Source organism: Humulus lupulus, chromosome 3, assembly GCF_963169125.1.
Source record: "Humulus lupulus chromosome 3, drHumLupu1.1, whole genome shotgun sequence".
Lineage (NCBI taxonomy): Eukaryota > Viridiplantae > Streptophyta > Magnoliopsida > Rosales > Cannabaceae > Humulus > Humulus lupulus.
The window spans coordinates 154,452,349-154,524,437 of NC_084795.1; positions in this window are offsets into that span (position 1 = coordinate 154,452,349).

Genomic DNA, 72,089 nt, shown 5'->3' on the forward strand with positions numbered 1-72,089 from the left:
AAGCTTAACTTTATACACAAGAAACATTATCCTTGCTTTTCTCTTTCTTTTATCTATTGGTTGTAGATTCTCACGTCCCCTTTGCTCTTCTCAGATATTCATGCATGATCCCTGGGGAGGTGAGAGACCAATAAACGACAACCTTCTCACTTTGTTGTTCAATGATCAAGAACAACCTTCTTTGCCTTTTCCTGAGCCTTCAGTTTTACACCCAAACCCTACGACCAATCCTCCATACAACCCATCACAGAACCAAACAAACATGGGTCGTGTCAAATACACTTCTCGTAGAAAAAAGAAAACCTTAGATTCACCTTCCAACCAGTCTACAACCAATGCAGAGGATCCTTCAAATAATCCTCAACCTTTAAACTTTTCATCACCAGACATCCAGCCCAAATCTCATCCTCGTGAAGGCCCTTGAGCATAGGTAGTACATTGCCCCTCCTAGCGTCATATCGACTAGGATGGTGAAAAAATATCCCAAGAAGTACAAGATTCCTGGGATTACTCTGTACAAACCTACACTCAACCAGAGGGAAAACGTGCCTGAAGGCGCCTACAGCGCCTGGTCGATGTATCATATAGAAGCAGGGGCAATCTTGCCCTTGCAAGACTTTTTCCAAGGGGTGGCCAATTATTTCAAGGTCCCCTCTTTCCAAATAACACCTAATGGATATAGAGTACTTTTAGCACTCTATATCCTATACAACCACACAAAATGGCCTGTACCTACTCAACATGAGATCAACTATCTGTTCGATCTCAAATCCAACCCCAATCAGAACAACAAGGGGTTCTTCCATTTCTACCACCAGGAATTCACTCGTGCACTCCTGAGTGACATTACCTACAAGTCCAATGTAGGCAGATACTTCCAGGAGTACTTCCCTCGAGGAGGTAAACTTTTAATCTCTTATCGACATTTATATGGTCATTTCTCGTCCTAGTTGATTTGTGTTGTGTCTAGGTCCATGGCACCGACCAGTCCCCACTCCAGAAATGGAGATAAGAACCATTGCTCTGGCCAGCATGACAAATATTGAAAAAAGTGTCAAGGAGCTAGTCATGGAGAGAAATTTAAGGCTGGTCGGCCTTTTAAAACCTTACTAGGAAGTGACGGAATCCACTGCAGGGAGTGCCACTAGAGAGGGCATTGGAGGACAAGATAACCCCGAGCAGCAGCAGGATGTGTCACAACCCCAGAGGCATCGACCAATGGGAGTGACCATTCGAGAACCTTCCCTCAATACTCGAGCAGCTAATACTCCTACCCAACATGGGAGAGGAAAACAAAAACTACCAAAATATACTAGTCCCATACTTGAATCTTCCGACGAGAACAATATAGATTTCTCATTCTTAAGTAAATTGCCCATCCCTTGTCACTTATTTGATAGGGATGGCAACATTAAATTTACGACCACTAGTTTTAGCTTGGACTTCTTCGAGGCAGATAGTGAGTGTAGCAATAACTCTTTAGATAATGTAGCGACCGGTAATAATAATTCGCAAATACTACTTAGAATTTCTTTTTAGTTTGTTTCTTTATTCTGCCAAACTATTTCTTGACATATTTTCTCATTTGTTTTTGTTTGGTAGTCATGCCATCTGAGAACGCCTTTGATGTCTATGATTATGCAGACGCTCCAGTGAGCAAGAAGAAGTCGAGCAAAAGGAATCCTGGAGCAGGCAGTGGGCAACCTTCAAGAAAAAGAGCTCGACTAGAGGACCCTCCATCTCCCATTCCTTCTAGAACAACTACGCCTCCTCCTCCTCCTCCTCCTCGCACTAATCCTTCCACCGACCAGGCATAATGATCTTTGGCTGCAGAATTGTTGAGCAATGCTTATAACTCAGCAAATGACAAAATACAGAGATTGTTCAAGCACCGTCGCAGCTAGGAGGCCTTTGCCAGTTTCCCTTCATTGAAACCCAGCCAGGTCCTTGCTCACGGGCTTAATGAAGTCCTCAGTGTAAGTTTCTTCTGCATTGTGTTATAATCAAACAACATTTCCTTTCTTTATCTCTAAAAGATTCATTCTTTTACTGTTCGCGGGGTATCTTGACCATGAGCAACGGCTGGCGTCGCGCTAAGGAGGTTGATGCAAAACATGTCGAGGAGATCAAGGCATGGGAGGCCAAGGATAAGGTGACTGCCAAGGATATCAGGACATGGGAAGCCAAGGTTAAGGTGGGTGAATAAAAGTCACCATTTTAACCGAGGAGCTGAAGAGGAGCCAAAATTATCTGCCTAAGGCTGTTGCTTCCAAGGAGAAGTTTAAGGAAGCTTCCGAGACTAACTACAAGGAAGCAGCCAAGCTTCAAGAGGATCTAGAGGCGAGCATGAAAGAGGCCATTGGTCTAGAGGATAAAAACTCCTAAAACTTGGAGAGGTTCCGAGGAGCCACCTTCAACTGCTTCTACATGTTTTGGACGAACAATCCGATGGCAAAATTCAACTATCTTCCCGAGCAGGTAAAACAAGCTGAACTTGCCAAGTGTGCTGCTCGCCTAGAGGAGGAGAGAAATGCTCAAAATGCCTCGGATTCTCCTAAAATTTCCTTGGCGACAGGCATTGATAGTGCTGAAGAAGAATCCGGACCTTCAGTCGACCAACAGCCTTAGTAGGACCCTCCTTCAGCTGCTCAGTAAAAAAATTTATTAATGTAATTAAAACACACGAACAATAGTTCGCGATGTTAAGACAATTTGCTGCCTAAGGCAGCTTTTCATTCCTTTTAATATCTTTAATTACATTTGAGCAGTACTTTCTTGTGGTGTAAAGACATTTCATTGTGATATTATAATATATTCTCATTACTATTGTATGCCCTGATTTTCCCACGGGCTGATTAGCAGGACAAGCCTCGGACTAATCAGGTTTAGTCCGAGGTGCCCACAGGACGAAGATCCTATTTCCAGGACGGATCTTCTCAGCTCGAGAGGGGGCATCAGAAGGTCACGCCAGGAGAACAGCTCGTAATACGAGTTGTTCGTGTCACGAGGAGCCCAGGAAGCTCTGAGCCTTTATGAAGTCAACGCACGCAAGATAAACGTGCATATATCCGACATCACGTGCCTGATATCCCCCTGACTTCTCGGACATGCAGCAGGAACATGCGTGTCAGACACCCACGGATAGGTGGGGCCGTGCGGCCCATTATCTCCTTCCATGCTGATTAGACCACACTTATGTGTCAGGTTTAGGAATTAATCATGAATGCCACAGAGCTGATATGACAAATGGTAAGGTCACGGGATGACCTCCCTACCAACTTCCAGGTGCCTTCTCCTATAAATATGGAGACCCTGGGAGTTGATAGGGGTTGGGAAAAATAGTCTTTGAAGAACTATATACTTTGTAAACCAAATACCCAGAGAGGATGAATAATATTGACTAGTGGAGTAGAAGGATTTTAACCTTCGAACCACTTAAAAACGTGTCTTGAGTCACCTAGTTCATTATATAAGATTTCATATCTGTGACGGTTTTACCTTGAGTGCTAATCTCTTTCTCTTCTCCTCTTAATTACTTGTTGCCGAAGAACCGCGTCAACAACTATTATAACATCTGCTTGTATGACCGAACTTAGCATAACACTTTATTAAGATTTTCACAAAATAAACTAATTTTTTTGCAAAATACTCTAAGTGTCATAGTATGCTTTCCCTTATTTTGCTCATGTGTTTACATATGTCTATGTTGATATGCTTTGCTCACTTAGTATCGTATATGCCCCCCAAGTGATCGAGGAGTCTAAGGTTCTTAGTCACTTGCCATGACCAATACATGTTCGAACATTACTGCTCGCGTACTTATAAATAATCAATGATAATATAGCAAAACAACACACGTAATAAGCAAATATCTGCAATAAATACAATAATTGGCAAGCATAACTAGCCACGCACAGTTCCTTTTATTTCTCATAAAAAATTGGACAAGATTCGTGTCTCTACGAGTGATAAAAAATTGATCTTACACTTATAAGCGACCAGCCATCTAACTGGCTAGCCCTTGTTCACAAACTTGTAAAAAATAAAATTAATACAAGCCAACCCTTTAAAAATAATTGTTCATTGATAATATTTTCCCATGTGTTCTCTATTCCAATAGCGAGGACCGAGATCTCCATTTAAGCGAGCAAGTTTGTATGTGCCTGGTTGAAGAATTTCTTCAATTTGATATGGACCTTCCTAGTTTGGTCCGAGTACTCTAGCAGCCTGGTCGCGAGTGTTGAGAAAAACCCTTCTAATTTCCAAATTTCTCATGTCAAACTTTCTTTCGCGTACTTTAGAGTTAAAATATCGAGAGGCCTTTTGTTAGTATGTTGGAACTTGAAGTAGAGCCTACTCGCCCATTTCGTTGACCAAGTCCAAAGACTCCATTAATAAATTGTTATTCGTGTTCTGGTCATATGTTAGCCTTCTATGTGATGGTGGATCTAACTCAACGGGTAACATGGCTTCATACCCATAGGCTAAGGAAAATGGCGTATGGCCTGTTGCTGTTCGGTGAGATGTTCTATACGACCAAAGTACTTCTTGCAATTGTTCTGGCCATGCTCCCTTTGCTTCTTTGAGCCTTTTCTTCAGTGTGTCCTTCAGAGTTTTGTTAATGGCTTCAACCTATCCGTTGGCATGTGGGTGAGAAACTGACAAAAAACTCTTCGTGATACCATGTTGTTTATAGAAATCGATGAAAAGGTCGCTATCAAATTGTGTGCCATTATATGAGACAATATTTTATACAACCCATATCAGCATACAATGTTTTTGACGACAAAATCTAATACTATCTTGGTCGTGATTTTTGCGAATGGCTCAACTTCGACCCACTTAGTAAAGTAGTTGACAGCAACTACTACATACTCGACATTTCCTTTTCTTGTAGGCAATGATCCGATTAGGTCAATTCCCCAAACTACGAATGGCCATGGGCTTTGCCTTTGTTTAAGCTTATTTTGGGATGCTCGTGGTATCTTGGAAAATCGTTGGCACTTATCACATTCTTAACGAATTCCATAGAATCTTAAATCATGGTAGGCCAGAAATACCCTTGCCAGAGAATCTTCTTTGACAAACTTTTCCCCCCAGAGTGATCTCCACAAAAACCTTCATGTACTTCTTGCATCAATTCCTTACCCTTTTTCTTAGAGACACACTGTAATAAAGGCATTGAGTATCCTTGTCTATACAAGAGTCCGTCGATCAAAATAAATCGAGCCGATTGTCTCTGAAGCGTCCTTGCCTTATTCCTATCTACTGGTAATAATCCTTATTCGAGATATTGTATGATGGGAGTCATCCATGTGTCGTACACTTGTATTATTAGCGAGGATTCTTCCAATTGAATGCTTGGTGCCAACAAACGCTTGACCGGTACTATGCTGAAAGCGTCAGCATCTTCGGCACTTGCTAACTTGGCTAAGGCATCGACGTTTGAATTTTGATCGCGAGGTACTTGTTGGAGAGTATACTTCTCAAGCTATGCTAGTAAATCCTTTCCCTTATTCAAATAAGTAACCATCTTGAGACCCCTAGCCTAATAGTCTCCAATAATCTCATTAACTACTAGCTAGGAGTCACTATATATTTCTAGTGAATTTATGTTCATATCCTTGGCTAGTCTTAATCCTGCGAGTAGAGCCTCGTACTCGGCTTCATTGTTGGAGGCTGTAAAGTTAAATCTGATCGCATAGTGGAATTGATGTCCCTTGGGTGTGATTAAGATTATCCCTGGGCCTGCATTGTGCTCGTTGGAGGATCCATCAACAAATAGCTTCTAGGCAGGGGTTTGATTTTGATTATCGATCTCTATCATCGATTTGCTGGCAGGGAGTCCGGTAAATTTTGCAACGAAATACGCTAGGGCTTGTCCCTTTATTGCTGCTCGTGGTGCATAGGAAATTTCAAACTGCCCCAACTCAACTGCCCATTTTCGTAGTCGACCAGGGGCTTCTGGTTTTTGCAAGACTTTTCGTAGTGGTTGGTTAGTAAGCACTATTATGGGGTGACCCTGAAAGTAGAGTTGCAGTTTTCTAGACGCAAGTATCAAGAAATAAGCCAATTTCTCTATAGGTGGATATCGTAGTTCTGCTCCCACTAGCCTTTGCTTACGTAGTACACTACTTTTTGAATGTTGTCTTCCTCTCTCACTAAAACAGCGCTAGCAACATACTCTGTTATTGCTAAGTAGATGTACAAAGTCTCTCCTTCGATCGGCTTGGAAAAAATAGGCAGTTGCGACATGTTGGCTTTGAGCGCCTGAAAAGCCTGTTTGCATTCCTCTGTCCATTCAAACTTTTTGTTTCCTCTGCGTAGATTAAAAAATGGGACACACTTGTCTGTAGACTTAGATATGAATCTACTTATGGCAGCAATTTTTCCTGTCAAGCTTTGTACATCTTTAACTTTGGCAGGTGACTGCAACTCGATCAGTGCTTGAATTTTTTCGGGATTAGCTTCGATTCCTCATGAGTTTACTATGAATCCCAAAAAATTTCTTGATCCAACACCAAAGGAACACTTTAGAGGATTCAGCTTCATCTAATATTTGTTCAAGATGTTGAAGCATTCCAGTAGGTCCTTGATGTGTTCACCGGCCTTTCTTAACTTAACCAGCATATCGTTGATGTAGACTTCCATGTTATTGCTGATCAGCTCTTTAAACATATGTTTGACTAGTCACTGGTAAGTTGCACCAGCGTTTTTCAAACCGAACAACATTACTTTGTAGCAGTAAAGTGTAACGTCCTGTATTTTCGTGTACCTTAAAATGACTCGGGTCGGGATTTTTGTCACCGAGTTAAGAAATTATTTTAAATAATATTATATTTGTTTGGAAATTATTTCATGAGTTATTGCTAGCCAAATTATGAATTTTGTGATTTAAAAGTCAAGATAAGACTTTCAGTCCTGGACCGACACAAAAACCCTGATCGGGTAAAAATCTTGGAAACTAAAATGAAAGCTAGGGCAAACATATTTTGGGGATAAAATACAATCATAAAAATTAAATTTTGGTAAAAAATAATAAACCTAAGGAAAATAGAAATTTTAGGGCATTTTGTGTTAAATGCCTAATTTTACCGAAATGGGGAATTTTATTCCATGAATGGACCTTAGGTTAAATTTTATAGTGTGATTAATTATATTAAATGTGTGAGACATTTAATTTAATTATTTAATATTAATTTTTGTGATTTAAAACTTAATAAGAGTGAAAAAGGTATCAAAAGTCAATTTGGACTTTTCTTCTCATGAATTAATTATTCACCTTTATAAAAATTGTTGACGCGGTTCTTCGGCAACAGGTAATTAAGAGAAGAAGAGAAAGAGATTAGTACTTAAAAGTAGAACCGCCGCAGATATGAAATCTTTGTGAGAAGAACTAGGTGACCCTAAACACGTTTTTTAAGTGGTTCGAAGGTTAAAATCCTTCTACTCCACTAGTCAATATTATTCATCTTTTCTGGGTAATTGGTTTACAAAATATATAGTTCTTACAAGACTATTTTTTCCAACCCCTATCAATTCCCAGGGTCTCCATATTTATAGGAGAAGGCACCTGGAAATTGGTAGGGAGGTCATCCCGTGACCTTACCATTTGTCATATCAAGTCTGTGATATTCATGATTACTTCCTAAACCTGACACACAAGTGTGGTCTAATCAGTATGGAAGGAGATAATGGGCCGCACGGCCCAACCCATCCGTGGGTGTCTGAATACGCACGTTCCTGCGGCGTGTCCGAGAAGTTAGGGGGATATCGGACACGTGATGGCAGGATTATGCACGTTTATCTTGCGTGTTGACTTCCCATAGGGTCAGAGCTTCCTGAGAAGCTCGCTACTGGAGCAATCCATAACCCGAGCTGATCCTTCAGTGGTCGTCGGATGTTGTTCCCAGCTCCTGGAATAGCATGATGAGCAGGAAACTCCATCCCCTCGAGCTAGAAAGGGCCCGTCCTGAAGATAAAGCCTCTGGCCTGTGGGAGCCTCGGGCTAAATCATGTTTAGTCCGAGGATCGTCCTGCTAAACAGCCCGTGGGAAATCCAGGGCGTACATCTGCCCCCCAAGCTCCTGCTCGTGGTCCATGACGTCAGACATGGGAGACCACAGTTGGAGCTTTTAGACTTCTCCCACAACCCTTCGCATTCCATGCTTTTCGCATGCGTCTGATACGTGGAACGCCGTGGGTGGCGACGGTACATTCTACGAGAACCGCATTAAATGGCCTAGCCTACTGTCCAGCCGTCGTTTCACATTTCGAGTGGAGGGTCTCCCAGGAGCCTTTTACACGTGATCCCCCCTTGTATAAAAAGGGGGTGGTCATCCCACGCACGGACCACCTTACCATTCAGAACCTCTCAAATTTCCTTCTTTTCTCTCTGACCTTCCGAAGAGCAAAACCCTCATTTCCATTGCTCTCATCTTCTCCGTTCACGAAGCTTAAGCGTGCGAGTTCCTTCAAGGCCTTGGAGACTACTGTGCCAACGAAGCCCCTACCCGCGCAGCAACCTCGCTCACCATCCAACCCTATACTGTAAGTCTTCTGTCCCTATTTATTTTTGAAAGCATGCCACTGTAGCCTAGGTAAAAATTTTTACTGTAGCCACATGCAGAGGTTTTCTGGGTCGCGCGGATATGGAGGGTGATGGCCCTTCTTTGATTAGGGCACATTTTCCATGGGACATCGCCTTAGAACATGGGTTCCATGATTCTTTCTTAGGAACAATTTCTGGTAGGATCCGTAGGAACTTTGGGTGCAAAAACCGGGTAGCTTAGGGAATACGCCTTAAAAGCGGTTTTGCCACGCCTTGCTTGTTGAAACTTTCCCCCCAAGGCAAAAAAAAAATTTCTTACTCTGAGCCATCTGACACACGAATTCCGAGTAATCTGGGATCTGTTGAGGGCATAGGCGCGTGTTCCTTGGAACGCGTGGCACCACTCTCCACGGGCTGGGCTTACCCCAGCTCGTGTACTTAATGCTTGCCTCACTCTCCTGCTTGGGTCGCCTTTTCTAAAGTGTTTTCTTTTGTTCGATAGGCGACCAGATGGCTCCAAAGAGAAATCTGCCACTGAAGAATGTGGGAAGTTCGGCCTCCCAGAAGGATAAAGGAAAGGCGGTGGTGACCAGCTCGCCAATTCCTCACTTTGGACCGGCGGTGGAGAAGCAGGCCGAGGTGGCTCCTGACGCGTTTTTCGAGGCGGAGAGAATCGTCTCGAAGATAACCAGCCAGGCAAAGATCACCAAAATCTTCCTTAACCACAACATTCCTCTGGGGAAGACCTCCGTGATCGCCCGACCTGCTGTGGATGGGGAGAGGAACTGCACGCCGCTCGACGAGTCGTTCGCGGCCTGGAGCGGGGAACACTTCAAGGCAGGGGCCTTCCTCCCCCTGGATCAGTATTTTGCTGATTTTCTGAACTACGTGGGGTTGGCCCCATTTCAGCTCCCCCCCAATTCCTACCGTCTGCTGGCGGGACTGAGGTATTTGTTCCAAAAGCATGAGTGGGAGGTCCCCACTCCTGCTGATATCTTGTATTTCTTCTGCCTCAAAGCCAGCCCGGACCAGTGGGGGCGAGGCGACGGGTTCTATTACTTAACCCGCTTCCCTAACACAGCAGCAGTGATCGAGCTGCCGAGCCATCCAAACGACTTCAAAGACCAGTTTTTTATGTCTACTGGGTTCCGAAACTGCGATCATCATTATTTCAACCGCCCTCGTAAGTAATCCTCCATTTAGCTCGCCTTTTAACGGTTATCTTATTTTAGCTCGTCCCTTATTCCAATTCTGATTTCAACCAACCTTGCAGCCATCTACTCGAGGACCGAAAAGTCTGTGACCCTCGGGGGTCAATACGACACACTGGCGAACCTGCCTCCCAGTGAGAAAGACTACCGCGTGCTCGTGACGGACGAGACGATGGTATTCTGCAAGCTGATTTTCCCAAATCAGACTTCGAATTTGAAAAGGCCCCGGGGGCCTCCCCCAGCCCGCGACAACAGGCCGATCGTCGCGGAGGAGGTCGCAGATGACGAAGGCGAGGAAGAAGGTGAGGAAGTTCCTCTGGTGAGGAACAGGAAGCGGAGCTTGGAGGTCGCCCAGGGGATGATCGAGGAGAGGGCCCAATCCGGAGCAGCCGCGGGTCCTTCCGGTCAAGGTAACTTTTACTTATTTAAGAACGTAGATAGGGCCACTGCAGACCCCCGGCTGGTTAGGTTCAACCCTAGGCAGCTCGTCCATCGTCACCCAAGGAATCCGGACCTGGACACGCTTCTGCTCCACTGCGTTGACCAGCTCGTGCTGGACAACCAAGAGAGTCGGCCCAAGGGTACCGTAGTAGTAGATAATACCCTAGCCTTTAGGTCGGCCATTTTTGAGGAGTACGGGACCAATTTACGCATGTGGCCTGCGCTCCAGAGGGGCGTCTACGCTCCGGGGATTAGGCAGTACGTAGAAGAGTCCAGCCCCGATTCAGAACCGGACCTAGAACCTTCGCCAGTTCGTGAGATAATCATCCTAGGCTCTTCCAGCTCGGGGGGTAGGGCTCCCTTAGTATTTGCTTTCTTATTGCCTTTATTTCTGTATGATTGCTGATAACCGTGTTTTTTGCTCTTTGGCAGAAGAGATGTCTCAGCCCGGGAATAGTCTGCGGGGCGTTGTGTTTGGTGGGAATCCCCCAGCGGGGCCGAGGTTAAAGAGGCTTCGCGAGTCCAAGAGATCGACCGGGGTCTCCACCAAATCCCCAGCTACGGAGAAGGGGAGAGACCCGTCATCCCAGGTCGCGGGGGCGAACCTCCCTGTCGCCAGGACAGGACTCATGCATCCGCCACCCCAACGATCTCCACTGGCCGCCCAGGACGGGGTAATAGAGGTCGGGAATCTGGCCGTGGCAGCCCCGGACGTGCGTATCCCGGTCGACCCCCGGGCTCTGGAGAAGATGCCCGAAGCATTCCGGGGTACGGTGTACGAGTCGGCCAGCTACGCCGTCAGCCACTATTACAATATCAGGGAGAAGGAGCTCCGGGCCATCGAAACAACGAGCCCGGTCCGAGTTATAGAGTCCGCTATGGACATGACTTTAACGGTAAAGTGCCCCCTTCTTCTAAGGCTTTGACACTCACACGCCGCTTTTCTCCTTCCAGCTTGCTAATTTATCACTCTTTTCTTGCAGGGCATGGCTGCCGCCTATAGAGGCATCGTTAGGACCAAGGCCCAGCTCGAGGGTTTGGAAGCAGATCGCCAGACTGCCCTCCAGGAGTCTCAGGAGGCGAGAGACGCCTTGGCGGCCTCAAAAGCCGAGCTAGAGAAGGTCCGCTCGGAGAACCAAGAGCTTAAACGCTCCCTGGCCGCATCCGAGCTAGAGAAGCTTCGCTCCGAGAACCTAGAGCTTAAAAAATCCCTGGCCGCATCGCGGGCAGACCTTGAGGTGGCGAAGGCCGAAGTCCAGACCTCCCAGACCGCCCTGAAAGACGAGCGGGTCGTGTCGGAGCAGTCCTTACAGGACCTATTCTATCACTGCTGGTCCCACAATCCGGACGCGGACTTCTCCTTCATGCCGCCGGACCTCTGGGCATTCCTGTTGCCGCGGCTTCAAGCCCGCCTGAATAAGGAGGCTCCTCCATCGGAGACTGGAGAGGCCTCTGCCGCGGCGGAGCAGGGTGAGACCGCGACCTCCAAAGGGCCAGCTGATGGGGCTTAGGATGCTTCTTGTTTTCGTATTTTGAACTCTTTTTTTTTTTTCATTGTAATTCTCTTTTTTATGTGAGGCGTTTCCGCCTCGAGACAATTTGCTCAACCAGTTTTACATATATATTTTCATGTATTTGGTCATAATTTATCTCTTTATTTTTATGAACGTAGTTCGAGTTAACTTTATCCGTATCCCGGGCTCTTTAAATAAGATCCGCGTTCAACAATTTTCTAGTTCACTCCTAAGTTTTCTGACCTGGTTAAGACCAGGAGCTTATTTTGAAAAAACTCAGATCGCGTCAACTTTTATCCGTATCCCGGGCTCTTTAAAGAAGAACCTCGGTCAACAAATTTTAGCTAACTTCTAAGTTTTATGACCTGGTTAAGACCAGGAACTTATTTTGAAAAACTTAGTTCGTGTCAACTTTTATCCGTATCCCGGGCTCTTTAAAGAAGAACCTCGGTCAACAAATTTTAGCTAACTTCTAAGTTTTATGACCTGGTTAAGACCAGGAGCTTATTTTGAAAAAACTTAGTTCGTGTCAACTTTTATCCGTATCCCGGGCTCTTTAAAGAAGAACCTCGGTCAACAAATTTTAGCTAACTTCTAAGTTTTATGACCTGGTTAAGACCAGGAACTTATTTTGAAAAAACTTAGTTCGTGTCAACTTTTATCCGTATCCCGGGCCCTTTAAAGAAGAACCTCGGTCAACAAATTTTAGCTAACTTCTAAGTTTTATGACCTCATTAAGACCAGGATAGGACTTAGTTTGTGATAACTCTTATCCATAGATAAAAATTAACACCTAAGTCGTTAAGGAGACCTGGATATATCCGGGTACCATATGCCCCCCAAGTAACTGGGAAAGGGTCTTTCGTTGTTACTTTAAAATTACCCTTGCAAATAACGAGAAACATTTGATTTTTATTTATACATGGGAGGTGACCTTCTAGGTCTTACACATGTTTATTGATAATATTTCTTTAGGTGGATTGCATTCCAAGTCCGCGGGACCGCCCCTCCACCAAGTCGAGCTAATTTATACGTCCCTTCTTTGATGACTTCGATGACCTGGTATGGTCCTTCCCAGCTTGGTCCCAGAACCCCATCTTTGGGATCTTTCCCGGCCAGGAAAACTCTCCTCAAGACCAAATCGCCGACGCTAAAGGCACGTCTTTTGACCTTAGCGTTGAAGTAGCGAGTGATTTTCTGTTGATAATGGGCGAGCTGGAGTTGTGAATCCTCTCGCCTCTCATCCATCAAGTCTAAGGAGTGGCATAGGAGCTCGTGGTTCTTGTTCTGTTCGTAGGACCGGACCCTGTGCGATAGGACCTTTACCTCCACGGGGAGGACCGCTTCACTTCCAATGGTTAGGGAGAAAGGAGTGTGACCCGTGGGAGTCCGATGTGAGGTCCTATAGGCCCACAGAACTTGGGGGAGCTGTTCTGGCCAGATCCCCTTTGCCTCATCTAGCCTCTTCTTGAGGCTTGCCTTCAGAGTTTTATTGACAGCTTCGACCTGGCCGTTCGCCTGGGGATAGGCCACGGATGAGAAACTTTTCACAATTCCGTTCTTTTCGCAAAATTCGGTGAACAGGTCGCTGTCAAATTGAGTGCCATTGTCGGAAACGATCTTTTTGGGTAGGCCGAATCGACAAACGATGCTTTTAACCACGAAGTCTAGCACCTTTTTCGATGTTATTGTCGCCAACGGCTCTGCTTCGGCCCACTTTGTGAAGTAGTCAATGGCTACCACGGCGTAACGGACCCCGCCCTTTCCGGTGGGCAGGGCGCCTATTAGATCTATGCCCCAAATGGCGAAGGGCCAGGGAGGCGATATCATTTTTAGCTCGGTCGGGGGTGCTCGTGCAACCGCGGCGAACCGCTGACATTTGTCGCACTTTTTTACGTATGAGATCGAGTCTTTGGACAGAGTCGGCCAGTAAAAACCCTGCCGAAGGATCTTCAAGGCCAGGCTTTGCCCCCCAGTGTGATCTCCGCAGAATCTGTCATGAACTTCCTGCAGGATGGCCTTCGCCTCACTTGGAAGAACACACCGGAGGAGAGGTAATGAATGCCCACGTCGGTACAACACCCCCTCGACTAGCGTATATCTCGGAGCTTGATAAAGGACTCGCCGTACGTCGTTGCGCCCTTCGGGTAACTTGCCCTCGACGAGGTACTCAACAATGGGAGTCATCCAGGTCGGCCTGATGTCAATCATCTCGATATCCGCTCGATCTCCGTCTATGCTTGGTTTGTCCAAGAACTCAATTGGCACCAACCCCAGAGTTTCTGCCTCCCCCGAGGTGGCGAGCTTGGCGAGAGCATCTGCATTGGCGTTCTGCTCCCGAGGTATCTGCTCGATCGACCCTTGCCCAAACGTAGACAATTCAGATTTTACCTTAGCCAAATAAGAGGCCATCTTGGGACCCCGCGCCTGATACTCGCCTAAGACCTGATTCACCACGAGCTGGGAGTCGCTGAAGCACTGGACAGAGCTTTCCTTTAGCTCGCTAGCTATCCTAAGTCCGGCTAACAAGGCCTCGTACTCTGCCTCGTTGTTGGACGCCTTGAACCCGAACCTCAGCGCCGAATGGAATCTATGTCCTTCTGGGGATATCAGAATGATTCCGGCCCCGGAGCCGTTCTCGTTAGATGAGCCATCAATGAAGATCCTCCACGATGAGCCTGAGGATGTGAGCTGCTGTGAATCTTCCGATGGGATCTCACGGAATCCCGCGCATTCTGCCACGAAGTCGGCCAAGGCTTGACTTTTTATGGTAGTTCGGGGAGTATAGAAAATCTCGAACTGACTGAGTTCGACCGCCCACTTTAGCAAGCGTCCCGAGGCTTCAGGCTTTTGCAAAACCTGCCTTAGAGGCTGATCGGTCATGACGTGTACAGAGTGGGACTGGAAGTATGGCCTGAGTTTTCGCGAGGCCGTGATTAGGCAGAACGCCAGCTTTTCCATCAACGGGTACCTTGACTCAGCTCCGAGGAGTCTCTTGCTGATGTAATAAACCGGTTTCTGAACCCGGTCCTCTTCTCGCACTAGAACGGCACTAGCTGCGTCCTCAGTCACGGCCATGTAGAGGAAAAGGGGTTCTCCTACCCTGGGCTTTGATAGCACAGGTGGCTCAGCCAGGTGCGTTTTTAGGTCGAGGAATGCGCCCTCGCACTCTACTGTCCATTCGAACTTCTTGTTTCCGCGGAGCAGGTTGTAGAAAGGCAGGCACTTGTCGGTCGATTTGGAAATGAACCGGTTCAGTGCCGCCACCCTTCCTGTGAGTCCTTGGACATCTTTCCGCGACCTAGGGGATGGAAGCTCGAGCAGTGACCTGATCTTGTCGGGATTTGCCTCGATTCCTCGGGTATTGACTATGAAACCCAAGAACTTCCCCGATGCGACACCGAAAGTGCATTTCTGAGGATTGAGCCTCATGCCATATTCTCGCAGTATGTTAAAACATTCTTCCAGGTCGGCAACGTGGTTGGTGGCAGTCTTTGACTTGACAAGCATATCATCGACGTACACTTCCATGTTCTTCCCGATCTGATCCGCGAACATTCTATTTACCAGCCTTTGGTAGGTAGCTCCGGCGTTCTTTAGACCGAACGGCATGACCTTATAGCAATAGACATTAGTCGGGGTCATGAAGCTGGTGTGATCCTGGTCTGCTGGATTCATCGCGATCTGATTGTAGCCCGAGTACGTGTCCATGAAGGACATGAGCTCGTGCCCCGCCGTGGCATCCACCAGTTGATCGATCCTCGGCAACGGAAAGCAATCCTTGGGGCAGGCTTTATTCAGGTCGGAAAAATCAATACAGGTCCGCCACTTGCCATTGGGCTTTGGAACTAACACGGGATTGGCAACCCAAATGGGAAATCTGGCTTCGCGGATAAAGCCACATTTTTTGAGCCGGGCCACTTCTTCTTCAAGGGCCTCGGCTCGGGTTGTCCCTAAACGCCTCTGCTTTTGAGACTTTGCAGGGACGCTTTTGTCTAGGTGGAGCGTGTGCATGATTACGCTCGGACTGATCCCTATCATGTCCTCGTGCGACCATGCGAATACGTCTAGGTTCTTTTTCAGAAACGCGGTCAGATCCGCCTTTCTTCTATCGCAGAGGTTCTTTCCGAGCTTCACCGTCCGTGAAGGGTTTTGTTCATCGATGCCTACCTCCTCGAGATCTTCAATAGCTTGGAGCTCGGACCTGTCCTCGCCTACTCGGGGGTCAATGTCCTCGCTTAAGGCGAGCTTTTCGTCTTCGGAAACCCGAGGTTTTTCAATCTCAGGGGCCGCCTTGGGTCCCTGCGATTCCTCTTCATCCTGAATGGCCATCGCCACCTGCCCGGGTTTAGATTTTCCCTTCATGGAAATGCTGTAGCATTCCCTGGCAGCGAGCTGATCGCCCTTGATAGTGCAGACCCCTGTCGAAGTAGGGAACTTCATGGCGAGGTGCCAGACGGATGTGATGGCTTCGAAAGCAACGAGCGTTGGTCGGCCCAAAATTGCATTGTAGGCAGCGGAGCAGTCAATGACTACGAATTCGAGCAGTTTGGACACTGTTCGGGCCTCGTCGCCTAGGGTGATCACCAGCTCGATCGTTCCTATCGCTGCTGACCCTTCGCCTGAAAAACCATATAGCATCATCGAGGTTGCCTTTAGCTCGGAGACGGTCAGACCCATTTTTTCTAAGGTTGAACGGAATAGGAGATTCACCGAGCTCCCATTGTCCACTAACACCCTCCTTACTCTCCGGTTGGCAAGCTGGACTGCTACGACCAAGGGATCGTTATGAGGGAATTGGACATGGCCCGCGTCCTCCTCCGTGAAAGTGACTGGTTGTTTCTCTAATCTTTGTTGTTTTGATTGACGCTGTTCCGGGACGAACTCCCCTCCATTGTGGGCCTTCAACTCATTTATGTACCTCTTCTGGGCACCTCTTCTCGTGCCAGCCATGTGTGGCCCTCCAGAGATGGTGGAAATCTCTCCCTCGACCACGGGGGGAGGGACGTCCTGATCTACTCGAGGTCCAGGTTGACTGGCTGGGATCTCCGGAGCGGGTCGACCTGTGGGGACCCTGTTCCGCGAGTATTGCGCCAACGGACCTGCTCGGATGAGAGTCTCGATTTCATCTTTGAGGTGCCTGCAGTCGTCGGTATTGTGCCCGACGTCGTTATGAAAACGGCAGAATTTGGAAGCGTCTCTCTTTCCCTTAGGGTGCTTTATTGGCTCCGGTCTTTTCCAGGGGACTCGCGTAGCGTTGGCCAGGAAAATATTCTCTCTGGTTTGGGTGAGCTCGGTATACGCTGTGAACACGGGCTTGAATTTATCCACGGACTTATTCTTCTTTTGACCGTGCTGGACGTTTTCACCATTTCCTTTTCTTTTGCCGCCACCGGGCTGGTTTCTCTGCGTGACGTCGGGAGTCGCTACTACGATCTCTGTTCCCGCCCCAGCGGGCTTCTCGAGGACCTGGCTGGTCCCCGCGGCTGAAGCTTCAGCTTCCTCCAAGTTTATCCATTCTTGGGCTCTGTTAAGGAATTCACTAACTGAGCTGACCCCCCTCCTTTGAATATCCTTCCACAGATCTCCGCCTACTAGGATCCCGGTCCTCATAGCCATGAGTTTGGAGCTGTCGTCGGCATCTCTGGCTCGAGCAGCGACATTTGCAAATCTGCTCAAGTAGGCTTTTAGCGTTTCTCCAGGTTGCTGTCTCACGTTAGCTAGGGAGTCGGCCTGGACCCTGGCGGCCTGAGAGGCGCGGAATGCCCTCTTGAAGTCAGCCGAAAAGGTCTTCCAGGAGCTGATTGACTGCCTTTTACTTTGTTTGAACCACTGCCTGGCAGGTCCAGTTAGGGTGGAAGGAAAGATCAAGCAACGAAGCTCTGGCCCGATGTTATGAGCCATCATTAGGGTGTTGAACATCCCTAAGTGGTCAGATGGGTCTCCATCCCCGTTGAACTTTGACAAGTGAGGCATACGATAGCCAGAAGGGTATGCCGTTGCTGCTATGTTGGGGGCGAAGAGCTCCATCTCATCCCCTGAATCATATTCGTCTTTTTCTTTCTCTGACAGGATCTTCTTCATCAGCTCCTCCATTTGAGTTAAGCGCTCTAAGGTTTTGTCCTGAGATCCTGGGTTATTCCGGGGCTGTTCAACAGCTCCGGACCCGTTGTACATATTAGGCGGGTTATTGCCCCTCCTATCTGGAGATAGGTCATTTGGGGCATTCCCGCCATTACGTACTTCGGATCGGACCCCAACTGAGCGGGCCTGGCTAGCATCCCTAACTCGATCCTCTCTGTGAGAGTTGAGGCGATCTCGAAGGTCGCCTCCCTGGGTATTATGGTGACTTTGTGCTGAACTTAGTCGCTTTCGCAGGTCTCCTCCCGAAAGATCACTCCGTGCACTACCGGTCCAGTGACTCCTGCTGGACAGGCTCGATGTGCGTCTTTGGCGGTTCCGACCTGATCCTTCCCCCGGCACCCTGCTGCGCCGGGAAGGCCCGGCCGATGGCGGGTCTCTCCTACTATTTATGTAGGCCGGGATGTCTCGGATGGTTTGAGGAGACGGATATCTGATGGGAGAAGGAGGATGTCTGACCGGAGAGGCGATCCTAGTGCCGTCTGGACGGACTAAATTTGGTGGGGGCCTCTCGGCCCTGCCAGCTTGATGGTTTCGCGCTGGGCGATCTGGACGAGGAACTGGACGCTCTTCGGGGACGGGCTGACGTCTCCGGATCTCCTCGGCCCTCCTTTGGGAATTTCCCCTATCTCTTCTAGGTGTCCTCGAGGAAGGCTGAGAGCTAGGGGTTGATGTCCTAACCGAACGGCTGTACTGCTGCGGTTCGGTCTGAGGCATTTCCCTGAAGTTCGCCTCTTGATGGCGTGATGAAGGGGTGGAGTTGGCTGCAGGGAGTCTACCCGAACGGCTATGCCTGGATCCATTACTCCGGCGAGACTTAGGAGCCTCGCCTTGCCTCTTTCCAACGTTACCGTTGGTTGTGAGAGGGGGTAGTCGACTCAGAATATCCTGGATTTGTTGTCCAGCTGCTGCTAGCTGGCTCCTCAATTGAGCATTCTCCATCTCCACCGCAGTATAATAACCTGGATTCGGATTAGGCGGCCGGGGCGTCGAACTACCAGTGTCGTCTTGGCCGGCCGGCTGCTTTCCTGGCCTTTGCTGGACTTCAGGAACTTGCTCCTCGAGGAGGGCAGCATGGCGGGCCTCCTGCCCATCATGTTGTTCTGTCTCGTTGCCATGTTTGGATCGAGTGGTCACCATAGTTGTATGTTTGTGGTAGTACTAATTGGATTCTCTCTCAATGAAAGCACCAAACTGTTGACGCTGTTCTTCGGCAACAGGTAATTAAGAGAAGAAGAGAAAGAGATTAGTACTTAAAAGTAGAACCGCCGCAGATATGAAATCTTTGTGAGAAGAACTAGGTGACCCTAAACACGTTTTTTAAGTGGTTCGAAGGTTAAAATCCTTCTACTCCACTAGTCAATATTATTCATCTTTTCTGGGTAATTGGTTTACAAAATATATAGTTCTTACAAGACTATTTTTTCCAACCCCTATCAATTCCCAGGGTCTCCATATTTATAGGAGAAGGCACCTGGAAATTGGTAGGGAGGTCATCCCGTGACCTTACCATTTGTCATATCAAGTCTGTGATATTCATGATTACTTCCTAAACCTGACACACAAGTGTGGTCTAATCAGTATGGAAGGAGATAATGGGCCGCACGGCCCAACCCATCCGTGGGTGTCTGAATACGCACGTTCCTGCGGCGTGTCCGAGAAGTCAGGGGGATATCGGACACTTGATGGCAGGATTATGCACGTTTATCTTGCGTGTTGACTTCCCATAGGGTCAGAGCTTCCTGAGAAGCTCGCTACCGGAGCAATCCATAACCCGAGCTGATCCTTCAGTGGTCGTCGGATGTTGTTCCCAGCTCCTGGAACAGCATGATGAGCAGGAAACTCCATCCCCTCGAGCTAGAAAGGGCCCGTCCTGAAGATAAAGCCTCTGGCCTGTGGGAGCCTCGGGCTAAATCATGTTTAGTCCGAGGATCGTCCTGCTAAACAGCCCGTGGGAAATCCAGGGCGTACAAAAATAATAAAAATATATAAAACATAGATAGAATGAAAAGGTTGGCCGGCCATGTGGTTTTGTATAGTTGTGTGAACCAAATTTTATTAAGTTTAAATCTCATTTAATTAAGAAGTCAAGTGGGCAAGTGGGTAGAAAAACACTCAAGTGTTTTGTGATATTTTGAAGAGTTTTGTGAGCAATTCTAACCCTAAGAACTGACCACTCTCCCTCTCTCATTCACTATCATCCTTTTTGAAAACTCTCTCAAATTTTTCTCTCAATATTCAACCTCAAGAAAACCAAGGAAACTTGGAAGCTAAGTCTTGGTCTAGGAAGGGCTTTCCCTAAGGTAAAGTTTTATTAATCTAGACTTTTGTCAAGTTTTAATCATAGAGTTTCAAATATCTAATTAACTATGTTATTGGGGGAAGTTGGTTAGGGTTTTTGAAAGGTTTTGAAGGAGCCAAAGCTAGTAGGAAGATCCACACCCTAAGCAAGAACACCAAAGAGGTAAGAAGTTTACTTTTTATGATTTTGTTGTAGGGTTTTTAGTTTTAAGCATTATTTTGTATAGTAAATTCTTAAAGTTTCTTATTGGTGATGTAATAAGGTTATGGTAGTTGTTTTATAATTTTAATGATGCATGTGTGTTGATTTTTTGAAAATAGGGACCAAAACCCCCAAGGGTTTTGTAGGAAACACTAAAACAAACATGTTTTGAGCTGTGACTTCCAAGGGCTCAAGCAGCCGCTCTATATTGATTTTATAAAATTAAATTATACAGTGATGTTTTTGAGATTTAGTACATAAAATTAAGCTTTTGAAACACTAAAAAATGTTTAGAAATGAGTAAGCTATGCTCATTCAAAGTTTAGGTAAAAAAACTGTTTTTTCGTATTCTTATTTTCGAAACCAAGTTTGGACAGCCACTGTATAGAGAAAATGAACCCAGTTTCTTCTAATCTTTTGTGCACATATTTTTGGTATAACTTATTATTCCAGTGTAAAATTTGGTAAGAAAATATTGAACGGTTTGAAAGTTATTAACTGTCAAAGTTTGAAAAAAATAAGGACTTGAAAATAAGGTCATTTTTACCTCATTGTTGGAAAATGATTTCACCAATAAAAAATGCTCATTTTGACCTAAGATTTTACAAAGACCTAAATGGAATACCAAAAATTGAATTGAGAAATTTTGGTAACAATTGGGTAAGTAAATTTCAAGTTATGAACTAACGAAGTATGTAGTTAAATATGTGAAAAATATGCTTTTCACACTTAGTGTAAAAATGAGATTTTGGAACTTAAGGTAAAATGTAAAATTTTGCTTATTTCAAGATATAAAATGGTAAGTCTTGAAAATATATTTTCACTAAAATTACCACTTTGAGTTTAGTGTGAATTATTTTTATTAAAGAATATTTATTCTTTTTAAAAATAAAAGATTTAATTTATTAATAGTTAATAAATTAAAAGAGGGTTTAAAACCCTATATTTTGAGAAAATAATTAATTGAAATATTTTTCTAGTAAGTAAAATTGATTAATTGATTTTGAAAAATTAACTAGTCAAGATGGGAAATTTTAACGATTTTCCTAATTAAGACAAATTAGACAATTTTCTTAAAACAATTTTTAGAGATTAAAACTTTAAGAAAAATAAAAGAGGAAAATTAAAAGTGTATTTTCTTTAAAAATAATTAAGGAATTTATTAGTATTTTCTGGATATAATACCGGCTAAAATCTTACATATTTTAACCGACTTGTCGAAAGTGTGGGTTAATAGCAATACCTTGAAAGAATAAGATTTTTAGCGGATTGTGGGAAAATACCATTGGGATACCCGAGCCTAGGTATCAAGACATTTGGATAGGTCTCCCCGAGACTTAGAGTGTAGTCTCAAATATTTTTGTATGAATTTTCTTAATGGGTTTATAACCAAATAAGGATCATAAATCCTTACAAATTATTTTGAAAATGACCAAACTGCCCAAAATAATAATAATGAATTATGTGCCATAATTAATTCGAGTATACTATATGGATAACTACAGTATTGGCTAAGCGTAACTGGACTGAACGTTGGAGGGTGGAAACCTGCTGAGCGCTAAGGACTCCAAGTAAGTCAACTTCTATTGTATGGCTGCAACATGAAGCAATTATTGTCTTGTATGTTAGTATAGGGATACATGCACATATATAGACTGTCATAGAACATATATAGACTGTCGTAGAAGGTTGCTTAGAGATGTTAGTCTAGTGAGTGTTGATTTAGAAAATATGAACGGTAGATATCCTTCATATCATAGACGGTTGATCCCCGTCACACTGCTTGATTTTATTATGTCCGGCTCATTACCGCGACGAGTGGCCAAGAGGTGAGGATTAGCTGGTTAAACCTAGGGGTGCCAAAACAAATGGGACTTAGGGGCCCTCATGCTTACTTAATCAGTGAACGGTTAGAACCCGAGCAAGTGCTCTGATAAGTTATTCCTGGATAGCAGCCGTGAATATTGGTCATTCAGTGAGAGTGCCTAGAGATACTAGGGGTTGCCAGATTGAGTGAGGCTGAACACCCTAGGGGCAACTGCTCACCATCACCACTGATTAGCATAGAAGTCTCTGTAAAACTGTGTAAAGCCGATTTCACTCTTGGATAAGTAATGATTCCCTAGGTAACGCAATAGTTACCCTTGATGGAGATATTTATTGGCTAGTTATTAGAATTGAGATTCGGTTCTCTCTTACAGATTAGTAATTATGTTGGAGGGCGCGTTACGCCTGTATTGTTGGAAATTGTCGAGCGTTGGTCTCAAATTATATTGTGATATGATATATCTGCTTGCTCTGGGATTTTCTGAGTGCAGGGATATATTTGTTGATAATATATAGTTGTGAAATAATACATCTGCTTGCTCTGGGATTTTCTGAGTGCAGGGATATAATTGTTGATAAGAATTAGTTGTGATATAATATATCTGATTTTTCTGGGATTTTCTCAGTGTAGGATTTTATCAGTTTATAGGAAATAATTTATCATTGGTTATCAGGCATGACCATAAGTTTGCCAGGAAGCTTTGCGTTCTTGAAATTGATTGTGTAGGGTCCGGATGGATCCGGAACCCTAATCCTCTACATGCTTTTGAATGAAGGTTGAACTTACTAAGCATTTTTGCTTACCTAGTTGCTTCATGTTGTAGGTAAGAGCAAGGGCAAGGCAGAACAGTGAGCGCTGGAGTCTACCTTGCAAATGTACATGTGGAGTGACCTTTTGGGAAGCCGTTTTATTTTTGGAAATCTTGTGTAATTTTCCTAAACTAGGTTCACTCTACTCTTTATAAAATATGTTTGTAACTAAATGTTAAGTATGGCCATACGACTTTTTAAAAAGTTTTTTTTTATACGGGTTGTTGAGACATTTTGTTAAATGAAAACATTTATATTTCCGCATTATCGAGTCTTGAAAATCTGGGTCGTTACATAAAGTCTCATATCTGTTCAAATTCTAATGTGATCTTCATGAGGTGGATGCATACTAATTTGATTATAACCAGAGTACGCGTCCATGAATGATAAAACTTCATGTCTTGATGTGGCATGGACTAGCTGGTCGATTCATGGAAGTGGGAAACAATCCTTCGAGCAGGCTTTATTAAGGTCTGTGAAATCCAGGCTTGTCCTCCATTTACCATTTGGCTTGGGAACTAGTACAAGATTAGAGATCCGAGATGGATAAAACTCTACCCTGATGAATCAATTTTCCTTCAGCTTCTCGACTTCCTCTTTTAGGGCTCTAGATCTTTCTTTGTCGAGCAGCCTTCTTTTTTGTTGTACAGGTTGATGATTTTTGTCTATATTCATTACATGGATGATCATTGGTGGGTCTATGCCAACCATATCGTTATGCGACCAGGCAAAGTCCTCCTGGTGTCTCTTCAAAAACTCCACTAGTTTGTTTTTTGTTGTTGTCTCTAAGTTTTTACTGACTTTCACAACCATGGTCGAATATTTCTCTTCTAGTTGGACCTCCTCGAGGTCCTCCATAGGCGCAATGTTTTCTTCAAAATCCCTAAAGCGAGGATCTAAGTCCCTCTCCTCACTTTGGGCAACGCCTTCTTTGGTGACTTGTTCACCTAATCGGGCTTGCGTCTTATTTACTACTAGCAACCTTTTTTCGACTCTGCTTCCTAATCTGCCTCTTCTTGCCTTCATGATCGAGGAATTGTAGCATTCTGTGGCTTCTTGCTGATTTCTCAACATGCATCCAACTCCTGCATCGGTTGGAAACTTCATGGCCAAATGCCAAGCCGAATTTATGGCTCGCAGATCGACGAGTATGGGTCTTCCGATCATAGCAATATATGCATACAGACAATCAACTACTATAAAAGTAGCGAGTAATGTTCTGTTCGCTAGTGTTGTTCCTGCTGTGACTAGAAGTCTGATCGACCTTGTTGGTGCTAGCCCTTCGCCAGAAAAACCATAGATGGTTTGGCAGCATGGCTCTAAATCTTGCACTGACAATTTCATTCTTTCCAGTGAAGACTTATAGAAAATGTTGATCGAGCTTCATGTACCTACCAACACTCATTTTACCATCATGTTGGCGATTTGAACATCCACGACCAGTGTAACGCCCTGTGTAGCCAAGGCCGTTACACTATGTATTTATAAAAGTGCGGGACTTGCTAATCAAGTGATTTAGTTTAAAACATGTCACTGACATCTTTAATGGACTAGGGTTAAAAGGTTTTGGTCAAAATATATATCTTTCATATAAGTAAGTGTTTTACACATGGGATCCTAAAAGAACAGAATTTAAAAGTCAGTATACAAAATTTCCAGTGTACGAACAACCACTAGCCACTCTAAGGGCAAAACAGGCATTTATGGTCCTCCTCAACCGTGGCGGTTGAGCAGCTGATCAAGTACATTCTACCCTCAGAGCTCTCCGATTCAAGGCTGATCAAGTTTGTCCTTGCCTTTACCTGCACCACGTAGCACCCTTGAGCCCAAAGCCCAGCAAGAAAACATAACATTATAGTACAAACAATAACAACAATTGAATAACGCTTAAAGCATGTTCATATACTTAGCATACCATATTGATCACATAGTCCACAGACATAACTAGAGAATCAACAAACCAAAACTCATCTATTTATCATAACAAATTCACCAAATCAAATGATAATTAGGGTTGACGCTCTTAGGCTGTCCTTAGCTACTAGTGGCTAAGCCACTGACTCCGGTCCACTTAAACCGAGCTCAGTGAATAATAAGCTGTCCTCAGCTACTAGTGGCTCAGCCATGCCCTGTGCTCCAATGTAAACTCCGACACTCATAAGCCATTTTTCTACTATTCACATGGCATAATGCCACCCTTTATAAAGCATACAAGACAGGGAACCCTTAGTCCCATTATAAATTCACAACCGGGTGCAATTTTCTGACCTTTAGTTTCCAAGTGTACTAGTTACGCTAGATGCCTCTTGAGCACGATCTGTTTCCCGAGCCCCTAGCTTATACCTAGTCACAACCAAGATAAGGGATACCATTAATAATTGTAAAAGGGCTTCTAGATAAGGTTCTAGTCTCCGGAACATCGATTTCCACCAAACACGGTAGTAGGTTTGATCCCGAGCACCCTAGGTTAAATTCCCATGCTTAAAATCCCAAAAACCCTAATTCCCTTTAGGGTCGTGGCTCAAGCTTCCTATGCCGCGGCATGGCCCCAAACAGAGGCTCACCCACACCCAGAACCAGACATGGGCCGCGGCCCCAAAATAGCCCATTCCACGGCCCGCCCTCCCTCTCCAGCACTCATCAGCTTCAGAGGGTCGCGGCTCCCCAAGAACTATGTCGCGACCCGACCCCTTCAAACCCAGAAAAGCCTCCATTTTTAACTCTCATACCTCGCTCAAAACCACCAAAATCCATCCCAATAATATACCACAATTATCACAAACATCCCTGCATGATTTGAGAAGCATAAGCCAGCAGAAACCTAATCTAAAAACTCATCAAAACACCTTTTCAATTTTTGAAACTCACACACTCAAGAACACTAAACCTAGTCATAAAAATTCAGAATTCAAACACTAAATCTTGAATTGGAGCTTACCTTCTCTGATGAACCAACTCTCTAAGAGATTTCTGAGCTAACTTCAATGTTACAAGCTTCAATTCAATCCTTCAATGTCAAAACCCATAAACACCTCAAAACTCAGCCATAAACACAGAATTTAACCACCATGCACAAAGCTTATGACTTACCTTAATTCTTGATTGAATCCTTAGCTAATCCTTGAGCAAATATCATAAATCTCAGCTCCAATTCTCTGAATTCCAGCCAAATTCTTCTAAATTTTTTGTGGTTTTCCTTGAGAGAGAATGCGGGAGTGAAGGAAGGGTCGGTCTAACTTTTGTTCTACTGTCTTCTAAAGTTTACTTAGTCTATCCTTAGGTAATTAAGTCAATCCAAAGGCTCAGGGTACCGAAAACGTCCCTGAGGGCAAACTGGTAAAATTCCCCATTATTCCCACCTAAGCTTCCTAATCTCGAATATATCTCCAATTATTTATTTCTATAACGCGACAACCCAAATAACCATCCAATACCCGAAATACCCCTTGTCTTGCTCCAAGTCAAGCATTAACTCCCGTTGTGACTTTCCCGCTAACTAGTTCCCTAGGATCGCCTCAAGTCGCATGCTGCAAATTTAGCCACATAATAATGTGGTTCTCACAATTTTAGCATATAATCACATTTACATTCATATAACCATTCAAGCATGCTTATCATAAAATCATGCATTAAACTTAATAAATTCACACACAAACCAATTATGCCCTCCTAGCAAACTAATCAAGGCCCTTAAGCCATATTAGTGAATTTGAGTCGTTACAACTATCCTCTCCTACTGAGAATTTCATCCTCGAAATTTACCTGAATAGCTCGGGATACTGATCCTGCATCACTGTATCTAGCTCCCAGGTCGCTTCCTCGACCTTGCTCTTTCTCCACAATATTTTAACTAACGGAATCGTCTTATTTCGTAGAACTTTGTTCTTTCGATCCAAAATCTGAATCGGTCGTTCCTCATAGGACAAATCTATCTGTAACTCTAAGTCCTCATACTTCAGCACATGCATCATATCTGAGACATACTTCCGCAACATAGAGACATGGAATACATCATGAACTCCTGATAACGACAGTGGCAAGGCCAACCTGTAAGCCACCTGTCTAATCCTTTCTGGAATCTCGAAAGGCCCAACAAACCGAGGGCTCAGCTTGCCCTTTACTCAAAATCTCATCACCCCTTGCAGAGGTGAAACTCGCAGAAACACGTGGTCCCCAACCTAGAACTCCACGTCTCTACGCTAGGGATCAACATAGCTTTTTTGTCAACTCTGCGAACCAAGCATTCTCGCTCAAATCTTCTCAATAGCTTCATTTGTCTTCTGAACCATATCTGGCCCCAAATATTTTCTCTCACCCATCTCATCCCAATGAATGGGCGACCTACACTTCCTTCCATATAGCATCTCATAAGGAGCCACTCCAATCGTGGACTGATAACTGTTGTTATATGAAAATTCAATCAACGGGAGATACTTACTCCAAGATCCCTCAAAGTCAACCACACATGCCCTAAGCATATCCTCCAACACCTGAATTGTCCTTTGAGACTGTCCATCACTCTAAGGATGAAAATATGTGCTAAACTTCAACTAAGTCCCCATGGCTCTCTGCAGAGCTCCCCAAAACTTGGAGGTAAAGATAGGGTCTCGATCAGATCAATAAACTTAGGAATCCCATGGAGATGAACTACTTTAGTGGCAGAAAATGAGCTAACTTGGTGTATCTGTCCACTATCACCGACACCGAGTCAAAAAGTCCCACTGTAACGCCCTAGATAGCCAAGACCGCTCACTGTGTACTTATAAAGGTGCAGGACTTGCTAATCAAGTCATTTAGTTAAAAACGTGTCACTAAAACCATTAATGTGCTAGGGTTAAAAGGTCTTCCTGTTCCTGTCTCCTCCACAACCGTGGCGGTTGAGCAGCTAATCATGTACATTCTTCCCTCAAAGTTCTCCGATTTAGGGCTGATCAAGTTTGCCCTTGCCTTTATCTGCTCCACGTAGCACCCGTGAGCCAAGGCCCAGCAAGAAAACATATCATTATAGTACAAACAATAACAACAATTGAATAACTCTTAAAGCATGTTCATATACTTAGCATACCATATTGATCACATAGTCCACAGACATAACTACAGAATCAACAAACCAACACTCATCTATTTATCATAAAAAATTCATCAAATCAAATGATAATTAGGGTCGACGCTCTTAGGCTGTGTTGACCCTGATTTTGGGCAACTGACACGGAGTCAAAATACGGTTGACGTGGATGAATGCGTTGAAATGAACGTAATAGCGAAAATAATAAGAACACGGTATTTTATTGTGGTTCGGCCCCAGGATCTGGTAATAAACTACGTCCACTTAGATTGCTATTGATGTGGGATTCAAAGGAGTGATCAAAGAACTAGGGTTCAATGAGTTTGACTAACCTCTGAAGAACAATACAATATGATTGATATGATCACTCTAAACTCTAGCGATTTAGAAGTCAGAAAAAAAGAAAAAGATCTGATCCGCTTCCCTGAGCCCTCTTCTTCTATTTATAAGCTTAGGGAAGATTTACATTGATTTGTTACAGATATTATTTCCTAAATAATCGGATACTCAGGAAATCATGGGAGAGAATTTCGGATTCCATCATAACTGCCTAAGATTTCCTCTACGTGTTTCGTGACTACGACCAGACTGGTCATATGAAGAGACCGATCGCATAATGCCGAATACCTTCCTGGTCGATAGTCGAACACAGGTTTTGCCAGGTGTCAGCCACGTGCAATTAATTCCTGCCATGTCATTCACTTCTGATTTTTGGGATAACATTTTCCCCCCAAGTTTGTTTAGTGCGACCAGTAATAAAGAAACTTAAGGGAACGACCGTTCATCTTCCCACGTCTGTCAGAATCCCCGTGCATTTTCGAAAACTGTGTCATAATTATGTCTAATCAAGCCTTTTCGGTTTCCAAAAAGGCAATCTGACGGCTTGTTCACTTCCCCACGTTTCAAAAGTGGGAAGTGATGATTACCGACTTTTGGCTGTCCCTTCGATCTCTATAAGTAGGCCTTTCTTCTCCTTCAAGAAATTTTTACCCGTCAACTTTGCTAAAATCTTCAAGAACTCGCGCCTGTGTTCAGAGCTTCGAAAACCAGTCCGACGTCGTGCCGCAGGTCTTCCGCCTCAAGTTTTCATTTTCTTCCGAATCTCCTCCTTCTCTCAGGTAAGGATTCCATCCTTTAAGCTCTATACTACGCCATGCATGCTATTTTTGTGATCTGATATGTCTGCGTTCTTGAATAGGGTTTTTATGGTTTTTGGTATAAATCGCCTAATATTCTGTAGAAGTGCATCTTTATACCTTGTATGGGTTAGATCAGTACTTTGATAGATAGAGTTTTTTATTTGGGATGTTAGGTTGTCGAAAGGTTCAACCTTTAAGCTAGACGAAAAAACTGAAATTTTTTCCCGCCCTTTAGGAGTTGAAAAAAGTTCTTTTCAGAAAACGTTCTTCTTCCCCCTTTTTTTTTTATTTATCCACGTTGAAGTTAGCGTAGGATTAGGATGCTGCTGACTATTTAGGCACGAGCAACGTTATCCCAGCTTCCCCACACTACTTTGCGGATTGTGTCTTATCTCCTCCATTGTTTGTTTGCAGTTCATATGCAAGACCCTTGGGGGGGAGAAAGACCTATCGAAGACGAACTCTTAGCCCAGCTGCTCGAAGGCGAAGAGAATCCATCCACGTTGATTCCAGAAATTGCATTCTCACGTTCTAACCCAAATCCTCCACCAGTTCCTACCCAGAAAATGGCCAGAAAAAGACGCAACCTTTCTCCAAGTCAGCCTCCTGCTGATGCCCCCTCGACCAGTGGTCGAGGAGAATTCCCTCCTGAGACCGAAGTTCAGGCACGTGCCCGTCCTCGTCATGTCGACCAGCCGGCTGTCGAGTGGCACGTGGTATCTCCGAGCACGGTGACCATTCGCATGGTCTCCAATTATTTAAATAAGTACAATCTGACGGGGGTGACCCTAGTCAGACCTTCCATCGACCAATAAGCCAACCTGCCAGGGGGGGCTTATAGCGCCTGGTCGAGATACCATATCGAGGCGGGTGCCACCTTGCCTCTGCATTCATTTTTCCAAGGGGTGGCTAATTACTTCGGGGTGGCCCCTTTTCAGATTACCCCGAACGGATATGGGATGCTGTCCGCGCTCTATATCCTTTTCAAACTCAAGAAATTGCCAGCCCCCTCTCCTCATGAGGTCAATTATCTATTTGACCTTAAGTCCAACCCCAACCAAGACGGTACGGGGTTCTTCCATTTCTGCCATCAGGAGACCGGACGCACGTTTCTGTCCGAGACCACCCATATCTCCAATGTGGGGAAGTATCATCTCGAATACTTTCTCACACCTGACATTGCTGCGGACAACCTGGCATTCACACGAGAAGGTAAGGGGAATAACAAGCCTTAAACCAGTAGTTCTTGCCCTTTAAATTTTTTCTTGTCATAATACTCTACTATTCCACTGTACTCCAGGTCCATGGTTGCGCCCGACCCCTACTCCAGGAATGGAGTCGAGGGCAGTACTCTTAGCTAGTATGTCCAATGCTGCTAAGAGTGTGAAAAGCTTGATCACTGAGGCTAACCTTAGGTTGGCTGGCCTTAAGGGCTCCCCTCCTGCGACTAGCGAACCTGCGGCGGGTGGTGTCCATGCTGGCATGGGATGCAAGCAGGGTCCCGAGAAGCAACCTCAGTCACCTCCTCCTAGGAGGAGGCCAACTGGGGTTACAATCAGGGAACCTGCTGCTCCCTACCGAGTAGCAGAACCGTCGGTCCTCAAGGGAAAGGGGAAACAAAAGGCTGCTGAGCCTACTGAACAGTCTGACGACTCGTCGGATGTATACTGTACACCATTCTCATTTTTAAATAACTTGCCCATTCCCATCCACCTATTTGATGGGGACGGCAACTTTAGGAATGCTCCTTCTTTAAATTCAGATTTCTTCCAGGAACTAGGTAGTTCAGTAGATAATGTTCCGACCAGTAGGTGTAGCTCGGGTACCTTACTTTTGCATCTCTTATACTCTAACCTTTGTTTCTCTACGACCCTTTAATCTCATCGTTTGAAATGTCATTCTTTGTGCAGGCATGGACCCCGGAGACTTCTTTGCACACTACCAAGCTGCTACCGAAGCTTGTGTCCCGAAGAAGGACAACAAAAGAACTCGTGGGGAAAGTAGCAAGACCCCTTCGAAGAAGGCCTGAACGGAAGATGCTCCCACCGACGCCCCCTCCAAAGAGAACTTAACACATCCGCCTGCCCCCGAGCAGCAAACTCCCACGCTTGCCGATCCTCGGTCTTCCTCAAAGGCCGTAGACAAAGAGACCACGGACCACTTGTCCGAAGGCTCCCTACCCAGCCACATAGTTGTCATGGCCAGGGAGAGATTATATCGGCTCTCCAAGCATAAGCGCTCCCAGGTCGCCATCACTGACACTGCCACGATGGATATTAACGAAATCATTAACAGAGGGCTGAATGAGATAGCCAGTGTAAGTCGTCTTTCACTGCTTTGTCATTTATGCTAAACTTCCTTTCTTAACTCATTTTTTCTTCAGGGGTTTTTGTCCTTGACTGCTAGCTGGCGCCGAGCTGGGGCGATGGTCTCTCGAGAGAGGAACTTTTAGTCCAGGCTTGCCCAGGCTACGCAAGCGCTTGAGGATGAGAAGACCAAGCTGCTTGAGGAGAACAAGGAGCTAGCTAAGCTGAACGAGCATCTATGCGAGGACCAATCCACTCTTACCCGAGAGCTTCAGGAGAGTGAAGCGGCCCAGAACAAAGCCATCGACGAGCGGCACAAACGGAAGGAGAACTGCAAACTCAACACCCAAGAGTGCAAGCAGCTCACACTCGATCTGACCGCCAGCAGGGATGAGGTAAAGAAGCTTGAGGAATGGGTGCGCGAGCTCGAGGAGGACAGAGTTAAAACTCTGAAGAAGTATAAGGAAGCCACCTTCCTCTGCTTCTATGACTTCTGGAAGCACAATCGGGAGGCAGACATTAGCTATCTCTCCGAGCAGTTGCAAGAGACGCTAATGACGCAGTGTGTTGCTCGGCTGGAGGCAGAAGAGAAAGCCAAGGCCCAAACTCCTGCTGCTGCTGTTGTGGCTAAACCTCCGGCTGATCAAAACGCTCCTAATCCAGAAGACCCTCCTGCCCCCAGCAAAATTAATATTTTTTTTCGCTTTATGGCCCATGGGTCTTTTTGTAAAGACAATCTTTTTTATTTTATTGCTGCGAGTGCAGCTCTTTTGCTTATGCTTGAACAATTACATCCGAGCAGTACTGCTCACGGTGTAAAGGTTTTTATTCCTTTTAATTTCATACTTACATCCGAGCACTAATGCTCGCGGTGTAAACGTTTGTCTCTGATATTATAATCTTTTATTATAATACATGTTCGCAATACCGAACTTAGTATAGTACTTTGGTTTGCTTGTTTCAAAATATTATTGAAAAATTCTCTAAGTACCGAAGCATGCTTTCACTTATTTTGTTCATGTGTTTACGTACCTCATGTTGGTACGCTTTGCTATCGATGTACCTTATATGCCCCCCAAGTGATCGAGGAGCTTTAGGTCCTTGGTCACTTGCCTTAACCATGACCTGTGCGAACATTACTGCTCGTTGCAAAATTTAACACGTAATTTAGCAAAACAACACACGTAATGAACAAATACTTGTAAAAATAAATTTACAAAAGTTGGCAAGAATGACTGGCTGCGCACAGTCCCTTAAAATCTCGTATTAAAAATGGACTAAACATGTCTTTACGAGTGATCTTAAAAAAGATCTTACATTTATAAGCGATTAGCCATACAACGTGGCTAACCCTTTTTGCAAAACTTGTAAAAAGTAGAATTTAATACAAGCCAGTCCTTTAAAAAGGACTGTTCACTGATAATACTTGCGCAGGTGTTCTCCATTCCAATAACATGGAATGAGATCTCTGTTTAGGCGTGCAAGTTTGTAGGTGCCAGGGTGAAGGACTTCTTCAATCTGGTAAGGTCCTTCCCAATTAGGTCCGAGTACTCCAGCAGTGGGGTCGCGAGTATTCAAGAAAACTCGTCGTAGCACCAAGTCACCGACGTTGAATTTTCTTTCTTTTACTTTTGAGTTAAAGTACCGGGCGACCTTTTGCTGGTATGCAGCAACTCGGAGTTGGGCTTTCTCCCGTATCTCGTCAATTGAGTCTAGGGACTCCATCATCAGTTGGTCGTTCTGGTCCTGGTCGTATGTTAAGCGTCGGTGTGAGGGGGGATCTAACTCGACAGGTAACATAGCCTCATACCCGTAGGCTAAGGAAAATGGGGTATGACCTGTCGCTGTTCGGTGAGACGTTCTATACGACCAGAGGACTTCAGGCAGCTGTTTTGGCCATGCTGCTTTGGCATCTTCAAGCCTCTTCTTCAGGGTGTCCTTAAGGGTTTTATTCACGTCCTCTACTTTCCCGTTTGCTTGTGGATGCGCAACTGAAGAAAAGCTTTTGATAATCCCGTGCCTTTCACAGAAGTCGGTGAATAAGTCGCTGTCAAACTGGGTTCCGTTGTCTGAAACGATCTTTCGGGGCAAACCATACTGGCAAACAATGTTCTTGATGACAAAGTCAAGAACTTTCTTAGTCATTATGGTAGCGAGTGGTTCAGCCTCGGCCCATTTGGTTAAGTAATAAACTTCCAAGACTGCGTACTTTAATCCGCCTTTTCCCGTTGGCAGGGATCCAATCAAATCTATCCCCCATACTGCGAAAGGCCATGGACTCTGCATCTGTTTCAACTCATTTGGAGCTGCTCGTGGAATTTTGGAGAACCTTTGACATTTATCGCATCTTCATACAAATTCCATCGAATCCTCATTCATAGTTGGCCAAAAGTAACCTTGCCTTAGAATCTTTTTTGCCAAACACTGCCCCCCAGTGTGATCTCCACAGAATCCTTCATGCACCTCTTTCATTAGTTCCTTAGCTTTTTCTGGTGTAACGCACCTGAGAAGTGGCATGGAATATCCTCTTCGGTACATAACACCATCGACCAGTATGTATCTAACAGCTTGCCTTTGCAGAGTTCTGGCCTTGTTTCTAATTGTTGGTAGTATACCTTTTGTCAGATACTCCAAGTAAGGCGCCATCCATTTATCCTCCATTCGAATTTCCATACTGGCTTCAATTGCTCGTATGCTTGGCTCACTCAGTCTTTCTACTGGCACAATGTTCAAGGTGTCAGCATCTTTCGCGCTTGCGAGTTTGGCTAAGGCGTCTGCGTTTGAATTCTGATCCCGCGGTATTTGCTGGAGGGTATACTTCTTGAACTGGGCTAGCAGGTCTTTTATTTTATTTAAGTAGGCCACCATTTTTAGGCCTCGTGTTTGATATTCCCCTACAACTTGGTTCACTACCAGCTGTGAATCACTGTAAATATCAAGCGTCTTTAAGCCCATGTCTTTGGCCATTCTCAATCCAGCGAGGAGTGCCTCGTATTTGGCTTCATTATTTGATGCGGTGAAGTCGAACCTAATGGCGCAGTGAAATCGATGCCCTTCGGGCGTTATCAATATCACTCCCGCTCCTGCGTGGGATTCGTTGGACGACCCATCCGTGAATAACTTCCACAAAGGAGTTTCATCTTGAGGCTCAGGCGTGCTAGGCTGCTCGCACCGCTCGCTGTCTGGGAGTTCAGTGAACTCTGCAATAAGATCAGCCAAGACTTGTCCTTTTACTGCTGCTCGCGGTGAATATGCGATATCGAACTGCCCTAGTTCGACCGCCCATTTTAATAAGCGCCCAGCCGCTTCTGGTTTCTGGAGGACTTGCCGAAGGGGTTGTTCGGTTAAAACTGTGTTAGGATGGGCTTGAAAGTAAGGACATAGTTTCCTTGAGGCTAGGATTAAGCAATATGCTAACCTTTCAATGGGTGGATATCTCAATTCTGCCCCCATCAGCCTCTTGCTAACATAGTAGACCGCTTTTTGTACGCCTTCTTCCTCTCGTACTAGTATCGCACTAGCAGCAACTTCAATGATTTCCAGATAAATGAACAAAGTTTCTCCTTCGATTGGCTTTGATAAAATGGGAGGCTGTGCCATATGCGCCTTTAAGGCTTGAAAAGCTCGCTCGCAATCTCCTATCCATTCAAACTTCTTATTGCCCCTAAGTAGATTGAAAAAAGGGACGCATTTGTCCGTTGACTTCGAAATAAATCTACTTAGGGCTGCGATTCTCCCGGTTAAACTTTGTACATCTTTGATCTTCTCTGGAGATTTCATGTCGATCAGGGCTTTTATCTTGTCGGGGTTCGCCTCGATTCCTCTTGAATTTACAATGAACCCCAAAAACTTCCCTTATCCAACTCCGAAGGAACATTTGAGGGGATTTAACTTCATCTGGTATTTGTTCAATACATCAAAGCATTCTTGTAAATCCTTCACATGTCCTTCTGCCTTTTTAGACTTTACCAGCATGTCGTCCACGTATACCTCCATGTTTACTCCGATCAGCTCTTTAAACATGTTGTTGACTAGCCGCTGGTAAGTCGCACCTGCGCTTTTCAGTTCGAAGGGCATTACTTTATAACAGTATAAGCCTGTATCGGTCCGAAAGCTGGTGTGATCCTCATCAGGGGGATGCATGCTAATCTGATTGTAGCCTGAATATGCATCTATGAATGAGAGGATCTCGTGTCCTGCAGTAGCATCGACCAACTGGTTGATTCTTGGGAGTGGGAAGCAGTCTTTTGGGCAGGCTTTATTGAGGTCTGTAAAATCCACACAGGTTCGCCATTTTCCATTAGGCTTGGGAACCAGCACTGGATTGGAGACCCATGATGGATAATACGCTACCCTGATGAACCCATTCTCCTTTAATCTTTCGACTTCTTCTTTTAAGGCTCTCGACCGATCTTTATCGAGCAGCCTTCTTTTTTGCTGTACGGGTGGAAAAGTCTTGTCTATATTCAGGACATGGCTGATAACTGCAGGGTCTATCCCATCCATGTCTTTGTGCGACCAGGCATAGACTTCTTGGTTCCTTCGCAAAAATTCCACCAGTGTATGCTTCGTGGTTGGTTCTAGGTTTTTCCCGACCTTCATGACTCTGGTCGGGTCTTTTTCATCGAGTGGACCTCTTCCAGGTCCTCGACGGGTCCAACGTTCTCTTCAAAATCCCCAAAGCGAGGATCTAGATCTCTATCCTCACTTTAGGCAACACCCTATTTGGTGACCTCATCACCGGATTGGGCTTGTGTATCGATTGCCATCTGTAACCTATCTGAGGTAGTGCTCTTTGATGTTCCCTTTTACGCCTTCATGACTGAGGCGTTGTAGCACTCTCTGGCTTCCCTCTGGTTCCCCAACACGCGTCCTACCCCTACGTCTGTCGAGAACTTCATGGCTAAGTGCCACATGGAGATTACGGCCCGTAGATTAACCAGTATAGGCCTCCCAATGACGGCATTGTACGCCGAAGGACAATCGACTACTACAAAAGTAGCGAGTAATGTCCTGGTATCAGGCGTTGTACCTGTCATCACTGGTAGTCTGATCGATCCGGCGGGGGCGAGTCCCTCACCAGAGAAGCCGTATATTGTTTGGTTGCAAGGCTCTAGGTCCTTAACGGACAGTTTCATGCATTCCAGCGAAGACTTATACAGGATATTCACTGAACTTCCTGTATCGACCAGCACTCTCTTCACCATCATGTTGGCCATTTGGATATCCAAGACCAGCGAATCGGAATGTGGGAACCGGACATGCTGGGCATCGCTATCAGAGAAGGTTATCTCACCCTCTTCTGATCGAGCCTTTTTTGGCGCGCAGTCCTCCACAGTCATCATCTCGATGTCCTGGTCGTGGCGCAGAGTCCGAGCATATCGTTCCCTGGCCTTTCCGCTATTTCCCGCGAGGTGCGGGCCTCCAGAAATGGTTAACAGTGTGCCAGTCATGGGGGCAGGCTGCAAAGGTGGCGAGCGTTGGCGTGTGGGCGCTTGCTCATTGCCACCTGGAGCTTCTTGTTGGGAATTTCCCGAGGCCCGTACGTATCTTCTCAAGTTTCATTGTCTAATAAGGAACTCGATTTCATCCTTCAGCTGGTTGCATTCGTTGGTGTCATGTCCGTAGTCGTTATGATAACGACAGAACTTGGTAGTGTCTCTTTTTGAAATATCCTTTCGAATGGGGGCAGGCTTCTTATAAGGCACACTGGAACTCGTGGTCTGATAAACCTCTCCCCGAGACTCAACAAGGGCAGTGTAGTTAGTGAACCGAGGTTCATAATGGTTACCCTTGGCTCGTTTATTGTCGGAGGTGGAAGGCTCATTGTTTGGTCGTTTTCCACCATTCTTGCCATTGCCGGCATGTTCCCGTTGCCTTTTCCGTTGCCGTTAGGTTTGGACCCATTGGCGGCTTTGGCGGGCTAGGCTGCTTTCTTATCCTTGCCTGAAGGCTTTCCATCATCGGCAATGGCATCTTTGAGCTTGATGTAACGATCAGCCCGGTCCAAGAATTCCTGGGTAGTTCTAACCCCATCTTTGTGGAGGCTCTTCCAGAGGGGGGAGCGACGCCTAACCCCTGCGATTATGGCCATCATTTTGCCTTCGTCCCCCACTGTTTTCGCTCCAACCGCTGCTCGCATAGAGCGATGGATGTAGTCTTTCAGCGATTCCCCATCCTGCTAGCGAATTTCAACCAGCTGGTTTGCCTCGGTCGAATGCGCACGACCTACATAGAACTGTCCGTAAAACTCCCTTACGAACATCTCCCAGGAAACTATGCTCGCAGGAGGGAATTTAAAAAACCACTCCTGCACGGCATCAGAAAGTGTTGCAGGGAAGATCCTGCACCGAGCATCTTCGGACACTTTCTGAATGTCCATTTGTATCTCAAACTTATTAACGTGAGATACCGGGTCACCGTACCCATCAAAGTTCAGAAGCGTAGGCATTTTAAACTTGCTAGGAGTCTCTGCCATAGCTATCCTTTGGATGAAAGGAGTGTCCTTCCTCCTGTCGTGGTCGATATGAGATGTTCTTCCCCCGACCAACTGTTGCACCGCCTGGTTGAGGGCATCTATCTGGGCTTGCACAGCGATAGGAATTGATGTGGCCTCTGTTGTTGGGGGGATGTTCTCGCCATGCCGCTCATGGTGATCATTGAGCACATCTCTCAAGTCCTCGTCTCTTCTCCGCTGCTCGCTAGCTCCGAGCCGGTTGAAGACGTTATTCTGCCTGGATTGCCCCCCAGCGTCCCATCTGCCGGGTTGGTCATCCTGAGGTGGCTGATTCCTGTTTCCACCTCTTTCGTCATTCCTCCGACTGGCATCTCCTCTGTCGGAATCGGCCTCATCATAACCATTGCCATCTCTGAACTGCGATTGGCTATGACGAAATCGATTGTTTCCTCGATTTCCTTCCCGGGCTGAAACGTCCCGAACGTTAGAGGGTGGCCTGCGTTGGTCGTTAGGTACCCGTGCATTATCATGCCATGGGGGACCTTGGACCGTAGAGCTCAACTCTGAGTTCCTCCTGTTACCAGGAGGATGTTGTCCTCTGTTCGAAAGGTTAGGCTCATCGCCCCTATGGCATCTAGGACTACGAGGCTGATGCTCGGTCCTATTTTGCCTCTGATGTGGGGGATTGCCGCCACCAGCTAGGGATGGAGGTTGTGCCTCAGGGTCCAGTGGGACATCTTCATGAGGTACCTGAGGCTGTTCGGGCCTTTGCGGACTCGAGGGTTGGATAGGCGGACTAGGATTGGGATCCCTGTGCAGTGGCCCATTCGCAGCTTGGTCAGGCTGCGAGGCAGGTGCAGCCTGATTCCTGGCTAATTGCAAGGCTGCTTCAAGGGCTGCCATGGCTTTTCTTTGGCGACGGTCCATCTCTGCCTGCCTTTCGCTTAACTCTGGGCGCTGCCATTCAATCTCTTGCTGCTGCCGCGCCATGATTTCGGCAGCGCTTTCTTGACTGGCCCTCAGATTGGCCAGCTCTTCATGCAACGTCCCCAGAGTACTCTTTAGCGTCGCGTCATCCATTTTTTCCTCTTCAATGTCCAAATGTGGCTCATCTTCAGCCACGCCTGCAGGCGGGTTTGATGGTGCAGCGGCGGCCGCCTGTCCAGTTTTCCTTGCAGTTTTCGCCATAGGTTTTCTCAACGGTGATGTATCAAGCTCTCAATGAAAGCACCAGAATGTTGACCCTGATTTTGGGCAACTGACACGGAGTCAAAATACGCTTGACCTGGATGAATGCGTTGAAAAGAACGTAATAGCGAAAAATAATAAGAACACGATATTTTATAGTGGTTCGGCCCCAGGATCTGGTAATAACCTACGTCCACTTAGATTGCTATTGATGTGGGATTCAAAGGAGTGATCAAAGAACTAGGGTTCAATGAGTTTGACTAACCTCTGAAGAACAATACAATATGATTGATATGATCACTCTAAACTCTAGCGATTTAGAAGTCAGAAAAAAAGAAAAAGATCTGATCCGCTTCCCTGAGCCCTCTTCTTCTATTTATAAGCTCAGGGAAGATTTACATTGATTTGTTACAGATATTATTTTCTAAATAATCGGATACTCAAGAAATCATGGGAGAGAATTTCAGATTCCATCATAACTGCCTAAGATTTCCTCTGCGTGTTTCGTGACTACAACCAGATTGGTCATATGAAGAGACCGATCGCATAATGCCGAATACCTTCCTGGTCGTTAGTCGAACACAGGTTTTGCAAGGTGTCAGCCACGTGCAATTAATTCCTGCCATGTCATTCACTTCTAATTTTTGGGATAACAGGCTGCACCCTCTGTTTTATCCCACTGACTCCAGTCCACTTAAACCAAGCTCAGTGAATAATAAGTTGTCCTCAGCTACTAGTGGCTGAGCCGCGCCCTGTGCGCCAATGTAATCTCTGACACTCATAAGTCATTTGTCTACTATTCACATGGCATAATTCCACCCTTTATAAAGCATACAAGACAGGGAACCCTTAGTCCCATTATAAATTCATAACCGAGTACAGTTTTCTTACCTTTAGTATCCAAGTGTACTGGTTATGCGAGATGCCTCTTGAGCACGATCTGTTTCCCGAGCCCCTAGCTTATACCTAGTCACAACCAAGATAAGGAATACCATTAATAATTGTAAAAGGGCTTCTAGAAAAGGTTCTAGTCTCCGGAACTTCGAATTCCACCAAACACGGTAGTAGATTCAATCCTGAGCACCCTAGGTTAAATTCCCATGCTTAAAATCCCAAAAACCCAAATTCCCTTAAAGCCGCGGCTAAAGCTTCCTATGCCGCGGCATGGCCCCAAACAGAGGCTCACCCATGCCCAGAACCAGACACGGGCCACGGCCCTACATAGCCCATGCCCCTCCAACACTCATTAGCTTCAGAGGGTCGCGGCTCCCCAAGAACTATGCTGCGGCCCGACCCCTTTGAACCCAGAAAAACCTCCATTTTTAACTCTCATACCTCACTCAAAACCACCCAAATCCATCCCAATAATATACCACAATTATCACAAACATTCCTGCATGATTTGAGAAGCACAAGCCAGCAGAAACCTAATCTAAAAACTCATCAAAACACCTTTTCAATTTCTAAAACTCACACACTCAAGGGCACTAAACCTAGTCATAAAAACTCAGAATTCAAACACTAAATCTTGAATTGGAGCTTACCTTCTCTGATGAACCAACGATCTAAGAGATTTCTGAGTTAACTTCCAAGTTCCAAGCTTCAATTCAGTCCTTCAATGTCAAAACCGATAAACACCTCAAAATTCAGCCATAAACACAGAATTTAACCACCATGCACAAAGTTTATGACTTACCTTAATTCTTGATTGAATCCTTAGCTAATCCTTGAGCTAATCTCCTAAATCTCAGCTCCAATTCTCTGAATTCTAGCCAAGTTCTTCTAAATTTTCTGTTGTTTTCCTTGAAAGAGAATGGGAGAGAGAGGGAAGGGTCGGTTTAACTTTTGTTCTACTGTCTTGTAAAGTTTACTTAGTCTATCCTTAGGTAATTAAGTCAATCCCGAGGCTCGGGGTACCGAAAACGTCCTTGAGGGCAAACTGGTAAAATTCCCCAGTATTCCCACCTAAGCTTCCTGACCTCAAATATATCTCCAATTATTTATTTGTATAACCCGACAACACAAATAACCATCCAAAACCCGAAATACCCTTTGACTTGCTCCAAGTCAAGCATTAAGTCCCACTGTGACTTTCCCGCTAACTAGGTCCCTAGGATCGCCTCAAGTCGCATGCTGCAGATTTACCCACATAAAAATGTGGTTCTCACAATTATAGCATATAATCACATTTACATTGATATAACCATTCAAGCATGCTTATCATAAAATCATGCATTAAAATTAAAAAATTCACACACAAAACAATTATGCCCTCCTGGCACACTAATCAAGGCCCTTAAGCCATATTAGTGAATTTGGGTTGTTACAACCAGAGGATCTGAGTGGGGAAATCAGACATGTTGTGTGTCCAATTCGGAGAAAGTTAGTTATTCTTCCTTTGTTCGAGATTTTTTGGGATTTTTCTCCTCGATGTTCATCATTTCAATGTCCTGATCATGTTGATGTATTTGTTTGCTCAATCCAGAAATTCTTGAGTGCTCTTGAATCCATTCTTTCACAAACTATTTCAGAGAGGTGAATGGCATCGCACTCCAGCCGTGAGTGCCATCATCATTCCCTCGTCTCCAACAGTTTTGGCCCGAGCAGTCGCTCGCATATACCGCTTATACTCCTTGAGAGTTTCACCTTCCTTCTGTCGAATGTCGACCAGCTGATTAGCTTCGATTGGATGTATTCAACCAGCATAAAACTGCCCGTAAAATTCCTTCGTGATTCTTTCCCAGGAAACTATACTGGCTAGAGGGAATGTGAAATACCATTCCTGAGCATATTCAGACACAATGGCAGGAAAAATCCTGCACTGAGCATCTTCTGAGACCTTCTAGATGTCCATTTATATCTAAAATTTGTTTATGCGAGACACTGGATCTACTCCTCCCGTAAAGTTGGATAGAACTGGCATTTTAAATTTGCGCGGAACTTCTACCACAAAAATTCTATTAACGAATGGGGTGCCCTTCCTTCAATCAAACTCTATGCGTGACATTTTATTCCCAACTATCTATTGCACAGTTTGATTCAAGGCATCTATCTGAGCCTGTCCAGCATCTGGTGTTGCTGGAGCAGCTGGTTCCGGGGGGAAGTACTCATCATGTCTTTTTCTTTGGTTATTGAGCACATCTCTTAGATCTTCATCCCTACGTCTCTTCTCACTTGTGCCTAGTCGGTCAAAGAAATTGGGATGTTTAGACTATCCCCTAGCATTTTGCCTCGTCGTTCAATTTTCCATTGGTGGAGGATTTTGTTGTTCACCTTTCTCCTCCTGCTTTCGACCATTGTTCCTCCTACCAGAGTCCTCCTCATTATAATCATGGCCATCTCTGAATTGCAACTTATGAGTGTGCAATCTGCTGTACACACTATTCCCCTCTCTTCCTCTTGGTATGTCTTGATAAACAGGGGGAGGGCTGCGCTGGTCGTTAGGTCCTCTAACATTACTATGTCGTGGGGGGTCCCGGACCACAGAGCCTGAGTCCACTTACCTTCTACTTTCTGAGGGATGTTGTCCCTTGCCATGAGGGTTCTGTTCCTCAGCTGTCTGGCATCTAGGGCTTCTGGGATGCTGCTTGGCCCTATTCTGCCAGTGCTACTGAACATTATCTCGACCAGATCAAGAGGGTGGTTGCAGCATGTTTTTTCTGTCAGGATTTTGGGCTTGTCTTTCCTGGTGAGCAGTGGGAGGTTGTAATGGTCCTTGAGGACTCTGTGGGTGTGGTGAATTGTGATGATACTAGGAATGCTCTGACTGCAGATTTTGTTGAGGGTGAGAGCTTGGTGGCTGATTTGGTTGAGAGGTTGGTGCAGGTTGTCCTTGAGCAAACTAAATAGCTGCTTCTAAAGCTGTTGTGGCATCTCTCTGCCAGCGATCCATGTTGACTTGCTGCTCATTCAAACTATTGGTGAGTAGTGGGAGGTTGCAATGGTCCTTGAGGACTCTGTTGGTGTGGTGGATTGTGATGATACTGGGGATGCTCTGACTGCGGATTTTGTTGAGGGTGAGAGCTTGATGGCTGATTTGGTTGAGAGGTTGGTGCAGGTTGTTCTCGAGCCAACTGAATAGCTACTTCTAAAGCTGTTGTGGCGTCTCTCTGACAGCGATCCATGTCGGCTTGATGCTCATTCAATTCTCGGTGCTGCCGGTCGATCTCTATTTGCTGCAGCACCATCGTTTCAGCCACATTCTCTTGATCAGCTTTCAGAGTAGCCAATTCCTCTTGCAATACAATAAAAGTTGTTTGCAAGGTTTTAGCATCCAACTCTTCCTCTTCCAGTTCCAAATGTGGCTTGTCCTCTGCTACATCTTGTGGAGGAGGTTGATTTGGCGTACTTCCAGATGTCTGCCCTGTCTGACCCACTTTCCTGGAGGTTTTTGCCATTATTTATCCTGAATGTCTGGAGTTCGTCTCTCAATGAAAGCACCAAAATGTTGACTGACGATTCAGCCAACGACACAGAGTCACTAAAAAAGATACAAATGTATAAGCTGGATGCAAGAACTAAATGACACAAGGATTTTATATTGGTTCAGCCCCATAGATTGGTAATAACCTACGTCCACTTAGTGTTTTTATTGATGTAAACTCTAAAACCTTGAATCATCCAACTAGGGTTCACTGAGTTTCATAAGCTCCAAAAGAGGATAGAAAAGTCGTGTATAAAAAACACTAGTTCTTTATATTGGTATTTGTGAGAACCACATTATTATGTGGGTAGGTTTGCAGAGCACGACTCGAGGCGATCCTAGGGCTAGATAGCGGGAAAAGTCACAACGGGGCTTAGCAGTTGACTTTGGATGAGTCAGGGGTATTTTGGGTATCGGGCAGTTTTTAGACTATTGGGTTATGAAAATAAATATATGGAGATATATTTGTGGTTAGGAAGTCTAGGCGGGAATATTGGAGAATTTTACCATTTTTCCCTCGGGGACGGTTCCGGCACCCCGAGCCTCGGGATTGACTTAACGGGATAAGCATAAACTGAATTAAAGGAAAACAGTAGAACAAAAATAAGACTAACTCTCTTTTCTTAGTCGTTTTCTCTCTCTTCTAACTCAAGGAAAACATTGAAAATTTCAGAGGAATTCAGCTGGAATTTACTGGATTGAAGGAGAGGCTTAGCTCAAGAATCATCCAGGAAATTTAATAAGTACTAAGGTAAGCATTGAACTCCTTTCCTTTTGGTTAGAAATTCTGAGTTATAGCTGAGTAGTGAGATAGTTGTGATTTTGATGTTAAAGGCAGAATTAAGGTGGAAAAGCTGGGAATTGACTTGGATTTTCCTTAGAGAAGTGGTTCAGCAGAAGAAGTAAGCTCTAATTCATGATTTAGAGGTTTCAATCTGAGTTTGCATGGCTGGTTTTAGTGTTTGAAGTTCTTGAGTTTCAGAAATTGAAGATGTGATTTCCATGAGTTTTAGGTTGAGTTTTCAGTTGAATTATGTTGCTTAAATCATTCTAAAGGTGTTGGGATTAATTGGTTTTGAATTAGGAAGCTTTGGGATGATTTTGGGTAAGGTTTAGGTGTTGAAAATGGTGGAATTTCTGGGCACGAAGGGAAGGGTCGCGGCTCTGTTCTAGAGCGCTGCGGCCCTAGGATGGAAAGGTGCGAGGGAGGCTCGGCCAAGGGTAAGCGCCGCGGCGCCCAAAGCAAGGTGGGCGGCACGTGTCTTCTTCCAGGGATGCCTTAGATTCTATTTTGGGGCAGGGCCGCGGCTAGGCTTCAAGGGCCGCAGCCCTTAGGTGTGTACTTGAACATTTAGGGTTTTAAAGCACGGGAAACTAGCCTAGAGTGCTCGGGATCGATTTCACCACCGTGCTTGGTGGAATTTGGTTTCCTGGAAGTTAGTTTTGTATCCAGAAATCCTTATCTGAATATTAATGGAACCCTATATCTTGGTTGTGACTAGGTGTTGAGGCTAGAGTTCGGGAACAAATCGTGCTTGAGAAGCGTTGCTCGTAATCAGTAACCGCAAAGATCAAAGGTAAGAAAACTGCCCCTGGTTTTATATCTATAAAGGGACTAAGGGTTCCCTATTGTGTATGCTTGAAAGGATGGTATTATGCCATGCAAACTAATCAGTGAACCAACAGCCTAAGAGTGCCAAGGGTTACACTAGCGCACAGGGTGCGGCTTGGCCACTGGTAGTCGAGGACAGCTTAAAATGCACTGAGGTCGGTTTAAGCGAGCCAAAGTCAGTGGGGTAAACAGAGGGTGCGGCCTAAGTTGTCGGCCCTGATTATTGTGTGATCTAGATGTTATGAGACTTGAGTGTTATAAATGATTAATTGCACCTTTGATTCTGAGCATATGCTAAATGGTTAATATGGATTATTTGATGGAAGATTATGCTTAGTGAATTTTACTATTTGTTATTATTGATTGTGTTGCAATATGTTTTCTTGCTGGGCCTTGGCTCACGGGAGCTACGTGGCTCAGGTAAAGGCAAGGGAAAACTTGATCAGCTCTGATTTGGAGAGCTCTACGAGCGGAATGTACATGACCGGCTGCTCAGCCGCCACGGTTGAGGTTTAGGCAGGGACGCGAGACCCAGAAATGTCCATTTTGCCTTAGTATGGCGGGCAGTTGTTTTTATCTTGGGGAGTCTGTAATCCAACTTTTAAACTCTGTTTCTTTTGGGATCCCATGTATATAACTGTTTAATTATATAAAGTGAAACTTTTGAGACCAAAACCATTTTAACCCTAGCTCATACATGTTTAGTTACACGTTTTTAAATTAATGACTTGATTAGCAAGTCTTGCACCTTTATAAGTACACAGTGTAGCGGTCATGGAAATTCAGGGCGTTACATATCGGGTTATGGAAATAAATAATTGGAGATATATTTGAGGTTAGAGTGTTTACGATGGGATATTGGGAAAAAATATTATTTTGGCCTCGAGGACTCAACGGGATTTAGTAGATGACTAAATTTCCCTTGGGTCGATCAAGGATAGAGGTTAAGCTTAAGGGGCAGCTTGGTCATTTGGCAGGGATATTATTAGATTTAGATAACTTAAGAAACTGCTGGAACTAAGTAAAGGAAACAACTCTCAGTTCTTCATCTCTAGGTCGGTTCAACATTTCTTCCTTTGGTACATGAGTTTGGGAGACTCTAACCAGAAATCTAAGGCTTGGAGCTTGAAAGGGGTGAGCTTTGAAAGTTGAGGAGCATGTGAAAGCTAGAAATCATCAGCTGAGGTAAGGAGTCTAACTCTAAAACCCCTTGAGATTTAGTTGAATTATAACTAGAACTATATGCTCATGTGAACTAGAATCTTGAGTTAAGTTTCGTTGTGAGCTAAGTATTATGACTGTTTTGGACTTGTTGTGGAGCTTAGATGGAGTGGAAGGGAGGCTCAAGCTTAATTTTGGGTTTAAGTGTTGGGTTGAAATGATTTTAGAAGGGTTGGCTCGAAGGAAATGCAGGTAAAAATGGTGGTTTTTTGGGTTTGGAGGTACGGGTCGCAGCCCTAGGAGGGGCATGCCGCGGCCCATGTGCACACGAGGCCTGGGGAGGCCACTGATCATGGGGCACACCGCGGTGCTTGGCCAAGCATGCCATGGCCCGTGTGTGTTTCCAGGGAGGCGTTTAGCCTTTGTTTTGAGGCAAGCCGCAGCCCTTAAGGGGTTGGGTCGCGGCCCTAGTTAAAAATGCAGGGTGTCTTGTGGGATTTGACTTGGGAACCTAATTGTTAAGGCTCAGGATGGATTTTATCACCCGGATTGATGAAATCCAAAGTCCCAGAGACTGGAATTATGACCCAAAGCTATCTAATGGATTAGAACTTGATGGGTGGATATTGTTCACGCGTTGTGACTACGGCTTCGGTGAGGCTCGAACTAGGGAACTGTGCTCGGGACGCAGGTAAGAAAACTACTGTTCCCATAGAGCTCGGGACGCAGGTAAGAAAACTACTGTTCCCATAGAGCTTGTGTTGCAAGGCTTGGCCATATATGATTGAGTTGCAGGGCTCGGCCCTATATGACCGTGTTACAGGGCGTGGCCCTTTGATTGAATTTGTATGTGAATAAGTATCTTTTAGCTATATTATGTGTACTTATAAATGAATGAACAGTGATGGCCAAGAACGGCGAAGGCCGGGAACGACAAAGGCCAAGAACGGCAAGGGGTCGGGAGTAGCGTTTAGCACGCGGAGTGTGAGTTTCCAGGGCGAGACCCCAAGGGATACCTGGGATATCCTTACGGTATAGACCACGAACCCAGGGCCTGTAAAGCGCCTGGGGTGGCATGGCCGTGCGTGTATAACCTGATGATGGCTTGATTCTATGTTAAGTGTTTGATATGCATAAATTATCTGCTTGTGAGGGTTTTCTTGCTGGGCTTCGGCTCACGGGTGCTCTATGGTGCAGGTAAAGGCAAGGGGAAAGTCGATTAACCTTGAGTTTGGTGAGCATGACGAGCGGCACGTACATGTCTGATCTGCCTGGCTGCCACGACCATGGGTGTTTTGGGAGATGATTGTACAAAACTTGGTTTTGTCATTTAGTCAACTTTGTTTATATTTTGAGTTGTGATTATTTATAAACAATGTTTTTTGGGATCCCAAATGTTAAACGCTTTATAAATTTTCAATGAAAGGTTTATTCTCAAGTTTATGACTCTGATTATTGTTTTAATTACACTTTTGACCTGAAACCTCGATTAGCGAGCTAACTGCACATTTTAAACTCACCTGGTAACGACTCTAAGGCAGTAGGGCGTTACAACTTGGTATCAAAGCGAGCCAAGGTTTATGATTTCTGGGGAATGACCGAACATGTACGCTCACTGTCAATGGCAAGCTCGACTAAGGTTTGGTTGGTAATAATTAAATTGTATGTCTGAATATGTGCTTAAATGCCCTATTTGCTTGTTTTTTCCATATAGAGCATGATGAACAATGTAATGTATGCATGATGTCAGGGCAAGGTCCGTTGTGTGCTTTATTGTATCTGTGTATTATGTGGATTGTTGCTCATGGTTGATTGATGTTATTGGGAGGTGGTTTTGGATGTTGTTGTCATGCCTGATGAGCGGCGTCATTGATTGCAGACATATTTGTTGAGATGCCTCATCAATCATCTAGACTCCGCGGTAGTCGGGCCGAGGATGATAACTAGGGTCAGGACCCTCCACCTGCCCCACAGAATTGGCAGCAGATGTTTGCCGAAATGGAAGCAAGACTACAACGAACAGAGGAAGAACTCCGCCAGTTGAGGCAACAGGCCCTTCCACAGGTTACTGGGTTGCCAATTTAGCAGGTTATGGCGCCAGCGCCAGTCCAACCTGTTGTCGAGAATAAGTGGGAACCTTTATATGAAAGGTTTAGAAAGAAACATCCTCCCACCTTTGAGGGTGGACCAAACACACTGCGGGCAGAGCAGTGGATGAATATGATTTCCTCTATTCTCGATATTATGAGGGTTGAGGGGAACGAGAGGGTAGCTTGTGCAAGCTACATGTTCAGAGAGGATGCCCGCATCTGGTGGGATGTAGTAGTTTAGAGGAGAGATGTGACATTTATGACCTGGGGAGAGTTCAGAAACATCTTTAATGAGAAATATTATAGTGTTGTAGTTCGTGTTGCGAAGGTTGATGAGTTTATCAACCTAACTAAGAACCAGTTGACCATGACAGAGTATGCTCTAAAATTTGATCGATTGGTGAAGTTTGTGCCAGATCTAGTGCCGATAGATGCAGCAAGAAGAGACAGGTTCATACGGGGATTGAATGTTGTGATCGCCCATGATGAAAAGATCACCTTGAATCCGGAGACTACTACCTATGCCCATGTTGTAGATAAGGCCCTTACAGCTGAGGGAGCCGAGGACCAGATTTGGATCGAGAGCGCTGTCAAGCGCGATGCCAGGAGGACAGTGCCTCCTTTTATTGGAACAAGTTAGGGTAGTGGCTCTAATGAACAGAAGAGGAAGGCCCCAGATTCCGTTGTTCCTCCCAATTCAGATAGGAGGGCACGAGGTGGTTTTAGTGGCCGTCAGGGTGGAAGGGATAACTAGAGGAGTTTCACAGTGTGTCCTCGGTGCAGACAACGACATCAGGGTGAGTGTAGGATTAGGACCTGCTTTATCTTTGTGAGTGCCAATCACTTGAATAAGGACTGCCCACAAGCCAGGAAGGAGGAGCCAAAGCAGGGCGACAGTCTCGCTCCTACCAGGGTGTTTACTTTGACCCAGACTGAGGCGGAGGCTAGCCCCTCAGTTGTGACAGGTCAGATCTCTAGTGCTGGTTCTTCTTATACTGCATCGTTTGATTTGGGAGTAACCCATTCGTTTGTGTCTGCTAGAGTGATAGATCAGCTGTGTAGACCTAGTGTTCTGTATACTAGGGGTTTTCAGAATTTGTTGCCAACTAGGGAACTGGTAATCTCTAGGAGGTGGGTTAGATCTTTACCAGTAGAGGTCGATGGTAGGGAATTGTTTGCTGATCTGATTGAACTTGCGATGGATGACTTCGATATAATCCTAGGGATGGACTAGCTATCGAAGTATGGGGCGACAATTGACTGCAAGTGCAGGATGGTGACTTTTGAACCAGAAGGGGAGGTATCCTTTGTATTTGTGGGAACAGCTAGTGGACCATGGGTACCTATGATTTCAGTGTTGAAGGCTAGGGACCTGATGTAGGGAGGTTGCATAGGATTCCTAGCGAGTGTTGTGGATACCTCTAAGGATATGTCGGTTGGACCAAGGGAGACCAGATTGGTATGCGAGTTTCCGGAATTATTTCCAGCAGATCTACCAAGGCTACCACCGCATCGGGAGATTAATTTTGTTATAGAGTTGGTACTAGGAGTGGAGCGAGTGTCTAGGACACCTTATAGAATGGCTCCGGCATAGTTGAAGGAGTTAAAGATTCAGCTGCAGGAGTTACTGGATTTGGGGTTCATCATACCGAGTTTCTCGCCATGGGGTGCTCCAGTGCTATTTGTCAAAAAGAATGATGGATCTCTTAGGATGTGTATTGACTATAGGGTGCTGAACAAGTTGAACATTAAGAATAAGTACCCACTGCCTAGGATTGATGATTTGTTTGACCAGCTGCAGGGAAAGATAGTGTTTTCTAAGATAGATCTCCGATCGGGTTACCATCAGTTAAGAATCAAAGAGGAGGACATACCAAAGACCGCTTTCCGCATGAGGTATGGACACTATGAATTCCTGGTTATGTCCTTTGGATTAACCAATGCCCCAGCAGCTTTTATGGACATGATGAACAGGGTCTTCAAGGATTATTTGGATAAGTTTGTGATTGTGTTCATTGATGACATTCTGGTATACTCTCAGTCAGAGATGGAGCATGAGCACCATCTACGTTTGGTATTGTTGCGGTTAAGAGAGCATAAGTTATATCCTAAGTTCAGCAAGTGCGAGTTCTAGTTACCACAAGTTATATTTTTAGGCCATATCATCAGTAAGGAGGGGATTCTGATCGTCCTAAGTAAGATTGAGGCAGTGAGAGATTGGCTGTAATGACCCAAATTAGCTAATAAGGCTTAAGGGCCTTGATTAGTGTGCCTGGAGGGCAGGTTGGGATTTATGCGTGATTTTATGAGTTAAATGCATGGTTATGATTTAAAGCATGTTATTTGGCTATGTGTTTATCTGAGATGCATGACTATGTATACTAGTATGCATGTAGGCCCGGATCGTGTTAGAAGGGCGTAATTGTAATTTTGGCCATGTTGGGCATAACTGTATTGATATGTGATAATTGTATTCTGTGAATTGTACCACGTGAGTGTGGTTTTATTATTGTGATGCACGTGCCGAGACAGTCCTAGAGTGCTAGTTAACTCAAGAGTCGCAACGGGATTTCTATACCCGGCTCGGGAGGAGCCTAGGGGTACTTTGGGAATTTTATGGTTAAGTTGAGATTTAGCGGGTAATGGTTATTGGAGATTTAGTAACCTGGGTAACCATTAGTTACTGCTGAGAGTAACAAGTTTTAGAAAGAAAATGGTAGATATGAAATAGAAATGAAAGGACTTAAGTGCCCTTGAGGTTTAGGTAGGAAAGGTTAGGCAAGGAGGGGCAAAATGGTCATTTGGTTGGGAATTAGATAAATGGCAGCTGGGTTATATGGGGTACACGGTTTGGGGCTTAGTCATTTTGGTCTTGATAGAGTTTGAAGAGAAGAAAAGCTAGAAGAAGAAGAAGAAGAAGAAGAAGAGGGGAAGGAGCTGGATTTGGAGAGGGCTCAAAGTTGAATTCTTGATTGAGGTAAGAGTTTTAGGCATCCTTGGGTTTTCTTTTCTGTTGTGGTTTAAGATTTTGGAGCCATGGTTTAGGATTTTCAAGCTTGGGTTGTGTTTTTGACCTTTGGGTTTGAGTTTTCTGAAAGTTGAAATCAAATGGGTGATTTTGAGTGTGATTGTGTTATTGAGTTGGGTTATGATGTTTATGGGTTGATGTATGGTCTATATGAAGTTTGGATTTGAGTTTTGGGGTTTAGGTATTGGTTTGGGGTGATTTGGAGAGGTTGAAGCTCGGGAAAATGCGAAGGAGAAACCCAAAATTCTGGGTCTGCGAAGGTGTGCCGCGACACAGGTTTTTCATGCCGCGGTGAGGGAGCCCCTGACTGATGGGTGCCGCGGCACAAGGCAAATTTCAGGTTGACATTTTGGCAATTTTAGGCCTTTGCTCCGGGGGTTCAGGGGATATCTCCGGGGTGTTGTTTTAAGGTTTTAGAGGTCCCGAGAGTGCGGGATTGGTCCCGGGAAGTGGTTTTGGGTTGATTAGTATTGAGGGATGTTTCTTGTGTGTTGTGACTAGGTTGTTGGTGAGGCTCGTGCTAGAGGACCGTGCTCGCGGCTTTAGTGCATCAGGAGGCTCGGAATACAGGTAAGAAAACTATAACACCCGTAGGATAGGGCGTGGGCCCATAGTGTGATTGCCGGGCATGGCCCTATATTGCATGTTGCATGATGAGATGATTGCCGGGCATGGCCCTATATTGCATTACATGTTAGGGTGCAGATTTAAATAAATTGGCAATTGTTTGAATGTTGCTTGATTTATGCTATATATGATTATAATGAAATGAACGGCAAGGGCCGAGTGCGGCGTAGGCCGGGTACGGCAGCGGAGCCGGAAGTAACACTAAGCACATGGGATGCTTATGATCAGGGCAGGGCCCGAGACCCAGAGGATATGTGTGAGATCCTTGCGGTGAGGACCGAGACCCCAGGCTTCGGTAAGGCTTCGGGGGCGGCATGGCCGTGTTTGTTTAGTCTAATGGTTGACTTGTTTGTATGTGGATTATCTGTTATGATAAACTGTATGAATTGCATATGTTATGTTATGCATGAGTTTTCTTGCTGGGCTTCGGCTCACGGGTGCTCCGTGTTGCAGGTAGGGCAATGGCTGAGTCAACCAACCATGAGTACGGAGAGCGTGAAGCGACGCGTACATGTTTGGCCTGCCCGACTGCTTTGGTTGGGGGTTTATTTGAAAATGGCTGTAATAATCTATGATTTTGTAACTGATCAACTGTAAACTTATTTCAAGATGTAAATAGTTTTCAAATCTTATTTTTGGGATCCCAATTGTTTAATACTAGAAGTTTTTATTGAGTCAACGCATTTTCAAAGATTACAACCTTAACTTTTATTAGTCACACTTTTGCTTCAAAACCTCGGTTAGCGAGTTCATTGCACTGTTTTGTCTTAAAACTCACTTAGTAACGGCTCTAAGGAAGTAGGGCGTTACATTGGCCTAGACCGAGCATTGTTTCTAAAGTGAGGAGTTTTCTGGGATTGGCATGGTATTATTGGAGGTTTGTTGAGGGGTTCTCCAGGATAGCTACACCATTGACAGAGTTGACAAAGAAGAAGATGAAATATGTTTGGACAGAAAGATGTGAGAATAGTTTCAAAGAGTTGAAGCAGCGACTGATCACCGCGCCAGTGTTGAGTCTGCCGACGGACAATGCGAAGTTCATGGTTTATTGCGATGCTTCCAGACAAGGTTTAGGATGTGTGTTGATGCAAGCTGGGAAGGTGATAGCTTATGCATCGAGACAATTAAAGGAGTATGAACAAAGATATCCTACGCATGATCTATAATTGGCAGTGGTGGTATTCGCACTTAAGATTTGGAGACATTATCTATATGGTGAGAAGTGCGAGATATACACCGAAGAGTTTGAAGTTCTTCTTTACTCAGAAGGATCTGAATATGTGCCAGAGACAGTGGTTAGAGTTGGTCAAGGATTACGATTGTGATATCCTATACCATCCTGCGAATGCTAATGTAGTTGCTGATGTATTGATCCGGAAGGGCCTAGGACAGTTGTTCAGTTCGAGACAGATATCCGATAAGCTAGCAGAGGAGATGACCAGAGCGGGTATAGAGTTGATGGTTGTTCGGTTATCCAACATCACTCTTCAGTCTACACTCCTTGAAAGGATCAAGGAGGCCCAGGGGAAATATCCCCAGTTGAGGGGTTACAGGGAGAACGTCTTAGTCGGAGCGGCTAAGGACTTCTCTATCTCGGAGATGGGGTTACTGAAGTATAAGGATCGGATCTGTGTTCCAATGGATTCAAATATTCGGCGAGAGATTTTAGACGAACTGCATACCACTCCCTATTTCTTACATCCGGGTACGACGATGATGTACCAGGATCTGAGAGCTTTATATTGGTGGTTAGGCATGAAGAGGTATGTGGTGGATTATGTGGCAAAGTGCTTAACTTGTCAGCAGGTCAAGGCTGAACATCAGAGGCCAGCAGGATTGCTACAGCCTCTAGGGATTCCGGAGTGGAAGTGGGAAGATGTCGCCATGGACTTTGTGGTTGGGTTGCCGAAGACCGTGGGACAACATGATTCAGTGTGGGTAATTGTGGATAGGTACACCAAGTCTGCCCACTTTTTACCAGTCAGGAGGACTTATACTGTGGAGTAGTATGCTGAGTTATATGTGAAGGAGATTGTTCGACTTCATGGGGCTCCGAGGTCGATAGTATCCGACAGGGACCCCACCTTCACTTCCAAGTTCTGGGAAAGCCTGCAGAAGGCTATGGACACGCAGTTACAGTTTAGTACCGCTTATCATCCTCAGACAGATGTTTAGACTGAGGGGACGATTCAGATATTGGACGACATGCTGCAAGCCTGTGTGGTAGATTTTGGGGGATCTTGGAGCAAATATCTTCCTTTGATTGAGTTCTCATACAACAACACTTATCAGGCAACTATCGGAGTGACTCCGTATGAGATGCTTTATGGGCGAAAGTGTAGATCACCTATCCATTGGGATGAGACAGGTGAGAGGAGGTATTTAGGTCCTGAAAGGGTTCAGAGGACCAATGAGGTGGTTAAGAACATTAGAGCTCGAATGCTCGCCTCCCAGAGTCGCCAGAAGTGTTATTCAGATCTGAAACACAGGAGCGTGGAATTTGAGGTTGGTGACCATGTGTTCCTTAGGGTTTCACTTTTGAGGGGAGTGAAACGGTTTGGTGTTCGAGGCAAGCTGAGCCCTAGGTTTGTTAGCCCCTTTGAGGTTCTGGAACGGGTTGGAGAGGTAGCTTACAGATTGGCGATGCCTCCAGCCTTATCAGGGGTTCATGATGTGTTTCACGTGTCCATGCTTCGGAAGTATGTGTCAGATTCGATGCACGTTCTGAGTTACAAGAATTTGGAACTGGACCAAGATTTGTCTTATGAGGAGAAGCCGGTTCAGGTTCTTGACCGGAAGAATAAAGTCTTGCAGAGCAAAACCATCGCCTTGGTGAAAGTGCTGTGGAGGAACAACAAGGTTGAGTAGGCAGCATGGGAACTTGAATCAGAGATGCGGGAGCAGTATCCCGAGTTGTTCAGGTAATTTCGAGGACGAAATCTTTGTAAGGAGGGGATAGTTGTAACGACCCAAATTTTCCAATAAGGCTCAGGGCCTTGATTAGCGTGCCTGGGGGGCAATAAGTGATTTATTGATCTAATATGTGAATTTATGTGAATATGTGATTAGAAATGCATGTTTAGTTGAATTAAATATGCATGTGGGCCCCGTGTGGATATTAGGGGCATGACTATAATTTTAGCCCGTTGGGGCATAAATGTGATAATTGTTATAAATGTGATATACTTGTGATATATCTGTGTAGCATGATCCGAGACAGTCCTTGGGAACTGTTAGCCAGAAAGTCACAACGAGGTTGAGAATTCGACTCGGGGCGAGTCGAGGGGTTTTTTGGGTATTAGGTGTTTTAATGTGTTATCGGGTAATGGAAATAAATATTTGGAGATATATTTGAGGTTAGAGTGTTTAGGAGGGTATACTGGGAAAAATTATTATTTTGTCCTCGAGGACTCAACGGGATTTAGTAGATGACTAAATTTCCCTTGGGTCAATCAAGGATAGAGGTTAAGCTTAAGGGGCAGCTTGGTCATTTGGCAGGGATATTATTAGATTTAGATAACTTGAGAAACTGCTGGAACTAAGTAAAGGAAACAACTCTCAGTTCTTCATCTCTAGGTCGGTTCAACATTTCTTCCTTTGGTGCATGAGTTTGGGAGACTCTAACCAGAACTCTAAGGCTTGGAGCTTGAAAGGGATGAGCTTTGAAAGTTGAGGAGCAAGTGAAAGCTAGAAATCATCAGCTGAGGTAAGGAGTCTAACTCTAAAACCCCTTAAGATTTAGTTGAATTATAACTAGAACTATAAGCTGCATGTGAACTAGAATCTTGAATTAAGTTTGGTTGTGGGCTGAGTATTATGACTGTTTTGGACATGTTGTGGAGCTTAGATGGAGTGGAAGGGAGGCTCAAGCTTAATTTTGGGTTTAAGTATTGGGTTGAAATGATTTTAGAAGGGTTTGCTCGAAGGAAATGCAGGTAAAAATGGTGGTTTTCTAGGTTTGGAGGTAAGGGTCGCAGCCCTAGGAGGGGCATGCCGCGGCCCATGTGCACACGAGGCCTAGGGAGGCCACTGATCATGGGGCACACCGCGGTGCTTGGCCAAGCATGCCGTGGCCCGTGTGTGTTTCCAGGGAGGCGTTTAGCCTCTGTTTTGAGGCAAGCCGCGGCCCTTAAGGGGTTGGGCTACGGCCCTAGTTTAAAATGCAGGGTGTCTTATGGGATTTGACTTGGGAACCTAATTGTTAAGGCTTGGGATGGATTTAATCACCCGGATTGATAAAATCCAAGGTCCCGAAGACTATAATTATGTGTAACGACCCAAATTCGCTAATAAGGCTTAAGGGCCTTGATTAGTGTGCCAGGAGGGCATTAATGGAATAATTTTGATTTAATGAGTAATTATGTGTTTAATATTGTTTATATGATAATTGATTGTATTATGTGGTAATATGATATGTGATATATGTGAGAACCACATTATAATGTGGACAGGTTCGTTGAGCATGACTCAAGACGATTCTAGGGTCAGATAGCGGGAAAAGCCACAACGGGGTTTAAGATATGACTTTGGAGAAGTCGGGGATAATTTTAGATAGCGGGTAGCAATTTGGATTATCGGGACATGAAAATAAATATATGGAGATATATTTGAGGTTAGGATGTCTAGGCGGGAATATTGGGGGATTTTTACCATTTTGGCCTCGGGGACGGTTCCGGCACCCCGAGCCCCGGGATTAACTTAACAGATAAGCTAGACTTAAGGAAGCCTTTAGAAAAAACAAAAACCGACTAAGCTTTTTGTCCCAGCTCATTTACACGTTCAAGGGTAAACCAAAGGAAGAAAAACACAGAAAACTAAAGGGGAAACTAGCTGGAAATTCTGGGATTTGTATTGAGGAATTGAAGGTCTAGCTCAGGGATTTAACAAGGAAATGAAACAAGGTTTAAGGTAAGCATCTAACTCTATTTTCTGTGGTTGAATTATGAGTTTTAGTTGGGTTTTAGTTAAGTGCTGAAACAAGTTTAGTTGTGGTGTTCTAAGGTAGAATTAAGAGGGGAAACTTGGGAGCTTAGCTTGGTCACAGCTTGGAGAGGTGATACTACAGCAAAGGTGAGTCTCTACTCCTGGTTTAGAGGTTTTTCATTGAGTTTGATGGCTGGCTTGTGTGTGTTTTAGCACTTGGGTTTCATAAATTGAAAGGAAGAGATTAGAGTGTGTTAGGCTGTGTTTACTTGGGAGTTATGCTGTTTAGATCATGCTAAAGAGGTTGGGAATTAATTGGTTAAGAGTTGGGGAGTTTTGGGATGGTTTAAGGTGAGGTTTTGAGCTTTGAAATGGTGTAAAATCTGGGTTCGAAGGGGAGGGTCGCGGCTCTGTTCTAGAGCGTCATGGCCCTAGCATGCAAGGAAGCCAAGGGGGCGCGCCGCGACGCCTAATGCAAGGGCCACGGCACATGTGTGGTTCAGTGAGGGAGTAGGCCCTGTTTTGGGGAAGGGTCGCGGCTAGGCTTTGGGGGCCGCAGCCCTTGGATGCACACTTGAGATTTTGATGGTTTTAAGCATGGGGAAGTAGTCTAGTGTGCTCGGGTTTGATTTTATTACCGTGCTTGGTGGAATTAGGAGTCCCGAGAGTTAGCTTTGTAACTGGAAACCTATATTTCATTATTTATGAAACCCTATGCTTCGGTTGTGGCTAGGTGGTAAAAGCTTAGGCTCGCGAACGGATCGTGCTTGAGGGGCGTTGCTCGTAATTCGATAATCGTACAGACTAAAGGTAAGAAAACTGCACCTGGTTGAATATATGTGACGGGACTAAGGGCTCCCTATTGTAGAGGCTTGAGAAGATGGTATTATGCCATGCAAGCCATTTAGTGAACCAACGGCCTAAGGGTGCCAAGGGTCTCACTAGCGCACAGGGCGCGGCTCGGCCACTGGTAGCCGAGGACAGCTTTTTATGCACTGAGCTTGGTTTAAGCGGGCCAGAGTCAGTGGGTTAAACAGAGGGTGCGGCCTAAGTCGCCGGCCCTAAATATTATGTGTTATGAATATTATATGCGATGGAATGTATCTGGTATTGGAATGTATATGTTGAATATCTGATGTGGATTATCTGATGAGTATACATGCTTACTGAGCTATTTGTCTGTTGTTAATGTTTGAGTTACCTATGATGTTTTCTTGCTGGGCCTTGGCTCACGGGTGCTACGTTGTGCAGGTAAAGGCAAGGGCAAGCTAGATCAGCCCTGACTGGAGAGCTCAGCGAGCGGAATGTACATAGCCAGGTGCTCGGCCGCCACGGTTGAGGTCTAGGCAAGGACGTGGAACCTAAAGACTGTCTGTTTTGCCTTAGTATGGCTAGCAGTTATTTATGTACTTTTGGGAGTCTGTAAAGTTATCTTAACTTTGTTTTGTATGGGATCCCATGTTTACTACAGTTTAAATATATGAAATGAGTCTTTTGAGACCAAAACCCTTTTTAACCATAGATCTACATGTTTAGTGACACATTTTCAAATTGATGACTTGATTAGCAAGTCCTGCACCTTTATAAGTACACAGTGTAACGGTCTTGGCTATCCAGGGCGTTACATTATGACCCAAAGCTATTTAATGGATTAGAACTTGTTGGGTGGATATTGTTAATGTGTTGTGACTAGGGCTTCAACGAGGCTCGGACTAGTGAACTGTGCTCGAGACATCGGTGCCTGGAAAGCTTAAAGCTTGTGTTGCAGGGCTTGGCTGTAACGCCCTACTTCCTTAGAGCCGTTACTAAGTGAGTTTTTAAGACAAAACAGTGTGCAATGGACTCGCTAACCGAGGTTTTGAAACAAAAGTGTGACTAATTAAAAGTTAAGGCTGTAATCTTTGAAAATGCGTCATTTCATTAAAACTTCTATTATTAAACATTTGGGATCCCAAAATAAGGTTTGAAAACTAATTACATCTTGAAATAAGGTTACAGTTGAGAAATCATAAAATCATAGATTATTACAGCCATTTTCGAATAAACCCCCAACCAAAGCAGTCGGGCAGACCAAACATGTACACGTCGCTTCACGCTCTCCGTACTCATGGTTGGTTGACTCAGTCATTGCCCTTACCTGCAACACAGAGCACCCGTGAGCCGAAGCCCAGCAAGAAAACTCATGCAGAACATAACATATGCAATGTATACAGTTTTATCATAACAGATAATCCACAAATAAATAAGTCAACCATTTAGACTAAGCAAACACATGTATCCACCGGGCCCCGCCCTAATTATAGCATAACACATGAATCCACCGGGCCCCGCCCTAATTATAGCATCCCATGTGCTAGGTGTTACTTTCGGCCCACGGCCACCCCGGCTTACGCCGTACTCGGCCCACGGCCGCCCCGGCTTACGCCGTACTCGGCCCTTGCCGCTCATTTCATCATAATCACACATATAGTACATTCGAAATAATCATTCACACACATCATGATTCATTTAAGGTTTAAACATTTTCACATAATACAATCTGGGGCCATGCCCTAACCTCGGGTGTTATAGTTTTCTTACCTTTCCAATCAATAGCTTAGATCACCTGACTCCTTGAGCACGATCCCAACCGAGCCTTAGCGCACACCTAGGCACAAACATAGGTCAAAGTCAACACCGAACCCCAAGTCCGAATACCTAGCCTCGGGACCAATCCCGAGCCCCCGGGAAGTCCCAAATCCCCAAAACAAAGTGGCGGAAACAAGCCCCGAACCCTAGGTCAAAATCCATCATCAAAACTCAAAAATTCCCCTCTGTGAACAGTGCAGCGCTACAGCGCTCTAAAGAGGGCGCTGTAGCGCTACAAGCAGAACACCCCTCCAGAAACAGGGACTAGCGCTACAGCGCCCACTGACTAGCGCTGTAGCGCTAGTTGCAGCCCAGAAATCCCAAAATCGCATTTCTGCGATTTCTTTCACCCAATCTCAAACCAAACTTCCCCAAATCTTTACCAAACTCAAAATCAAGCTTATGAACACTCTCCATTCATCCCAAGCATCCCAAATCCTCAAATCCCAAGATCATTTATCCCAAATCTCAAAATCTACCATGAACAACCCTAAACCAGAAATTCATGCAAACCACAAAGATAAAGTCTTAGAAATCATACCATTGCTGCAAATTTCGACCTTGAATCAACCCTAGGCCTCCTTAGCTTGCTCTCCCTCAAAGCTTGCCCAGAAATCCCCTGAGATTCCCATCAATCCAGCTCAAAACACAGCTCAAACCATCAAAACCCTTAAAACCGAAAATCTCTAAAACTTACCTCAAACATTGATGTGTTCTTGCCAAATCTTCAAGTCTAACCCAAGATCCTTGATGCTCAGCCTACCCTTACTCTCCACCGAGCTTTTCCCCAAGAAAAACGGAGAGGAACGGTGCAAGAACGCACAAACCGTTCCTTGAGAAAACCCACCTGTTTTTCCCTCTTTTCTTTCTTTCCTTCTTCTTTCTTTTCTTTTTCTTTCAGCATTCCCTCTCTCTATAAAGCCTTATAAAAACCTATCTCCAAAAGCCAAATGACCAAAACGCCCTCCCTATAAATTCTAAATCCTTTTTGTTCAAGTAGGGCCATTTTAGTCATTCACCCAATTCCCGCTAATCCTCAAGTGTCTCTAATATTTTCCCGTTGCTTCCCAATACCTGATAAATCACCAAATAATTATCCCCCATCATCAAAATAAATCTCAATCCATTTCTCTGAATTCCTGCTTATACCCCCAGGCTCGCCCCGAGCTGGGTATAAATTCCTGTCAACACTTTCCACTAGCCTGCTCATTGGGATCGCCTCGAGTCACAAAGCACAGATACATCCACATACCACTGTGGCCTCAACAATCAACACATATCAATACAGTTACGCCCAATCATGGCCAAAATTACAATTATGCCCTTCTAACACGATCCGGGCCTACATGCACACTAACTTACATAGTCATGCATCTCAGATAAACAAATAGTCATATAACATGCTTTAAATCATAACCATGCATTTAAATAATTAAAATCACACATCAATCCCATCATGCCCTCCGGGCACGCTAATCAAGGCCCTTAAGCCTTATTAGCGAATTTGGGTCGTTACAACTATCCCCTCCTCATAAAAATTTCGTCCTCGAAATTTATCCAACACCTCAGTCAGTAAACCCGCAACTCTGACCATAATTTCCAAGGTCCACCGCCTTAACTTTACTTTTTAACAACACTCTTTCAAGGGCAACAATCTTGCCCCATAAGATCTTGTCTAATAGCCATACTCTCGATAGGCTCTCGTTACACCGCAACCCCTCCGAAGCCCAGGGTCTGCCTAGAGTACAATGACCAATTCATTGTCTTATTCCTGATTCCAGAGATACTCAAAAGTCATCACCTCTACTAGGTGGGATCAACTTGTAGGCCCCGCTGGCCTAACCCTTAGTACAACTTCAGTTCATGCTGAATTAAGAGTCAGAACTCTCCCTCCTTTCTCTGAACACCTTACAGATCCTCGTCTGTTACCACGCAGAGATGCAACTCTCTCTACCCGAAACTTTGTTTCCTCGTAATTAACAATTTACCAGCTCTTTATTCTTTCAAATAGGCAGACACTCCTGCCCTAAGAAGTTTCAACGACCGCTTTGGCTTTCTCTCTGAACTAAAGCCAAACTGTAGTATTCACTATCCTTCACCTCTTACCAAGCCCTATGTCGCGTTACATTAACAAGACACCAGCAACTGCCACCACGGCTAATTCCTCAGGGATTACACTTCCCTTAATACCTCAAGTATTCGCCTACTCAGCGCTTAATTCTTTAAGATATCTGATAAACTTTCAGACTGCCATTCCTCTTGCAATCAGTTGATAATTCCAGGTTCCCACTCTGTTCTTTTTCGTTCTCTAGACCTATTCCAAAATTTAAAATACTCTTGGGTCTCAATTCCTTATCATCGACGTTTACCCTGCTGCCAGTTCACCTGAACCAACTACATTAACTCAAACCACCGAGCTAAAACCTTTCATGTCCAAACACTTTACTCAAAGTCTATTGTGGTCTATCCTCACGATGCACCACCACCTCACCTAACCCTTCAGGGTCCAAAGGAAAACGCTATATTCCGGCACCCGCTCGACCCTCCCGGTACGACGTACCCTAGGAGGTGGAATAATGTCCATTCAGAATTCTCATTCATAAACCAAATCTAATTGGATCCTTTATCCATTCCTGGTATCCTAACTTGTACCACCTTAGCAGGGTTCTTTCCTGTTTCAACCAAAGCCGACTCTTCGGATTCCATAGCTCAGTGACCCTCACCAGCTAATCATACCTGCTAACGTTACGCCAATCTCAGTCGTTGCCTTATATCCTCCATCACAATCTATGGCGTTATTCCCTGACTGATACACGCCTCACAGCTAGGAGCTCCGCCTCCAATTATATCTCCCCTCGCTCAATCGAGGATTCAAACACTGATCGTCTGTCCGTTACTTTTCACCACCTTTGTGTCTCAATGCTAACTTTCTTACTAATACCCAGAACTCACGTACCTCATCATAGACCAAGTCCTTTATGCCACCACTCTTAACTTAGCCATAACACACACACATTCCAGCATTCCTAGATATTAATCAATTCTTACCTTGTCTTCTGAATTTCTTTCTGATTCGACAAACTCAGTCCGTCTAACCTCAAGTTTTGCTGTTCTTCTCATCTCTGATGTAGTTGTCCCCGGAGATGCTTGTGCAATAGATGACGCGCTTACCAATCTTGTTATGCTTTCAATTCTTCAAACGCCCATCATTAGCTTCTTTGCGGCTTCAGATCAATTCTTCTCTTACCTGTCCTTTCTTCTTGCAGCCGTAATCTGAGAACTCCTGACGACATCCAAACTAACACTCCGTAGAACCTTACCTGTGACTTCGCCTTCTGGGTACAAACGTCTTTCGCATAGTCACTTGCTCACCATTTCTGTCTGGGAGTAATCCATATGTACTGCTCGTGAACTTGAAGGGAACTTGCCCACACCGTTCATGCATTCTCTGTCTAAAGAACTTACCTGAGCTGCTGCAGCTTGAACCGTTCCAGAATCCTTGTTACCAATTCCTCACACCCTGCCCGGTGCAACCTAATCAATTCACGAAAATTCTTTATCCTTGGTTTCCAACTGGTAATAACCAGGTCGTAGATCAACTCTTGGGGACATCGTCCCACCTTGTATCCAACATTGTACTTTTCGTCCTAACCCGACGATACTAGCAATCCCCGCAGTATAACACTCTGGCTAATCCAAGATCAAATTCCTTCGATTTCTTTAATAGACTTTCTGTCGGCCAAACCGTCTTTTACAACATTCCTTATACCAATCCTATCTGTAGTCTGACCTTGAAGTATCCCCTAAATCTTTTCTCTACATACCCACGTAATTTTCCCACTGATCCGTTATGTCTCCTTTACGTACTCCAGATGATATCCTCAACAATCCATCTGCCAGAGTTTCTAATTCCTTCTCAATAAGTATCACTGTCCTCAGCCTCTCGAATGGTACCATTGAGGCAACCTCTCTAGGTCCATCACCCTCACGGAGCATTCACAACACCGAATCCTTCCAATTCGCTACATGACCAAAGCATAAGCTCGTCAGTTAAATACTCCCCCTTAAGGACTCAGCCTCGAACTTTGAATGTATCGCTGCACTCTGGTTCTCCGTTCCCTCACCATGGAAATCCATTCCAACATCTCGAGTCATTCTACGTAGAAGTCATGTCCTCACCTGACCTCCTCTCAGGTGGCATCCTCTCCCCCAAGCGCATACTAACTAACCTCCCTGGTTCCTGTCGCCAGCTCGACAACCACCTTAGCAATCAAGCTTCTTTCAAATCTCAAATTAGGTGCCCAAGCACTGTCTGGGGTCCTTCTACCTCGACAATCATGAATCCAACCTTGCTGCGTTCTATCAAATAGCAGTACCATCCTTTCACCCAGACCTCTCCCCTTTCTTGGCAATTACAGAAGCCACAACCCTATCCGGGGTTCTTTTAACTTGATTGTCCCGAATCTATCTTTACTAATTCCATCAAAGGAAGCACTGCCCTTGCGGCTCTAGCACTCATGTTCTAATCATCAACCATCAGTTCCTCGACATCATGGCCCTCTCCGCCATCCACATACAGACGATAGCCTCATACCTCAGCGCAGCCCAAATACCTTAGACCATTCCCGATCTCAAATCCTTAAATGGGTCGCCATCAATTCAGGATACCTCCATCAGTATAACTTTCCGAAATGAATTACCCAAATCACCATACCCATCGATCTACGCTGTTGTTACCCCCAACAGTCCAAACCAAACTTATAAGTCCACCAGTCTCCACAGTTCAAACCATGTCTTTAAAATCTCTTCTAACCATTCATCATCTAGGTTCTTTCCAACCCATTAAGCCAGTACCTGAGTCCGAGTACCAACTCCAGGCATCCCTCTACCTCATCATTTAACATAACCCTCTAATCAGGATCTCTCATCCTCTTAACCATGGGTGGAATTAACTCTGCCCGTCTATTGATAAATTCCTTGTCAGCTCGTACCTTCCTCAACTCTAGAGGATAACATCCTATACGCCTTTCATATAGTACCCTTATCTGTCCATACCTCACAGTAAACCAGCACTGGTAACCTTACTGTTAAAACATCTAAAGCAGCCATTTCCCCAGAGAAATCCGCTGTTCTCCTATCCCATCTCAACTAACAAACTCCGCAGCTTACTCACACCCTAGTGACCCTCCGCTGCTGCTTTCAGGGATAACTGGAGTTCTCCACTCCAACTTAAATCTAGAATCTCCCTCATAACACAATGTCAGGTCCCCAAACCCTTCTAGGAACAAACAACTCGAGTTCATCTGTCCAAAACTGACCCAACTCCTGAACTCTGTGGTTCCTACTCTGAACCAAACCACCACTAGGTCCAAATATCCACAGGTATAATGCACACACAAGCATATACTAGTTCAAATCCACAATGATATACATTTAGCTACCAGATTTAACATCACTAAGTATATCCATGCTCATCATGCTTCATACAAGCCAATATACAGATATAACATATGAATTTAATCCAGAAAATTAACCACATACACTCAATATGCGAATCATTATGCTAATATTCATCCATCTGCATAATAGTATTATTCAGCATGCATCAATCTCAACATGCAATAATCAAGGGCCAGGCCCTATCAGTATCTCATGCATATGTCACTTCATTCCTCATGCTCCATATAAATAAGCAGGCAAACAGGGCATTCAAACATATATTCAGACATGTCAATTAATCATACCAACCAACCCTGAGTCGAGCTTGTCACTGACAGCGAGCGTACATGTTCGGTCGTTCTCCAGAACCAATAAACCTTGGCTCGCTCTGATACCAAGTTGTAACGCCCTACTTCCTTAGAGCCGTTACTAAGTGAGTTTTTAAGACAAAACAGTGTGCAATGGACTCGCTAACCGAGGTTTTGAAACAAAAGTGTGACTAATTAAAAGTTAAGGCTGTAATCTTTGAAAATGCGTCATTTCATTAAAACTTCTATTATTAAACATTTGGGATCCCAAAATAAGGTTTGAAAACTAATTACATCTTGAAATAAGGTTACAGTTGAGAAATCATAAAATCATAGATTATTACAGCCATTTTCGAATAAACCCCCAACCAAAGCAGTCGGGCAGACCAAACATGTACACGTCGCTTCACGCTCTCCGTACTCATGGTTGGTTGACTCAGTCATTGCCCTTACCTGCAACACAGAGCATCCGTGAGCCGAAGCCCAGCAAGAAAACTCATGCAGAACATAACATATGCAATGTATATAGTTTTATCATAACAGATAATCCACAAATAAATAAGTCAACCATTTAGACTAAGCAAACACATGTATCCACCGGGCCCCGCCCTAATTATAGCATAACACATGAATCCACCGGGCCCCGCCCTAATTATAGCATCCCATGTGCTAGGTGTTACTTTCGGCCCACGGCCACCCCGGCTTACGCCGTACTCGGCCCACGGCCGCCCCGGCTTACGCCGTACTCGGCCCTTGCCGCTCATTTCATCATAATCACACATATAGTACATTCGAAATAATCATTCACACACATCATGATTCATTTAAGGTTTAAACATTTTCACATAATACAATCTGGGGCCATGCCCTAACCTCGGGTGTTATAGTTTTCTTACCTTTCCAATCAATAGCTTAGATCACCTGACTCCTTGAGCACGATCCCAACCGAGCCTTAGCGCACACCTAGGCACAAACATAGGTCAAAGTCAACACCGAACCCCAAGTCCGAATACCTAGCCTCGGGACCAATCCCGAGCCCCCGGGAAGTCCCAAATCCCCAAAACAAAGTGGCGGAAACAAGCCCCGAACCCTAGGTCAAAATCCATCATCAAAACTCAAAAATTCCCCTCTGTGAACAGTGCAGCGCTACAGCGCTCTAAAGAGGGCGCTGTAGCGCTACAAGCAGAACACCCCTCCAGAAACAGGGACTAGCGCTACAGCGCCCACTGACTAGCGCTGTAGCGCTAGTTGCAGCCCAGAAATCCCAAAATCGCATTTCTGCGATTTCTTTCACCCAATCTCAAACCAAACTTCCCCAAATCTTTACCAAACTCAAAATCAAGCTTATGAACACTCTCCATTCATCCCAAGCATCCCAAATCCTCAAATCCCAAGATCATTTATCCCAAATCTCAAAATCTACCATGAACAACCCTAAACCAGAAATTCATGCAAACCACAAAGATAAAGTCTTAGAAATCATACCATTGCTGCAAATTTCGACCTTGAATCAACCCTAGGCCTCCTTAGCTTGCTCTCCCTCAAAGCTTGCCCAGAAATCCCCTGAGATTCCCATCAATCCAGCTCAAAACACAGCTCAAACCATCAAAACCCTTAAAACCGAAAATCTCTAAAACTTACCTCAAACATTGATGTGTTCTTGCCAAATCTTCAAGTCTAACCCAAGATCCTTGATGCTCAGCCTACCCTTACTCTCCACCGAGCTTTTCCCCAAGAAAAACGGAGAGGAACGGTGCAAGAACGCACAAACCGTTCCTTGAGAAAACCCACCTGTTTTTCCCTCTTTTCTTTCTTTCCTTCTTCTTTCTTTTCTTTTTCTTTCAGCATTCCCTCTCTCTATAAAGCCTTATAAAAACCTATCTCCAAAAGCCAAATGACCAAAACGCCCTCCCTATAAATTCTAAATCCTTTTTGTTCAAGTAGGGCCATTTTAGTCATTCACCCAATTCCCGCTAATCCTCAAGTGTCTCTAATATTTTCCCGTTGCTTCCCAATACCTGATAAATCACCAAATAATTATCCCCCATCATCAAAATAAATCTCAATCCATTTCTCTGAATTCCTGCTTATACCCCCAGGCTCGCCCCGAGCTGGGTATAAATTCCTGTCAACACTTTCCGCTAGCCTGCTCATTGGGATCGCCTCGAGTCACAAAGCACAGATACATCCACATACCACTGTGGCCTCAACAATCAACACATATCAATACATTTACGCCCAATCATGGCCAAAATTACAATTATGCCCTTCTAACACGATCCGGGCCTACATGCACACTAACTTACATAGTCATGCATCTCAGATAAACAAATAGTCATATAACATGCTTTAAATCATAACCATGCATTTAAATAATTAAAATCACACATCAATCCCATCATGCCCTCCTGGCACGCTAATCAAGGCCCTTAAGCCTTATTAGCGAATTTGGGTCGTTACATTGGCCCTATATGATTGAGTTGTAGGGCTCAACCCTATATGACCGTGTTGCAAGGTGTGGCCCTTTGATTGAATTTGTATGTGTTTAAGTATCTTTTAGCTATATTATTTGTACTTATAAATGAATGAAAGGCGATGGCCGGGAACGGTGAAGGCCGGAACGAGAAAGGCCGAGAACGGCAAGGGGCCGGGAGCAGCGTTTAGCACGCGGAGTGCGAGTTGCTAGGGCAAGATCCCAAGGGATACCTGGGATATCCTTACGGTATAGACCGTGAACCCAGGGCCGGTAAAGCGCCTGGGACGACATGGTCGTGCGTGTATAACCTGATGATGGCTTAACTGGGCTTCGGCTCATGGGTGCTCTATGGTGCAGGTAAAGGCAAGGGGAAAGTCGATCAACCTTGAGTTTGGTGAGCGTGACGAGCGGCACGTACATGTCTGGTCTGCCTGGCTGCCACGACCATGGGTGTTTTGGGAGATGATTGCACTAAACTTGGTTTTGTCGTTTAGTCGACTTTGTTTATATTTTGAGTTGTGATTATTTATAAACAATGTTTTTTGGGATCCCAAATGTTAAACGCTTTATAAATTTTCAATGAAAGGTTTATTCTCAAGTTTATGACTCTGATTATGGTTTTAATTACACTTTTGACCTAAAAACCTCGATTAGCGAGCTAACTGCACATTTTAAACTCACTTGGTAACGATTCTAAGGCAGTAGGGCATTACTGCTGGCAAAACTGGAAGGGAAAAGTTTGATAAACAAAGTGTTATGCTTGCGAGTATGAGCGATGTGCTCAGAAAGAAGTTTGAGAACACTAAGAAAGCTTATGATATCAAGGATTCCCTTCAAGATATGTTTGGGTAGCAATCAGATCAGTGCAGGCATGAGGCCACCAGTTCCTACATGACAAAGAAAATGAAGAAAGGAGTTTCTGTCAGAGAACATGTATTAGACATGATCAATATAATGCACGATGCCATTATCCATGGGGCAATCATTGATGAAAGGACTCAAGTAAGCATTATACTTGAATCACTTTCTCCAGCTTTTAAAGGTTTCACAACCAGTTATGTCATGAACAAATTATCATATAACATGACACAGCTATTTAATGAATGGAAAACTTATGAATATCTTAACAAAGGTTCTGAGAAAGAAGGAGAAGCAAATGTTGCTGATTCTAACCCATCCTCTTCAAAGGCTAAAACCAAAAAGAGGAAAAATGGAAATGGCAAGGACAAGGACAAGGAGAAAGACAAGAATATAAAGAATCCTAAAAAGTTATCCAAAGGGAAAGAGAACAAGAACACCAAAAACTCCAAAAAGAAGACCCCAAAAGGACTTGCTTTAACTGTGGAGAAGATGGTCACTGGAAGATAAACTGTCCAAAGTATCTCGCTAACCCGAAAGAGAAAAAAAAAGGTAAATTTGATTTACTTGTGTTAGAAGCTTGTTTAGTGGAAGAAAATTCCTCATCCTGGATAGTAGATTCAGGAGCCACTAACAATGTTTGGTTTTTCTCTACAGATTCTTAGTTCAACGAGGAAGCTTGTTGATGGAGAGGTGACTATGAGAGCAGGCAGTGGTCAGATTGTCTCTGTACCAGCACTTGGAACAGCCCGTTTCAAATTTGAGAAGAATAAATTTCTTGTTTTAGAGAACGTTTATTATTTTCCTGGATTTTATAGAAACTTAATTTTTGTTTCTATGTTGCATGAACAAAATTTTAAATTTTCTTTTAATAATAATTCGATTGTTATTTCAAGATATGGTTTTAAGATATGTTCTGCAAAATTTATTAATGGGCTTTATAAACTACAAGCTAAAGAGAAATCTGTTTATAATTCTGAATTATTCAAAACAGCTAATCCTAGATCTATTAAATGATAAAAGACTGATTCTGACACTGAAAGATATCTATGTCACTTGAGATTGGGCCATATTGGTCTATATAGAATGAATAGGCTTGTAAAGGATGGTCCTTTAAGATTACTATCTATTGGATCTCTCCCTGTTTGTGAATCCTGTCTAGAAGGCAAAATGACCAAGAGACCTTTCTCTGCTAAAGGTTCAAGAGCCACAGAACCACTTCAGCTAGTACATACAGATGTTTGCGGGCCACTTAATGTACAAGAAAGAGGAGGTTATGAATACTTCGTCACTTTCATTGGCAATTATTCAAGATATGGTTACCTATACTTAATGTAAAGAAAATCTGAAACTTTTGGGAAGTTCAAAGAATTTCAAGCAGAGGCTGAAAAGCAATTAGGTAAATAACTACAAGTTCTTCGATCCGATCGAGGAGGAGTGTACTTGGATTTTGAATTCGAGAACCATCTGCATGAGCATGGTATTCAATCCCAACTTACAGGACCTGGAACGCCACAACAAAATAGTGTTTTAGAAAGATAGAATAGAATGTTATTAGATATGGTTAGATCAATGATGAGTTTCTCATCATTAGCACTATCAAATGGGAGCTATGCGATTCAATGTGCTCTATACATATTGAATGTTGTTCCATCTAAGTCAATCCAAAAGACACCCATGGAATTATGGAATGGTTGCAAACCTAGTTTACACCACTTTCGAATTTGGGGGTGTCCTGCACATGTGCTTGAAAGAAAGACCGGGAAGTTGGAATCCTGCTCTGAAGTGTGCATGTTTGTGGGACATTCCAAAGAGACTAGAGGTGGATTTTTCTATAGTCCAAAATAAAATAAAACATTTGTATCAACAAATGAAACTTTTCTTGAACATGACTATGTTAATAACCATAAACCTTGCAGTAATGTTGTACGGGATGAGATGGTCACGAATGAAGTTGCAAAGTCACCAGCAACAACCAATGAAAAATGGCAAGAGGAAACTGCTAGTTCTAGTCAGAATAGTAGAGAGCCTCGTCGTAGTGGGAGGGTTAGTAAGCAACCCACACGTGATGAACACAAAGTTCAAATGCTTGTGTCTGACAAAAACATAGACAATCCATTGACATTTAAGGATGCAATGAATGATTCTGACAAGGACAAATGGCAAGAAGCCATGAACCAAGAAATGGAATCAATGTATTCCAATTCTGTCTGGGTTCTTGAAGATCCACCTGAGAATATCAAACCCATTGGTTGCAAGTGGATATTCAAGAATAAAAGAGGAGCGGATGGGAAAGTAGAGACTTTCAAAGCAAGGCTTGTAGCCAAAAGTTACACACAAAAAGAAGGGTTGACTATGAAGAAACCTTTTCTCCTATAGCCATGCTAAAATCCATTCGTATACTCTTGTCCATTGCTATGTGCAAGGATTATGAGATTTGGCAAATGGATATCAAAACAGCTTTTCTAAATGGCTACCTTGACAAAACCATTTATATGTCTCAACCAGAAGGGTTCGAAGTAAAAGGTCAAGAGCAAAAAGTTTGCAAGCTTCTTATGTCCATTTATGGACTCAAACAAGCTTCTAGATCTTGGAATCTTAGATTTGATGACATAATTAAAACGTTTGGTTTTAAACAAAAACGTTGACGAACCTTGTGTCTATAAACAAATCAAAGATGGTGTAGTAGTATTCCTCGTTCTTTATGTTGATGATATATTACTGATTGGAAATGACGCAACATCATTATCAAAGGTAAAGAACTGGTTAGCTAAACAATTCCAAATGAAAGATTTGGGAGAAGCCAAGTATGTTCTGGGCATTAAGATTCTTAGAGATAGACAGAACAAAACTTTGGCACTAGCACACGGAACTAATATTGATAAGGTGCTAGAACGCTTTAATATGCAAAACTCCAAAAAGGGTGATATGCCAACTCGTTATGGAGTATTCCTTTCCAAGGAGAAGTGTCCCAAAACACCTCAGGAAGAGGAAGACATGAGACAATATCCCTATGCCTCAGCGGTAGGCAGTCTAATGTACGCCATGTTGTGTACAAGACCTGACATTTGTTATGCAATAGGGATAGTCAGTCGTTATCAATCCAATCTTGGATTGAGTCATTGGACTGTAGTGAAGAATATTCTTAAGTGTCTAAGAAATACTAGAGATTATATGCTTGTATATTCAGGTGGAGATTTGAACCCCACTGGTTACACTGATTCTGATTTTCAATCAGATAGAGATAGTCAAAAATTGACTTCTGGATCAGTGTTTACTCTTGGAGGAGGAGCAGTAGTCTGGCAAAGTATTAAACAAACCAGCATTGTAGACTCCACCATGGAAGTCGAGTATATAGCAGCT